Source organism: Hibiscus syriacus, unplaced genomic scaffold (genome assembly GCF_006381635.1).
Source record: "Hibiscus syriacus cultivar Baekdansim isolate YM2019G1 unplaced genomic scaffold, ASM638163v2 tig00110387_pilon, whole genome shotgun sequence".
Taxonomy (NCBI): Eukaryota; Viridiplantae; Streptophyta; class Magnoliopsida; order Malvales; family Malvaceae; genus Hibiscus; species Hibiscus syriacus.
This window is the reverse complement of record NW_024062717.1, coordinates 2,684,591-2,753,999: the sequence shown is the minus strand read 5'-3', so window position 1 is coordinate 2,753,999 and position 69,409 is coordinate 2,684,591. Positions and strand designations below refer to the sequence as shown.

At 33.0% G+C, this 69,409-nt stretch overlaps 2 protein-coding genes and 1 non-coding gene across 11 annotated transcripts; all 3 read right to left on the bottom strand.

Moving 5' to 3' along the window:
- Positions 1-19,200: 19,200 nt before the first annotated feature.
- Positions 19,201-40,510, bottom strand: LOC120122414 (mitochondrial uncoupling protein 5-like). Its single transcript, XM_039141542.1, has 3 exons — positions 40,506-40,510; positions 27,631-27,637; positions 19,201-20,201 (listed from the first exon to the last, which is right to left on the bottom strand). The coding sequence occupies exon 3, from the start codon at positions 20,178-20,180 to the stop codon at positions 19,221-19,223; it is 960 nt and encodes a 319-aa protein (XP_038997473.1). The 5' UTR covers positions 20,181-20,201; positions 27,631-27,637; positions 40,506-40,510; the 3' UTR covers positions 19,201-19,220.
- TRNAS-GCU lies at positions 27,314-27,394 on the bottom strand. The gene has a single exon. It is a non-coding gene; the product is annotated as a tRNA-Ser (tRNA).
- Positions 28,799-38,734, bottom strand: LOC120122413 (GPI ethanolamine phosphate transferase 2-like). 9 transcript variants are annotated; one of them, XM_039141536.1, is made up of 18 exons: positions 38,509-38,734; positions 38,308-38,401; positions 38,170-38,214; positions 37,907-38,074; positions 37,577-37,661; positions 37,374-37,480; positions 37,200-37,280; positions 36,268-36,347; positions 34,624-34,726; positions 32,928-33,059; positions 32,594-32,690; positions 31,860-32,085; positions 31,670-31,763; positions 31,356-31,497; positions 30,481-31,193; positions 29,852-29,944; positions 29,398-29,681; positions 28,799-29,179 (listed from the first exon to the last, which is right to left on the bottom strand). In XM_039141536.1, exons 1-18 carry the CDS (start codon positions 38,631-38,633, stop codon positions 29,038-29,040), a joined length of 2,811 nt encoding a protein of 936 aa, XP_038997467.1. In that variant the 5' UTR covers positions 38,634-38,734; the 3' UTR covers positions 28,799-29,037. The 9 variants fall into 9 exon arrangements, with proteins under 9 accessions (XP_038997467.1, XP_038997463.1, XP_038997465.1 ...); XM_039141532.1 differs by having other exon boundaries at positions 30,481-31,497; positions 38,509-38,733; XM_039141534.1 differs by having other exon boundaries at positions 30,481-31,497; positions 31,872-32,085; positions 38,509-38,733.
- Positions 40,511-69,409: the final 28,899 nt, after the last annotated feature.

Sequence of the window (69,409 nt, the reverse complement as noted above, 5' to 3'; positions counted from 1 at the left end):
GAGACTGCCCTGAAATAAAATCACGCTTAGCAATTGAAAGATCCTTATCAAATATAAGGGGAGAAGACACCTCATCGGTTGACACGTCAAAAAGCCTAGAGTTGGTGGGGATGGATTGTGTCGCCCAAGCTTGATCCAAATCCCTGTTGATTACAATAAACACATCACTATCATCGAAAACATGCAGCTCACGTGGCCTATTACAAGAAGATATAGGCACACCGTGAAACCCTACTGCAAAAGCATCCCTACATTCCTCGATACCATCTACATGCTCCCACCCACTTTCCATAAAGCCATCGATATTGGCACTCCTCTGACACACCACCTCACCCTGTTCTCTCTCAACAAGTCCCCCCACGAGACCACCTTCTACAGCAGTCTCCACGATGAAGAGTGAGGAATTTGAAGCTTCTGCAACATCCGCACACCACACTCCACACTCCACACACCACCGTCCACCTTAGTTTAATCGAAAAGAACTCTCGCCTCATCCTGCACCTCGGATATAACTTTAATAGAGACTAAACAACCTTCAACAAAAATGGAGACTTTCTCAAATAAGGAATCTTCGTATTGAACTTCCAACAATACCTTGGTAACAGAAAGCTTTGAAGGAAACCTTGATACACTGTTATCACCAACCCTAACATGAACACCTACAGCAGAACTAATATGAATCCCAACCTGCTGACCAACATACTTCTGAACTGGAAACCCACTTGCTACCGTCACACCTCCCTCCACCTCTTTAAACGACCTAGCGTCCCTTAATACTGGCTTCCAAACCTTATTAAACCTTCTTACACCATCAACATTCTTGCAAAGTCTTACAGGATTATTGTCGTGGAAAACTCTGATTTTGAAACCATCCAAAACCCTACCATCAGCTCTTTTCACCGCCAAGCTCGCTTAATCTCTATTACTAAACCTAACGAACGCAAAAGTAGAGTCCACGAATTTTCTTTTCAAACTCTTATACGCAATGAACACATCCAAAACAACACCATAGACCTGAAATATTTCCTTGAGAGAAGAAATGTGAATCCTCTTACTAACATAATTAACAAAAATCGTGAAGCCTGAGTCTCTCAAGGTTTGGGAGCACATCACACTCACTCTTAGATATGACTAACTCACTCTTCACGGTGGAAAATGACTTTAACTTATTTGAAATCATATAAAAATCCAAAAATACTTTCAAATGTCTTCAATTGCTCAAATCTATTCTTCAAAGAAGTAATTGCCATATCTACCACAACAAAAAAATAATTGACTCTAAATGACTCTTCAGGAGATTCAACTTCGTTATCCTCATTATTCCCTCCAAAAAAATTCTTCATAATCACACGACATTTTGTGGGAAAGATAGGCTCCACATCCATTTCAAGTGCAAGACTTTTAGCTACATTCATACTAGTTGTAAAGCCTTCATCTCAACACAAACCAGAGAATCAATACAAGAGTCTTTATCAATTCATTTTTTATTTTGAATACAGCAAGAATAAAAACAAAAATTTATAAAGAAAAATATAGTCAAAGAGAAAGGGGAAAGCGTTACTTGTGAGTCATCGGAGCTTCCCATCGAAGTCGGGTTCATCGGAGCAAACCATCGAAGTCGGGTTCATCGGAGCAAATAGAAACCAAAGTTCAGGTCTCAGTTTAAGGGCGTTTTGGCCTTATTTATATGATTTTTAGTTTTGATTTGGATTAAGGTAAATAGATCGGAGTGTTTAGGATGTTTTAGGCTTTCGTGTTAATTGTTGAAGGTAAATATTATGGCGACCGTGAGATGTTGAAGGTTTTGGAGAAGGCAGCTGTGAGTTGCACAGAGAAATGGGGAGAGTGAAGCGGCTCGGAGAGTTTTTTTTAAATAGGGTTATAAAATGGGTAAAACCAAAAAGGGTAGCATTTATAATTCAGTTGTAAGAAAAATGGTACAATCACATTCATGCCAATTGTCATCCAGCTTTTAGTGCTTATTAGAGAAATGGCCCCCCTGTTTTACAGATGCTTTAGAGTATTTATACCCATTTCTTTTTAGATAAAAAAATCTGATTTCCTTTTGTAATAATTAAATTATTACTATTTTTCAAAAATGAGCCCCCTCCAAACCTGGGCCCTAGGTGGTCGCCCTCCACGCCTGGGCTCAGGGTCGGCCCTGATCTTAAAATTGATTGAGTTATATTTTATGAATCGACTCTCCATTTATATTATGTCATCAAGCCAGTGCTTGAAAGCAACATCATACTCAACAAAATAACACCTTATAGTCAGAGGATTATTTTGTAACTTTTAATAGTTGAGTGACTCAACAAAATAATTTTTTTTAACCGAAGAACCATTTGTGTGCTTTACCCTTATAAAATTATGATAAAATATATAATCGTAGAATTTAAATGTCTAATATTGTTATGAATTGAAATGAAATAAGTGTTGAAATTAAGAAATTTGAGAATATAAATTTATTCTATATTTAAAATCACCCCAACAAAGCTGCTTTAACAAAGTTTTTTTTAATTTATTTCACGGAGTTTTTCAAATACTAAAAAAATCAGTTGATAGTAAAAAATAAACTATATTTGTGATTACTTAACTATAAAAGGATTTTAATGTAATCATTAATTTTTTTAATTTTATCAATTAGACCACTTAACTATTTAAATGATTTCAATCAAACCACTAATAATTAGCATTTAAAGAAAGAGTTGACAAGACAGTTAACAAAATTGATATAATTACGCATTTAGTCCTAGTTTTAATTTAATTCAATAAATTTAATCCTATAATCATGGAAAAGAAAAAATAAATTAAATTGTATTGATAAAATGTATAAGTGATGAGGATCAAAATTGTAGTTATACTGTTGAAAACATTTTTGTGTTTCGATATAACAAATTAAGTTTAAATGAATTTTAAGATTTTACAAATGATTTTCTAAGTATATTCGATTTAATTAATCGAATATCAAATTATTACTCCAAGTCTTTCAAGTTCAAATTCAAACATTAATAAATGTGTAAAATTGTCTTTTATACTTAATATATTTTTGAAACAATTTTCACAAAGTATTTTGAACCAAAATCAAGCCTAAAATCAATTTTTCATAGTGATGCACCGATGCACCAATCCACGATGCACCAATCCATGCATCGATGCACCATGAATTATATTGAACATCGAATGCATTTCATGCATCGATGCACATACCATGCATCGATGCACTGAGGATTTTATGAAAACATCGAATGCATTTGATGCATCGATGCAGCAACCATGCATCGATGTACTCTGGCTATTTTTGAAACATCGAATGCACCTGATGCACTCTTAGTGCACCGATGCACTCTTAGTGCACCGATGCACTAAGGGTCTAACGGTCAAAATATTTGAATTTTACACTGATGCACCGATGCACCATGGGTATGCATCGATGCACTGACGCTCCCAACTGCTTTAATTAATTGTTTTCACACTTAAACGGCTCTATTGACTCCACTAAGCATCCCCAACGTTCAGAATTATTTGAAGGTGTATTTAAACAAGCTTAGAAGCCATTGATCAATAACAAGAAACAACAATCAACAAGAATCAAGAGAGAATCAAAGAGAAAGCATCAAACCTCAAGTTTGAGCATTTCAAGCCTATTTTTCATTCAATATTCATTTTGCTTTCAAGAACATTACTTGTACTCAATTGTATTCATTTTTTAGTGTTCTTTTCTTTGTTCTAGAATTGTTCAAACAATCTACCTTGTGAGGATTTCCTTGTAAGTTTGCAAATTTATAATCTTCTCTTTGAGAAAGAGTGTTCTGGGTATATTCTTGAGGGAGTTGTAAGGTTATCTCTTTGTCCTCAAAAGAAAGAACAAATTAGTAAATTTGTTGGAAAATCCTTAGTGTGGATAGCTAAGGTAGTGGACGTAGACTTTGATTGAGAAAGTCGAACCACTCTAAATCGCTGTGCAATTACTTTCAATTTTCTGCAAAAGCTTCCACCAAAATTTTAATTGCCAATTCACCCCCTCTTGGTCGATTCCGTCGATCGATTAACTCAACAATTGGTATCAGAGCCTCACTCATTTGAAGGTTTAATCGCCTCTTGATTCAATTCGGGAATAGTTATATCGATTATCAAGTCATCAATGGCCTCTACTTCAAATGTCGACTCCGGTCTCGATTCGATGCCCGTCAACAAGCCTTCTTTCTTCAATGGAGCTAACTATGCCTATTAGAAGAATAGGATGATGTATTTCATTCAAGAAAGTGACATGAGAGCATGGAATGTTGTAGAAGACGGATATATCAAGCCTCTCACTCATCCAAGATTGTGGAGTGAAGGAGAGACAAGAATGTTCCAGCTCAACTCCAAAGCAATCCATATCATATTTTGTGCTCTTGGACCAGATGAATATGGAAGAGTTTCATCTTATAAAATCGCCAAAGAAATATGGGATAAACTACAAGCCACTCATGAAGGCACCGACGAGGTAAAATAATCTAAAATTAGTCTTCTAACACATATCTATGAAAATTTCAGGATGAAACCAAATGAAGATATCAAAGCTATGACGGATAGATTCTCAACGATTTTCAATGGTCTCAAATCATATGGAGAGATCATTCCAAACGAAAAGCTTGTGAGGAAGTTAGTTTACTCACTTTCAAAATCGTGGCAATCCAAGAAGACGACAATCATCGAGGCTAAGAACCTAAAATCCTTAACTCTTGAAGAGCTAATTGGTTCCCTCCTCACTCATGAAATGATGCTTGAAGATGAGGTGGACCTCGATAAGATTGACGAGACACCAAAAGAGAATGAGAAGAAGAAAAACATTAGAGTTGCTCTCAAATCCACAAAAAATGAGAGTGATTCAGATGACGATGATGAGGAAATGGCATTGTTTTCCAAACGTTTCAGGAAAATGATGAGACCTTACTGAGGAAGAAAATTCAAACGAAATGAAGGTCTCAAGAATGAACTAAAAGAGAATGACCCTATCATTTGCTATGAATGCAAAAAATTATGGCATGTCAAATATGATTGCCCACAATTGAAAAGAAAGGGTCAATCAAAGAATAAGCACAAGGCTCATGTGGCTACATGGAGCGATGAAGAGGGTTCCGATGAAGAGGAACAAGAAGTAGCAAACTTGTGCTTGATAGCATTCGGGGAAGATTCTAAGGTAACCTCTAACTCATCTGAATTAGATGATTTATCTTATGATGAGTTATTAGAGGAATATAATGGGTTAGCTTCGGATTATGAGAAATTGTTTTTAAAATATAAAAATGATGTCTCAAAATTGAAAAATAAAAATAAGCTCATATCCAAGACCAACAATGATTTTGAAAGTAAAATCAAAGATTTGCAAATCAAACTAGAAGAGTTTGAAAAGAAAAATTCGGATTTGCAAAATTTACTTTCAAATGTCAATGATGATCATCAAAAGAAAATTGATGATCTTAAAGTCTCTTTTGATAAAGTTGGAACAAAACATTTTGAAAATGGAGAAAATTCAAAATCCAACTTTGTTAGAAAAAGTTTTAAAAACTACAATCATATAGGTCCCCGAAGAACCTCTAATGAAAAAATCGTTAGAAGTATATGGGATCCTAAAAGACTCATTACTACTAAAGATAAAGATACCCTACACAAATGGATACCTAAGGGGACTAGGATTTTGGAAACTAATGAATATGGACCCAAAAGAATTTGGGTACCAAAAATTAGAAATTAATCTATGTTTGTAGGAAAAGGAGCATTGCTATAAGGCACAGGAAACAAATTCAAACTCATGGTACCTTGATAGTGGATGCTCAAGACATATGACCAGAGACAAAAGCCGGTTCATAGAGCTTAACACCAAAAATGGAGAAGAAGTGACTTTTGGTGATAATTCAAAAGGTCAAATCGAAGGCATAGGTACCATAGGTAATACCTCTTCCATACAAATTAAAAATGTTTTATATGTGAATGGATTAAAGCATAATTTATTAAGTATTAGTCCATTATGTGATAAAGGATTCAATGTCATGTTTGAAACTAATGGTTGTAAAGTTATTGGCATTGCATCTAATCGAATTATGCTTGTTGGTCATAGAATAGGAAACATATACATGGTGCATTTAGACTCTATTGATATGACTAATTTATGCCTAGTTGCTAAGGATAAGCATGATAGTTGGTTATGGCATAGGAGACTAGGACATGTTAGTATGAGTGTTTTGGAATGGTTAATTCAAGGAAATTTAGTTCAAGGGTTGCCTAAGCTTAAATTTGATAATGATAAAATCTGTGATGCTTGTGCTAAAGAAAAACAAAAGCGAATTTCTTTTAAATCCATTAATGATGTATCAACTAGTAGAGTATTACAATTGATCCATATAGATCTTTTTGGGCCAACTAGGACTACTAGCTTGGGTGGAAAACAATATGCATTTATCTTGGTAGATGACTATTCTAGATATACTTGGGTTCTATTCTTAAGTACTAAAGATGAAGCATTAGAAAAATTCATAACGTTTTCAAAAGTAATCCAAAACGAAAAAGGTTACTTTATAACTAGTGTTAGGAGTGATCATGGAACTGAATTTGAAAATCTTGGATTTACTGATTTTTGTAATTCTAATGGTATAAGCCATAATTTTTCAGCACCTAGAACCCCTCAACAAAATGGAGTTGTTGAGAGGAAAAATCAAACTTTAGAAGAAATGGCTAGAACCATGCTTTGTGAAAACAATTTGCCAAAATATTTTTGGTCGGAAGCCACAAATGCCGCTTGTTATGTTGTAAATCGAGTAATGATTAGGCCAATCTTAAAGAAAACTCCATATGAAATTTTCAAAAATAAAAAGCCTAACATTAGCTATTTTCATCCTTTTGGATGTAAATGTTTCGTTTTAAACAACGATAAAGACAATCTTGGCAAATTTGATGCTAAAAGTGATGAAGGAATTTTTCTAGGTTATTCCATAAATTCTAAAGCTTATCGAGTATTTAATAAAAGAACTTTAGTTGTAGAAGAGCCTATACATGTTGTTTTCGATGATAATCCCCTTCCGAGGAAGGATTCTTGTTTGAATGATGATGTAGGTATTATAAATGACGTTGAACATGACGTTTGATAACCATCATCAAATGAAGAAACGAAAGATAAGGAAACTCAAGATCCTCTCGAGAATCCAACCATTGAAGAAAGGGAAGTATCTTACCCAAGAGAGTACAACTATGTCAAGGATGGTGAGATTATAGGTGATCCATCCAAAGGGGTAACAACTCGATCTTCTCTTAGAAATATTTGTAATTATGTTGCATTTATCTCTTGCATAGAGCCTAAGAATATTAAAGAAGCATTAAAAGATGAACATTGGATTATGGCTATGCAAGAAGAGTTAAATCAATTTGAGAGAAGTAAAGTATGGACATTAGTTGAAAGGCCTAGTAATAAATCTACTGTAGGTACTAGATGGGTATTTAGGAATAAACTTGATGAGAGTGGTAATATAGTGATAAACAAGGCTAGACTTGTTGCTCAAGGCTATACTCAAGAAGAAGGCATAGACTATTAGCATGTTATTAGCATTTGCATGTTTTCATGAATTTAAATTATATCAAATGGATGTTAAAAGTGCATTTTTTAAATGGTTTTATAAAGGAAGAAGTGTATGTAGAGCAACCTCCTAGTTTTGAAGATTTAAAATTTCCAAATCATGTTCTTAAGTTGACAAAAGCACTTTATGGTTTAAAACAAGCTCCCAGAGCTTGGTATGAAAGATTGTCAAACTTTTTAATTGAGAAATGTTTTTCCAAAGGGAAGGTTGACACTACATTGTTTTTAAAGCATAAAGGTAAAGATTTATTAGTAATTCAAATTTATGTTGATGATATAATATTTGGTTCTACTAATGATGTTTTTTGCCAATAATTTTCTAAGCTAATGCAATGTGAATTCGAGATGAGCATGATGGGGGAGCTCTCATTTTTATTGGGACTCTAAATCAAGCAAAGAAAAGATGACATCTTCATAAATCAAGCTAAGTACGTCAAAGATATGCTCAAGAAGTTTGGACTGGAAAATGGGAAGCCACATAACACTCCAATGAGCTCATCGACAAAGCTTGACATAGATGAAGGAGGTAAATGTATGGATGTTAAATTATATAGGTCAATGATTGGTTCTTTGATTTATCTAACTACAAGTAGACCGAACATTATGTTTAGTGTTTGCTTATGTGTTAGATTTCAATCATGCCCTAAGGAATCACATTTACTAACTGTTAAGAGGATCTTTAGATACCTTAAGGACACTCCCAGTTTAGGAATTTGGTATCCTAGAGACTCTAGCTTTAGCTTGCATGCCTTATCTGATGCGAATTATGGAGGATGCAAATTAGATAGGAAAAGCAGCTCCGGTACTTGCCAATTCCTTGGAAATATGCTGATTTCTTGGTTTTCAAAGAAACAAAATTGTGTTGTATTATCTACCACTGAAGCGGAATACATTTCAACAGGTAGTTGTTGTGCATACATTTTATGGATGAAACAACAACTTTTTTATTATGGAATTGAAGTAGGTACCATTCCTATCAAGTGTGACAATACTAGTGCTATTTTTCTCACTAAAAATACCATCCAACACTCTAGAACTAAGCATATTGAAATTATACATCACTTCATTAGAGACCATGTCACTAAGGAAGATGTAGTTCTAGAATTTGTTGATACTTTGCACCAATTAGCGGATATCTTTACAAAACCTTTAGACAAGGAAAGATTTTGGACACTTAGGAGAGAATTAGGTTTAACTGACCTATCTTCACTTAGTGTTTAAAATAATTTTATCACTTTTAAGTATAAATGAAAAATGCTTATAATAATAATTTTTGATTGCATTCTTTGCTATTAGTTAGGGGGAGTTTATGTTGCTTGATGAAAATTAATTTTATGTTTAAAAGTAGTTTAAGGATTAATTTGATTGATTGAACATGATTAATTTTCAATATATGAGTTGCCAATACCACTAGAACCAATTAATTTAGCATTTTGAGTGTTTAAAACATATTTTTTGACATTTTTGTGCTTAATGCATCGATACACCTAACCGTGCATCGATGCATCCTTGAATGTGCATCGATACACCATGAAGGTGCACCGATGCACGCCTTGAATGTGCATCGATGCACAAGGCCATGCATCGATGCATCCATCGGGTTTTAGGTATAAAAACCCTATTTTCTCATTCTTTCAAATGTCTAAACCTCAAAATACCCCGCTATTCGTCCCTCTCTCATTCAAAAATCTCATTTTGCTCAAAATCAACAAAATATTGTCGGAATCTTCGAGCTTTTTAACTTCTTATCATGCTCTTATCATCAATTCGTGCAAAAGAACATCTTATTCTCATCAATCCAAATTTTTCAAGGTATTTTTCTAAAAACCTCTATTTTATCATATTCTAATCTTAGGACTAGTTTTAATTAGTTCTAGGATGAACATTTTATCGGGCATTGATTGTTTGATGATTACAAACTAGATTTTACAACAAATTTCATCAAAAACTCACAAATTTTCAAAGAAATTTTTGAATTTTTGAAATAAAAAAAATCGAAAAATTGAATTTAATTTTTTAATTTGATGTTTTTGATTTAATTATGTTGTTTTCATAAAAACTATACATATTATGATTTTACAAAAATTGTTTTCAAAACCTTGCCCATTAGGATTCGGTTTAGAGAACCTTCAATTATTTAGGACTCAATTGAGTTTTGGGATTGATTATTGTGCATACATGTGTTTCAAATTGCAGGTTACTTTCCTTTTTTTTTCCGAATCTTTAAAACATGTCAAATCCCAAACACCCTAGGACTTCATCGAGTCGTTCTCGTTCAAACCAACCTCCTAATTCATTTCCTCCTCTACCTACATCTCTATTAGGATCTTGTTTTAACATGCCTGAGCGTCGTAGAGACGAATTGTACTCTAGGTAAATAAATTCTTTTCAATCTTATAGAATCCGAGAAAAGTATATTCCTTCTCTTCAAGCTATGATAGATATTGAATTTGAATACCTTTCGATTCTTAAAGCTTGGAAATTTGATAAAATGTTTCAGCTTAAACCTATAGTTTATCAACAGTTAGTCCGCATTTTCTATTCCAATGCGGTATGTATTCAGAACGAAACTCAATGTGGGACTATAGCCATTAGATCCTATCTTTTAGGCCAATATATTAATATTGACCCCCAGACTATAGCTTTCCGTTTTGGGTTAGATGATGATGGGTTATATAATGAGAATGAAAATGAGGTATATCCATATGTTCCAAATTCTAGTGTTAGTACTCTACGATCTCATCACGATCATTTTCTTCATTTGATGATCTCTTGGTGGTTTAGAACATCCGGAGGTAGGTACTCCACTCTTCGTGCTAGGGATTTATGGTGGATGCACTGTATTAAAAATAAGATCAAAATAAATCTGCCCCACATTATTTTTAGTCAACTAGTGGATATCATAAACATTGTTCCTTCAAAACATGTTGAGACATTGATTTATGGATATCTTCTGAGTAACCTCTTTATCAAACTCAGTCTAAACGTCTCTCTCGACAATCCTATCCCACTCCAAAATCAAATCAATCTTACTTCCTTGAAGAAAGCGGATTGGAAACAAGATGAGGAAACTGGTCTTTGGGTATTTCGACCCAGTAAACAAACTCTGGAGCTAGTTTTTCACGAGCTGCTCCTAGCTCTTCTCGTGCTCCTCCTCCTCCTCCTGTACCGACTGCTGACGATGATCCTGAGTTTCAATAACTTATGCAAGATATCGACGATCATGTTCCAGACGATGAGCATGCACCGGAACCGGTATGGTAAGAAGATCAAATGCCACCATATTTTTGATCCTTCTTGGAGTCGTTTGATTTGAGGTTTGCCTCTATAGAGTCTCAGATTACTGAGTTTTAGTGGGAGATGCGTGAACGAATGGACGCTCTCAGTCTTGAAGTTCGAGCTCATTATCCTCCTCCTCCCAATCCTCCGATGGAGTAGATTTGTTTCCTTGTTATGCTTTCTTGGTTTTCTAAAACTTGGATTGATTTTGATGTTTCTGGATTGTTTATTTTTGGATCCTTAAATGATTGAATTTGTTATGGTTTGGATGATTGGATTTTGAACTTAATATATATATTTGGTTTGGTTGAATTTTCTTATTTTTGCATCATTAGATATATATGACCAATTATGCCATTTCACATTTGTTTTTGAATATTGATTATGGAACTAATGGCTAATCTCTCTTTTGATTGTGATCTTAGCAACTTAAGCTATATATATATATATATTTAAAATCAATTGCTATGCTTTTCAAAACCTTGTTTAAAACATTTTACTGTCTTTTTGATTTAACAAAAAGGAAGAGAAGTGTAAAAGTGTTGTAGTAAAGGGGAGTAATTTTCAAAATTGATTTCAAAATTTTAGAAAATCTTAAAATAACACAAATGTTTTGTTATATCAAAAAGGGGGAGATTGTTGAAAACATTTTTTGTGTTTTGATATAACAAATTAAGTTTAAATGAATTTTAAGATTTTACAAATGATTTTCTAAGTATATTCGATTTAATTAATCGAATATCAAATTATTACTCCAAGTCTTTCAAGTTCAAATTTAAACATTAGTAAATGTGTAAAATTGTGTTTTATACTTAATATATTTTTGAAACAATTTTCACAAAGTATTTTGAACCAAAATCAAGCCTAAAATCAATTTTTCATAGTGATGCACCAATCCATGCATCGATGCACCATGAATTAAATTGAACATCGAATGCATTTCAAGCATCGATGCACATACCATGCATCGATGCACTGAGGATTTTATGAAAACATCGAATGCATTTGATGCATCGATGCACCACCCATGCATCGATGCACTCTGGCTATTTTTGAAACATCGAATGCACTTGATGCATCGATGCACTCTTAGTGCACCGATGCACTAAGGGTCCAACGGTCAAAATATTTGAATTTTACACTGATGCACCGATGCACCATGGGTATGCATCGATGCACTGACGCTCCCAACTGCTTTAATTAATTGTTTTCACACTTAAACGACTCTATTGACTCCACTAAGCATCCCCAACGTTCAGAATAATTTGAAGGTGTATTTAAACAAGCTTAGAAGCCATTGATCAATAACAAGAAACAACAATCAACAAGAATCAAGAGAGAATCAAAGAGAAAGCTTCAAACCTCAAGTTTGAGCATTTCAAGCCTATTTTTCATTCAATATTCATTTTGCTTTCAAGAACACTACTTGTACTCAATTGTATTCATTTTTTAGTGTTCTATTCTTTGATCTAGAATTATGCAAACAATCTACCTTGTGAGGACTTCCTTGTAAGTTTGCAAATTTGTAATCTTCTCTTTGAGAAAGAGTGTTCTCAAGAATTGGGGTATATTCTTGAGGGAGTTGTAAGGTTATCTCTTTGGCCTCAAAAGAAAGAACAAATTAGTGAATTTGTTGGAAAATCCTTAGTGTGGATAGCTAAGGTAGTGGACGTAGACTTTGATTGAGAAAGTCGAACCACTCTAAATCGCTGTGCAATTACTTTCAATTTTCTGCAAAAGTTTCCACCAAAATTTTAATTGCCAATTCACCCCCCTCTTGGCCGATTCCGCCGATCGATTAACTCAACATATACCAATTTTGTAAACTATAACGTCAACTCCTCTGTCAAATATTAATGACAAATGACTTGATTGTCATCATTTAAATAGTTAATTGACATGATTAACAAAATTGAAAGACCGATAATAAAATTAGAATCCCTCCATTATTAAACGATCCCCTAACTTTATTTAATAAATCTATAATCTTATCCTATTAAATCAACTAAATTATCGGTTACTTAATGAGATTATATGTTAACGCGAGTTCATAGTATTTTTATAATTAATAAATAATAAAAAGATTACAGGATCATAAAAATGAATAAATCTAAAATTAACCGAAAAACTAATGTTACATTCGTGATTAAAAATCATGTTTAACTAAAACAATAGTAAAACCAACGTTCGTTGACGCCCCATTATATTGGTTTTTTCGGACAGGTTCATGTAAACAATGGATTACGGTGGGTTGAATTTAGGGTTGTAAAATCGGGTAAACATTCAGGTTTTAGTCAGGTTGGGTAAAATCGGATACATGTCAAGTCAGGTAAATTTGATGCTTCGACTAGGATCAGGTCGGGTCCATGTCAAATCAGGTCGGGTCATTTTCATGTTGATTTGACACCAGATACAGTTAGGGTTTAGGTCGGGTTACTTTCAGTTCGGATCGATGCCAGTTCAGGTCAAATCAGTTCAGGTCCGAAGCAGTTAAAAAATAGGTTTATTAAGGTTCGGATGGACTTCAGGCAGATCTCGTTCAGATCAGGTCACATCATTGGCAAATAAAATTCAGGTCAGATCTCTATCAAATACAGATTGAGTTCAAATTGGGTTAATTTTTATTTTTGAATTAATTATTTTCGTCTTTCACGAACGTTGAATTGCAATTTGTAATTGTATATGATTTAGAGTAAATTACTAAGAATATAAATAATCATGGTTCAATTTTATGAAAAATACAAATTTAAGAATTAAATTGAACAAATATGGAATTACAAATAAAAATTTAAATAAATTAAACAACACACATTGATGAGGGATCAAATCGAAATAATTTTAAATTTTGAGGTTGAAATTAATACAAAAATGTACTAAATTATACCCATTTAAAAATTTATGGGCCAATTAAAAAATAGAAATAAGTAATAAGTATGGGTCAACTTTAGATGCAAATAAAATTTAGAGGACTAAATTGAATAAATGTGAAATTACAAATAAAAATTTAAATAAATTAAACAACACACATTGATGAGGGATCAAATCGAAATAGTTTTAAATTGTGAGTTTGAAATTAATACAAAAAAGTACTAAATTATACCCATTTAACAAGTTATGGGCCAATTTAAAAATAGAAACAAGTATGGGTCAATTTCAGATGCAAATAAAATTTGGAGGACTAAATTGAACAAATATGTAATTACAAATAAAAATTTAAATAAATAAACAAAACACATTGATGAGGGATAAAATCGAAATAACTTTAAATTGTGAGGTTGAAATTAATACAAAAAGTACTAAATTGTACCCATTTAAAAAGTTATGAGCCAATTAAAAAATAGAAATAAGTAATAAGTATAGGTCAATTTTAGATGCAAATAAAATTTAGAGGACTAAATTGAACAAATATGAAATTACAAATAAAAATTTAAATAAATTAAACAATACGAAGGGATCAAATATAAAAAATATTATAAAATGAAAAAAATTGCATTCATTTCAAAAGTTGAGAAAAAAATTAAAACAACTAATATATATATATATAATATTTATATTATAAACTATATAATTATTATAAGCTATATATATATATATATAAATTATGTTTATATGAACTATATATATACACTATATATGTAAACTATATATATATATATATATATATATATATATATATATAAATTATATCTGTATAAATTATAAAAAAAAGTAAGTATCAATTTAAAATAAATGATATATATATATATTCACATAAGTTTAATAAAAAAATATTCACATGAGTAGTAGGAATTTAAATGTGGGAATTGACAAATTTTGATCTTATAATTGGTAAATTTAGAGGTGGGAAATTTTTTGAGGAAATTTTAACAATTTGATTTTATAATTTGAAAATTTTTTAGTGAAATTTTCGGACATGGCGGGAAGGTTTAGTACCCAATGAAATGGACTGGGTTAATTAAGCCCTCAATCCTCCATCAATCAGAACTTTTTTATTTTGTTATTTTGTTATTTGATTTTTTATTTTTTTTTCATTTCAGTCATAGTTTAATTATAAATCATTTATTAAATTTTTAATTCAATGCGATTTAGTCATGTATATAATTCTAATTATATTTAATTTTCCCTTCTTTCTTTAATGTGCATAATTATTAAATGTTAATTTTAGAATCTTTTATTTTAGTCACTTATGTTTAATTATACATATATAGATTTATGTATATACTTATATATATATATATTTATGTATATACTTATATATATATATATATATTATTCAAAGTGAGTGGTGGGAGAAAACTTTTTAAAATAAAGATTTTTTTTGTGTGAAAAAATTTGATTTTATTTGGGAATTTAGAGGGAAATTGGAAAATTTTGAGAATATGGGGAAATTGTGAATTTAGAGGGAAATTGGGAAATTTTGAGGAAATAGAAAATTTTGGGAAGTTGGTGCCAAATATAGTGTCCAACAAGATATTTTGGGTTAATTAGGCTCATGCTCCTCCAACAATCATCATTTTTCCACTTGTATTTGATTTTTAATTTCTTTCATTTTAGTCATGGTTTAATTGTAATTATCTTCTTAAATTTTTGATTTGATGCAATTTAATCTTGTATACATTCTAATTACTTTTAATTATATATATATATATATATGTATGCATGTATGTATATAAACTATATATGTATAAACTATATAAAATATATAGTTTATAAATTATAAATTATATTAATATAGTATATATATGTATGTATAACCAATATAAGTAATCTATAGATTATATATATATATATATAGAAACACTATGCACAAACTATATAAAGTAATAAAGTATATAGTTTAGAAACGCTATCCTAAACACTAAATTAGGAACCCTAAACTTCAACCTTCAACCTTTAACCCCTGAATTATATATGTAACTTATAGTACATGTATGTATAAACCATGTATAGTATATATAAACTATATATATATATATATAAACTATATAAAGTAAATTACTTATATAGTTTATAGAAATACTATGCACAAACTATATAAAGTAATAAAGTATATAGTTTATAGAAACCCTAAATCATAAACCCTAAGCCCTAAACTTTAAATCATAAACCTTAAACTTTAAATATTAAACACTAAACCCTAAATCCTAAACCACAAACCCTAATATAAATGGACTAGCACTAATACATATATATTTATAATAAAAGAGTGGGCTTATGTATTGGGCCTATGTAAACTAATGTAAATGGACTAGCACTAATGCAAATAGACTTATTTTTGGGTTTCATTATTACTTATTCATAACAACAAAATAAATGTGCTATTAATGTGAATTAACCTAACATGCAACTAAAATACTAATTATGCAAATGAAATTAATACGACATGCACTACTATTTATGAACCATATAATATGCAGTATGACATACTAATTATTTAATACCTAATTAATCATGTTTTATATAATTTACATTTAAATAATTTTATTAATTTTATTAAATAATTTTATATAATATGTATGTATAAACCATGTATAATATATATAAACTATATAACATGTATATATATAAACTATATAAAGTAAATTACTAATATAGTTTGTAGAAACACTATGCATAAACTATATTAAATAATAAATTATATAGTTTATAGAAACCCTAAACACTAAATATTAAACCCAAATCACAAACCCTAATATAAATGACTAGCACTAATGCATATATATTTGTAATAAAAGAGTGGGTTTATGTATTGGGCCTATGTAAACTAATGTAAATGGACTAACACTAATGCAAATAGACTTATTTTTGGGTTGTATTATTACTTATTCATAAAAATAAAATAAATGGACTATTAATCTGAATTAACCTAACATGCAACTAAAATACTAATTATGCAAATGAAATTAATATTACATGTACTACTATTTATAAACCATATAATATGCAATGTGACATACTAATTATTTAACACATAATTAATAATGTTTTATCTAATTTACATTTAAATAATTTTATTAATTTTATTAAATAATTTTACATAATAGGTCTATTTATTAATTTAATTATCATAATAAATATTTATTATAACATTTAAAAAGTAATCATATTAATTTTTTAATTACATCTTAAACTAAAAAACTCATAATTTTATTAAAATCTTATAATTTCATCCATGGTAATATATAAGTAAGGTAAATATCAAGTCTAGTAAATATCAGATCAGGTCATTAACAAGTCTGATCATTTACAGGTCAGGTTAAAAACAGGTCAGGTTGAAAACAAGTCGGTAATACCAGTTATTTACCAAGTCAATCTCGGGTTCGGGTTCATATCAGTCAGATGCAGTTCGGGTTCGGGTATCATATTTTCGGTTCAATTTGTTCTCATGTCGGATGCAGGTCGAGTTCAGATCCACAATTTCCAGGTCCAACTCGGGTTCAGGTCAACACCAGTTCTGACTCGAATCGATTTCGGATCGCCACAACGCATGTCAAAAACAGTTTTAACTTGAGTCGGTTTCAGTCAGTTTTACAGGTCGGGTCAGTTTTTACACCCCTAGTTGAATTTGTGGTTTTCAAGGCTTTTAAACATTTTGGTAGATAATACTACTAAAATTCTTCTATTAGTCCTTTCAAATTTTATACATAAGTCATGGATTTATTCTTTGTATTATAATTTAATTATTTTTATATATTTTACATTTTAAAATTAAATTTTAACTCAAATAATTAAATCATTAAGTTAAATTTTATTGTTAATCCATATAATAGGTGTAAGTTATAGATTTGATTTTTATTCTTTAATTTAAAGTCGTATAATTTAATTATATTATTTTTGTGTTGTTTGAATTAAAAATAATGAGCAACAATCCGCATAAGATTAAAGAAAATTGGTGGATTTTGAGTTAAAAGAAGTAGGGAGAATGAGAGTAGAGATGAAAGAGAAAAATTAGCCAAAATGGTGGTGAAACGATGTCAGGTCAACAATTAACATGCCATATCAATTTTTTGTCACCCAACTGTTAACATCGAGGGACCGATTTATCATAAATTAATAATGTTAGTGACTAATATATTACTTTTAAAATGTCAGTGAGAAAAATGAAAATTGACTCAAATATCAGTGACTAATTGTATAGTTTACCCAAATTAAATGAGTAACATTCGACTTGGGCCACCGATCAGTTGCAATCGCTATCCAATTATGAGCAACCGTTGCTAATTTCCAGATGAATATAAAAATATTTAATTTAAAAAGAACTATTATGATTGAAACAGTCCACATGACACGAATATCATGGAACTACATGAGAATATCCAAAGAATATAATATAAAATCATTAAACATTTCAAAGTTTGTAAGAGAACAAAATACTTCGATATATATAAAAATATGGGTAAACTATGCTAATAGTCTTTTATGTTTTTGGTTTGACCTACTTTAGTCATAAATTTAAAATTTAATAGAAAATAGTTTCTAACGTTATCAAACCGTTCGATTTTAGTTCATAATGTTATCGATCCGTTTGATTTTAGTCCCTCAATCGTTAACTTTCGTTCAATTTCAATCCCTCAACCATGTTACAGACTTAAACAAAAGGGAATTAACAGAAATTAATAACAGATGGACTTAAACTGAATAGATCAATAATGTGAAGGACAATTTACCTTTAATTTTTAAATTAGCGATCAAAGTCAGTCAGACCCTAAACAAAAGGACTATTCGCATAGTTTAGCCTAAAAATATAAGAGAATTATTATTGTAAATAAAGTTTTGATAAATTGGATATTATATAAAAAATCGAAGCAGAATTTAGAATTGTATTTATTTGGGATTCAAAATTGCAGTATATTCCACCAATCAAAACCGCATATTATTATCAAGCAAGATTAGGTGAATCTACAGTAAACACCATGCATCGATAAAAGCAAAACAAAATATATAAATAATAATTAAATATGCTAAATAGTTAAATATTGTGATTTGAGTGTTAAAAAAATTGTTGTTATATTTTAAAATATTAGGTTCGAATATTATAAATATCAAATATATGAACATACAATATCAAATGATTAAAAATTATCTTTAAACATATACTTCTTTATATGTATATAAAAAATGAAATATGAGTATTTAAACTTTGTTTCAGATCGAAACATTTTCCTACAATGAGAAGCAAAGACAAGCTCCCTTGATTTCAGAGAAACATTTTCCAGATTGCGTGGAAAACATGATTATTAACGGAGTAGTTTTAAAAGCATATATAAAACTCCCAAACAATTACGTAACTTACAACATATTCCTAGGATTCGTCGTCGTCTTTGTTGTCTCAAAAATTCTTAAGCAGCTTCCGGACTTGTTCCAACGTAACAAAAAGCACCACCGTGAACGGTCCCTGTCTGGAGATCGTGGGTATAAACCCTTTATATAATGCCATGGGTCCTTCCCCCTTCACCGTCTTCACAGCACAATCCAAAGCGCCCGCGTACGGCGGCTTTTTACCAGGCTCCACCTTCATGTTCATTACCCTTGTCTTGATCACATCGACGGGATTCGACACCACCGCCGCCACAAATCCAGCTGAAAAACTCGCCGCCACGTGTGTCCCGAGCCCATCTTTCATCCACCCATTTGCCAAAATGATTTCTTTGATCTGATCGTAGGAAGCCAACTGGGAAGCCGTCACCAACATCGCACGGTTCACCGTCAGCGATGAGCCGCGCCACAGGGAGGTAATGCCTTCTTGTTTGCTCATGCGAGTGACAGCGTCGATAACGCTGGTGTAGTTACGGCGCTGAGATGGAGGTAAACGACCGTCGGCTTGCATACGAACCATCGCGACGTCGGCCGGGTTCCCGATGGCAGCGCCGATCCCTCCGGCTATTAACCCAGCGGCAATCTTGCTGGTGAGAGGCATGGTTCTCGTATCCTTATCGGACCATTTCTGTTTCAGGATGTCGTAGATCCCCATCCGGGTAGTGGAATAGAGGGTCTGACGGAGCATGGTGGCAGAGACCCCTGAGAAAAGAGCCGCGACGCCTTCAGTTTTAAATATCCGGATCCCGGTGGCTATTGGTCCAACACGCGATGGTCTCATGTGGACAGCAGTGGAGGCGGCGTTGGTGGATTGAAACGCTAAAGAAGGGCGGACGGATTGAACGGTGGCGTTAGGAATCTGGGTTTCACCCTGGAGTTGCATCCGAACTTTGATTAAATCAAGTGGGTGGGTTGAACATCCAGCCACGATTGATGCAATGCCTCCTTCAATGAAACCTTTGGCACCTCCCATTCTAATTCTCTTCAACAAAAACTTAATCTTCTTTTTAACAAATTCGGGAAAAGAGATGGAAATAAATGAAGTATTGAAAGCAGGAGATGAAAATCTAATGAACAAGAGTGAGCAACGGTGGGCCTTTCAGACATAAGCTTATAAATATAGCATAAGCAATGGAAATGGAAATGGATGGTTTAACTGCGATATGGGAAAGTTGTGTATTTATAGCTCAGCCAGGTGGGAGATGATGAACTCTTGTGTGCCTACTTGCTCTATGGACTCTTCCCTTCACTCTAATTTTGTTCTTACTCACTCCACTATGCTTTTTATTTCATATTCAACCCTACACTTTAATTTACCATCTTTGCTCCTTTGTTTTTATAATCATTTTAATTAATCTAAATTGATAAAATAGTTAATTACATCACTAGTCATTAAACTATTGCATCCTTTTTTTTTATTTTGGTTACCAAATAAGTTCTTTTACAAATTTAATTATTGATGTTAGTTTTTTTTAATCAATAATCGTTAAGTTTTAACGGAGATAGTAGTGTGACATGATATAATAACAGTTTTAGTTTTCAAAATTTTCACATCCCGTCAATTTGATCATAGTTTAAAATGATTCAATAAATTTAACTTTCGTTATTTAACAATCCTATCAATTTAGACTTTATTTTTTTAGAGAAAATAACTTCAGTGACCGAAAATGCCTTATAATATATGATTTTAACCAATTTTTTTGGATTTGCAAAATAAAAAACCCAACAAATTCGCAACGCGATTTCAAATTCGCAACACGAACTCCAATTTCGCAACACAGTTTTCAAATTCGCAACTCAGTTTTCAAATTCGCAACTCGAATTTCTTCTTCGCACGATTTTCCAAATTCGCAACGCGAGAGTCTTTTTCACAACAAGATTTTATAATTCGCAAAACAAGTTTATTTTCGCAATGCGATTTTTTTTTCGCAACACGAATATTAATTTTGCAACACAAATATAAATAATATATCTCGTAATTCGCAACTCATAACCTAAACCCCTAAATCGTAACTCAGTCTCATCTCCATCTCTCACTCTCTACGACGACATCCGTTCCCATCTCCGACGAAATCCGTCCCCATATCCGACGACCCCCCTCCATCTCCATCTCTTAGAGCCACCCTCTCACAACCATTCACGGCCATAAATGGAAAATCAACCACCGAGGGTTAGTTTTTTTAATTATTTTTATTTTAAAATTTTTGTATTATTATTAGATTTTTCATATTTAAATTGATGATAAATTTACTCATAATTTCAATATATAGATTAACCATTTCACTTAGATTGCTAAATAAATTCATTCGGTTACTGCCAATACTGCTAAATTGTTTAGTCTTTAACCCTGTGAAGTTAGTATTTGTCTTTTGGTTGAAGTAATGTAATTCATTCAAGTTTCAATTTGCAGATGAAGAGTAGTTTTTGAAACTTAAATTCGCAACACGAAAATGAAATTCGCAACGCGATTTTAGTTTTCGCGTTGCGATTTTCGTGTTGCGAATTTCATTTTCGAATTTCGATTTTCATGTTGCGAATTTAAGTTTCAAGAATAAACTACTATTCTTCTGCAAATTGAAACTTGAATGAATTGCATTACTTCAACCAAAAAACAAAGACAAATACTAACTTCTCAGTGTTGCGAATTTGAAAACTGAATAAACTACTACTATTCTAGAATGTTGTCCTTGAACCTGCACTAAACCTATATGTTGTCCTTTTAAATGTTTATATAAGTGCTTACTTCTGGAATGTTATCTGATGCATTTTGTGAACTATGATAGAATAATGACTTGGGTGAATACCGGGCTAGTTTGAAACATATTTGGCTATATTTTCCCTGTTTAATATCATGTATGTCTATTGTGTATAATTTGTAGTTTTTGGTATATTATTAGTATATCTAACTTGGTATGTTTATTGTTTTTGTTAGGATTTTTTTTCGGCTGCATTGACTTTAAGTAATAAATTAAGCCTAGCCACTACAATTGCGTCGACATTTACACATGTCCAAAGAAATTTGTTTGAGAATACTTGTTTCGGGTCATGGCTGAAAGTACAACATCCAGGTAGAGATGTTATGTCGACTCATTTGTTTCTTCAGACCATGACTAACGATCTACCCGAGGGGATACAACGTGGTGATTAGGAGATATGGTTTCATTTTCCACCGGCGTATACTCGTTTTGGGCGGGAGGAGTTTTGCTTAGTCACTGGTCTACATTTCAGACGACACGATGAATTAGGTCCGTACACTAGTCATATCGTCCTCCCATCATGGTTATTTCGGGTTTTTCCTGAGCTGGCAAAGGTGAAGGCCACTTTACACGTTGACGATTTGAGAAGATTACTTCTTAAAGATGGTTTTACTCGGATGAATGACCTTAATGTTGTCCGAGTATGCCTTTTGTTACTTTTGTATGCCAGTTTTTTAGCCAAAGAGGGAAGACAACCTATTTCTCAGGATTTAATATTATTGGTAGATGACCTAGATGCATGGAACGTGTTTCCGTGGGGTTCATATCTATGGAAAACTACTTGGAAAAAATTGTCGTCTGCCTTTGAGGACCATCGTAGTTTGCGTGGGCATGGTTCCAAATACACTTTGGTAGGCTTTATTTGGGCCTTTAAGGTAAGAATTTCTATATAATGTTTCCAAAATTAATTATTTAACAATTACTAAAATTAATGTTTGTGTATTATATTGTTTGTAGATTTGGATATTTGAGGCATTTACAGCATGCGTACTTATGCCATCAAGAATTCAAATGATATTCTTAGGGCTATTACATGGAAGAGGATTCGGTTGTTGGATTGGGAAGATTTACTACCATATACAACGATCAATGATGTAAGTTAACATAAATACTACCATATATAAACAAGTTATTACTAGTAGACTTTTGACTTTGTTTGGGCTTTTATATTGTTAGGAGTCAAACTATCCAATACAAACATTGACACCCACAGAGGCTGAACTTGCCACTGATTGGTGGCAAGCTAGTAGGCATTTTTTTTATGGGACGGATGATGAGCACCCCCCACTTTTTCATCGAGTCGATTCTTCAGCTCGAAACCAAGATCCATCTCCTCATCGAGTCGATTCTCCACTTCAACACCGAGATCCATGACCTGATTAAGCTGATTCTACACCTCGACAACAAGATCCATCACCTATTCCATCACATCATCGACCCTCTTCTCCACCATCACCTCATGATAGACGACCGGAAAAGATGCCACGATATTTATCTCCCCGTTCTCCACCTCCATGGGATGAGTTAGGTGCTTTATGTGATGAGGTCGGTGTTTTACGTGATGACAATGGTGCATGGAGTGATGAGGTAGGGTCTTTACGTGGTGAGGTAGTTGTTTTACGTGATGAAAATGGTGCTTTAAGTGGTGAGATAGATGCTTTACGTGATGAGGTCGGTGCTCTACGTGAAATTGTTTCGTCGTTATAGAATGAGGTTCATACTCTACGCAAGGAGGTAAGTTTGTTTAATTTTATAAGAAATGCTATACTAAAAATGCAAATAACTTTTTTTGACATTATTTATTTATTTACTGATTTATGTATTAATTTATTTTTAGCGGCCCGATGAGGTAGTTACTTTACGTCGGGTTTTTCTTGCACGACGGGGTTCACGCATCATACATCATGGACCTACCATTACGTCTCCTTTCACCCTAATATTTCCAAGACTACGTAAGAAGAAGCCTGATCCACCTGCAGCCGTTTAGGTTCCACCTCCCATTATTCAGGATTCACCTCTCATCGTTCAAAAGGCCCCTCCCATCGTTCAGGATCTACCTCCTATCGTTCAGGATCCACATTCCATACTATGTCGACATATTGGTAAACCCCCTCTTATGCCCGGTATGATGGATCAGATATGACTTTCGTATCAGTTACCGGCCAGTACCATTCCTCAGCACGAGATATGGTCACTGAGGCAAAACACGTCTTAAACAATTTATATGCTTATTAAATCCACTTCCCGATAAGCTTTTATAGCCTTCCAGTATGTCCATTTGTGATTTTTTATACCAACAAACCTTGATTTTATATTTCTGTACAAATGAACACCACAAAGTCCATGAAAAACATCTGGGAAACACCTTCTAATAGCGTTGTCAATTGAGTTTTCCCTATCAGATATGATTTTCAGATTGCTAATAGGACTTATGCAATCCCTAAGATGCCCCATAAACCATGTCCATGAATCAGAGGTTTCAGATTTGCCAACCCCGTAAGCTATTGGTAGTATCCCATTGTTAGCATCCATGGCTACTGCTATTAAGTTTACTCAAAGGTATCGACCTTTCAAATGTGCTCCGTCAACTATAATAACTGGGCAAATGCAAGTAATAAACAAACGAATCTACAAAATAATATACACAAGAAATATAATCATTTAAATGTGAAATGCATGTAACTAACAAAAATGAGTCAACAAAATTATATTGATTTACTAACCACAGCACCAATGGCAATAAACAACAACTCAAAACTTGTATCTCTATCTTCTTTGATATGAGTTACCGACCCAGGATTTTTCAGCTTTAAATTGTGACAATAAGCCGGTAGTTGGGCAAACGATGCTTCTGGCGACCCCCTCGACAATTCCAATGCATAACATTTGGCTCTCCAAGCTTGAGAGTATGAGATACTAATCTTGAACGGAGCATTCATGTCAGTCATAATTTCATGTCCCCGATATACCCTGCCATTCAAAAACATTTACCCAGCCAGAAAACCATAAACACCTTTTTGTTTGCCTGTCTATGGTGAGGAAAAGCTTGGGTTCTTGAACATGTATGTTTATCAATAAAAGTCCTAACTTGAAACATTTCACAATCTTTTATCCTCTTTGCAATCATACGCCACGTATAGTTTTTGTCAATCCTACACTTTGTTTCGAAACGATCTTTGCTTGATTTGTTAACTTTTAGTTGATACACATCTTCCACACATTTCGTGTAAAAAGTTATCTTCAAGTATTCCTTTGCATCAAAACAATCATCTTTCTTGATACGAATAACTTTTGTGTAACAATCAACTGCTATCTTTACCAACTCTTCTTCCGATATCTGAAGTAATTCTGGCATATTCCAGTTATACTCCTGTGGCTCTTTCTTCTTCTTCTTTTCTTCGGGGACTTGTTCTTATTCTTTTTCTTCTTCAGGGTTATATGAATTATAAAATGGATGTTCAACATATTTATTCACAGCCGTAACTTCCTCCTCATTATCATCAACAACATCTTCCTCGGCAGCAGCTGTTTCATCATCAAAATGCGGGTATTGACAAATATCAAAATTATTACAAGCAGGGTCTGTTTCTTCTTCTGAAACATCATCAAAATCTGAGTATTGACAAAAATCAAAGTCCGAGTATTGACCAAGATCAAATTTCGAATACTGACTAGTACTCACAATTTTTTCTGTTGGCTCATCATCGTCTAACTGGTCAATACGAAAACCGGAATTCGGTGCTGAAAGTTGATTGAGATTTGGATTAGGGAAAAGTTGTGGATTTTGAGATTGTGTTTGGTATTGGAAATGTGGTGAAACAAAATTTTCTTGGTGATGAAATTGTGGTGGAACCATGAAATTTTGAGGTTAATAAAAAACATTGTACATTGTGAGCACCATAAACTGGGGCTGAAGAACTTAGTTGATTACTACCCGTTACTGACCCAACTTCACTACTTATAGGTTCAACAACATACAATGTAACATCATCTTGCGAAACACTAATGTAAGCAATGAATCGTTCAACATCTTCATTGTCGGTTAAAAAATAAACTTTACCTTTTCTCTGATAAGATAGCCTAAATCCACTTAGATGCTCTAAATTCAATTTCTTTGAAACACGTAACATTAGAGTTTCAAAAGTTAACAAATTTAATGACAATTTTAGTTGAATATTCATGGGTAAAGACATATATTGTAAAACACCATTAACATTCTCCCATGACCCTCCATAACACAAATCTATCCAAACATGATCAACATTAGATGATTTCATTCTACAAATTGTAAATTAATTGACTAAACAAACAAGCTATAGATATCATCACTAACTTAGAGAAAACATACCTTTATTAAGTTGATACTTGATAATTTGGGAGAGAAATCATTGAAAAATTATATAGAAATAAAATTATGTAAAAAAAAATTAGAGATGGGGAAGGATGTCGTCGGATATAGGAAATGATGTTGCTGGAGAGAGTAAGAGATGAAGATAGACTGAGTTGCGATTTAGGTTATGAGTTGTTGTTGTTGTTGCGTAGTTTATATACCCAAAAAATTCGTGTTGCGAAAAAGAAATTCGAGTTGTGAAAAAGAAATTCGTGTTGCGAAAAAGAAATTCGTTTTGCGAATTCAAAAATCGAGTTGCAAAATTAAAAATCGTGTTGCGAAAAAGAAATTCGTGTTGCGAAATTGTCAAAATCGAGTTGCGAATTTGGAAAATCGCGTTGCGAAAAAGAAATTCGAGTTGCGAATCTGAAAACTAAGTTACAAATTTGGAAACTGTGTTGCGAATTTGTTGGTTATTTTTGCAAATAAAAAAAATTGGTTAAAATCGTATATTATAAGGCTGAATTTATTTTCTCTATTTTTTATTCAATACTACAGTGAAAATATTACCCCTTAAGCCTTTATTTTTTCAAGATAAAATCAAAATATTTAAAAAAAACGAAGAAAAATTGTTTCAAATGAACCTAAAAGCTTAATATCAATTATGATTAAAACAATATCTTTTTATCATTACACTACAAAATTAACGAGTAAAATTCAGAATTTTTGTTATTGAAGTAATATAGGATTACAATTGCATTATATTTTAAGCTTTAATGTATTTGAAATCATTAAATCAATCACTATAATTTAATGAAACATCATTTTAAAAAAACAAAAACGAAAACTTGTGAGTCAAACCCATGCTTATTTATATTTATCCTAAAAAGAAGAAGAAAAAAAACACTTGTGATTTGGGGCAGGCTTTTCTAGTTTTAAGCTGCTGAGGTGGCTCGTAGTCATTGGGTAATTCAGTTAGGGCCCCACTTTGAATAAAATATTAAGTTGACAAAACAAATGCGTCGCCTGAGAGATTCGAACTCTCGCGGGAAATCCCATGTACTTAGCAGGCACACGCCTTAACCACTCGGCCAAAGCGACGGCCGTTTCACGTAACAAATAAAGTTTATTTAAATTTAAATCTAGTTTGGATATTACTCACGACCCCAAAAGGAGATTAAATAAGTATGGAGACCGACATTGAAGGGGATAAATGTAAATGCCGAAAGTATATATATTCTTCTTCACGAACTTTGTTTTACAAATTATATTCCATTTTTCCATCTGAACTTTCTTTTATTTGTTTATTTTGCATGGTTTGTTCTTGCTTTTGTTACTCTAATACTTGAATCCTATGAATATTTATTCAACCTAAGGAGGAAAATCACACACTAATACCTACTTTCAACTTGCTGGCATTGTAGTTTGTTTGCACCAGATATTGCAGCTCTAAAATTTGCTAACCTTGGAAAATTTAAATCACCTAGGCTATATACTGACTACATATATGTTTGAATGAACACGATCCATCCAAAACAACCTAGTTTTCAGAACATCTCTTAGGATTGATATAACCACAAGGGACAATGTCACGAACAAGATAATCCATTGTGTTTCTTCACTCATTGTCATTGCCTCCTCGTCTTAATTTTCGCAGCCCACAGCATCATCTATATCAAGTTGCTTGTCATTCACTACCATTGCTCTTATCATAGCTTATACTTCATTCAAACAGCCAGATCGGCTGGGCAAGTTGACTATGCAAGTGTAGTGTTGTACCTTAGGCTTTATTCCGTATTTCCCTGTCGTCAAGTTTCCTGAACCCATTGAGTAGCCTTAATGGTTAAAAGGAGTGTTATTCTTTCTTAAGGTCATAGATTTGGGCAATTGCGTCTATAGGATACGTGTGCGTTGCCAATGCTTAAGAAAATTTATGAATAAATACTATTTTGTAATCATCACATATTATTAAAAAAAACTAGAGTTCTTTTATGTTTAAGCCCACCATGACTGCAAGCTCAAGAAAGTAACATCATTTGGCTCCAATCCTTCCTTCTCCATCTGTTCAAACAACTCAACAGCTTCCACTCCTCATCCATGAAACACATATGCAACCATCATCGAGCTCCATGATATCACGAAAACCTTAATAGAATCTTCCAGGCAACCGCACCTTGAATACAAAATGCCACTACTTATTTAACCCTAAACCAAAATGACATCGTTTCACATATATAAGGAAACAGTCGTTAATTCCATGCAAATATGTATAAACTGTGCCTAAATACCAAAAATTTTGTGCATATGATTTACTAGGCAAGGTGGCACGATTGTTAAGCAAGTTTCAACGTAACATTCGGATATGATTAGTAAATTAAAGGGAAATTGGGATTTTACTTAAAAAAGATATTCCTAATTCAAGCTTTTTTTTAACGGTTAATAACAAATGCGATTTTGGCAAGTTACGAGGTATTATCAAAGTTAAATTCCAACAAGAATTGCTCAAGGAGTACCCAGGAAGTTTAAAGAATAAACCAATGATTAAATGGAACACACCATGGAACTGATATATGTTCGCCATTTGCTCCCAACTATCTCGTGTCATTGCTGAACAGGAGCCGCTTCCTTTTCCAGCACATTCCGAGCAGGACAGTACCAAATGTGTATATGGAGGAAATCGGAAAGCAAAAACCTATCTCGATTTCCGTCGTTGCCATCAGCTTCTAAAAATACATGCTGGGTTGCTAGCTGCTACAGGTGCTATAGACTCTTGTGCAAGCTTTCTGCTTCCGCTTGGCCAGTACAAAATAAGTATAGGATCCGGTTGCAGCGACAATAAAGACGCCGATAAAAGTGCATACGGTTGTAGCACAAACATACAGGTACCTGGATGAATTAACATTAGATTTACCACATGCAAAGTAATAGGAATTCCAACCAATCAAATACTTTGATGTCTTTTCTTTTTAATATAAAATAGGTTATGCAAGGACAAGAACACCGGTTATTCATGCAATTTGCCATCATTCAATATACATGCATGCTCAGGTACATTTCAATCATCCAAGAGGAACATAGATTTCCAATGACGACTTCAAACTTACTTGGGTGAGAAAACACTCCAAACGAACAAATGATTCTGCATTAACAGCAATACGACTGTGTATGCAGTCAAGAGAATTGAATTTATGACCAGCGGTACAAGGCAAGGAAAACCAAGCATCATCATGAGAAGATCTCCAGCATTTTCTTTCTCAGGTATAACAAGATGGGCCATGCTTTTTGTAGAGATGCACATTACAAGGCTGAGAAGAATAAACATGGGTGACGCATAGGTGATAACAAACATTAGAATGCCCGACAGGAACGTTGAGTGGTTTGATATGCCCTTGCAATGAGTAAAACATTGGAAAGTTAGATGGTTAATGTTAATGCCTTAAATTTCACATGAAAAGCAAATATCTAGTTTGCATATAAATCTTTCATTTCAAAAGGGGAGAAGAAAAGCCTTGCATTCAAGCATATGTATTAAAAGTGAGCAAGTAAACAATTACATACAATGAAAGCACCAGCAACATCAATAGTAGCAAGTGTATTGCTATTTCCTAGAGCAAAATGACCAGCCATTCCCAAGTAGTAAAATCCTGCAATCTAAGAGATCAAAATACTGATATTAGTGCCAGAAAGCTGTTGCTTATTTAAAGAGTTCTTAAAAGCAATTTCACATCTGTTCAACTTTAATACCAATACAAGAATAGCTGCTTTCAAGACAAATATTTGCTCTCTGTTCATGTATGTAAATGTTCAATTTCTACTATTTGATTATCGACAAATTTAGAGTTCTAACCATCAGAATTTGAAAGGAGGGGGGGGGGGAATGAACATGAAGAGAACTGTGTCAACGATGATATGATGCCCACTGAGGAGAACATACATCTCTATGAATTAATGACACAAGCAAGCCGAAAATCTAACCATCAGAACCATGAATGCCATAAAATGAACAAACTAATTTTCTAAACTGAAACTAAAAATTCAAGAGTTTCTCTTCCTTACATGCTGCTTTCTAAATATCCCACTTCAAAAAGTTCTGCTATCTATTTATGGACCATTGCATGAAAAATACTAGCCTTTAACATGAATGTGGAAGTAAAAATCAGTCAGAAAAGTATCATCTAGCAACTGACCTCTACCCATTCTTTATGATGTGTTCCACTTCTAAGAAAATAAAGCACGCTGGCCACCGTTTGCAAAAGAAGCAATAATATGGGTGTTGTATTGATTGGCTGTTGAAGCAACAATTGCAGAAGACACCAACATAATATGTACGCCCATCCAATCACATATAAAGAATCTCTGAATTCCACCAATGGGAACTTCTCTTGAATGCTAGGGAAAAATGGAGGTGAAATGGTGTTATCAGTAGGTGAAATCTTAGAGGTCGAGAGAGGAATAAGCCATGGCAAGGCCACCACAGTCCCAATTGTTGTAGCACCAAGAATTGCATAGATTATTTGTACCAATAAGGTAGCACCATAATTAGTTGACGAAAATGTAAAATCCTGATATCTTGTGATATGCAGCAGAACCAACAACCCAGATATCAGAAAAATAAGTCTAACCATCTGAAAATATTTTCCTTTGGATTCTATTGAAAATAGAGCAAATAAACCTATGCTAATCACCAGAATGGCAGATATTAGTTGAAGTGGTTTCACATATTGACTCCCAGCCTGTTCAAGCCATTTAGAAATGTCAGGAAGACTTGTCCAGTTTACACCACCTTGATGCCAGCCTCTCAAAATCCTTCCAGAGATAAGCAGCAGAAAGATGCAACATATTCTAAAGTAACCTTCTCCACTTTTTCCTTTTTGCATGGGAAAAGAACTCTGCAAACCAACTGATGAAAGGGACTGTGCTGTTTTACGGAGTAAGAGGAGATAGAATGTGGATATAAAAAAATACCATATATAGTGCTCTTCCTCTACCATAGAACTTGATGTCATACATGTAACAAGGATTAAGACAACACTGATAATGAATGTCTCATCGAAAGACCAACCATTCATACTATCATTTAAGTTTGAGGCTTGTTGCTTTCCTCCATGGTAAATTTCTCTGAGCCGACAAAACATCAGGTTTGATAACATTACACTTGAGATAAACATTGTTGCCAGTCCCAGTACAAGTACCTTAACAGGTTTCTGCCCACACATAATTGGAAAAAAAGGAAAAAGAAAAAGAAAACAGTTAAGGATAAAAAGAAAAATAAATTAATATCTTTAAGAAAAAAGTAAATCTTTCGTTTAGACCACACTGAATATCACCAATTAATTTCAGTTAGCTCAGAAACTTGTTGAAAAAGAATATACATACATCAGTAGTTCTTCGTGATAACCACTCACTTGCAGATTTCAGAAACTTGTAATATGCTGCTGCAGTACTTCTGTAATCTTTGTTGCTAGAGGACCTACAAGTTATGAAACAAACGGAATTTGGAATATTTTAACAGGATATCATTTCATCATTGGGATACTAAAATAGTCTTGTCACGTAGAAAACCCACTCAAAGCCCCTCTTAGACTTCCAAGAGGTGTATAGAGCTGCCGCTTCCATATACAAGCAACAAAGCATATTCTCTGTCGTATGATTGCACTCACTCGAATCTGAACTCTGATGATCATAAAATGCATCACAGGGGAAATTTCTGCATGGTAAACCTGACAACTGAGCATGCAACAATCTAAGTAACTGCCAAGCATTCAACTCCAGGGCCCTCAGATGTTGGTCCTCTGATTTCATCAAAAGGAATGGAATTAGATAAGCATCTATATGGGCCTAAAGAGGAAGATATTTATTTTCTACATTGAAACATCCTTGAATTCCTCCCCATATCACTTAAGACTAGAGGATAACAATTTGGCCCAAACTCAACCAGTTCCAAATACACACATAGTTACAGTTTAGCTTCTTTTGCTGCACACTATGCATAGCTGTAAATGTGCAATTCCATGAGTCTTCAACGGTAGCAGCGTCTTAAAGTAGAGGAATAGTGCAATGCACATATGAAAAACATTATCATACTCGTAAAGATGAAAACACATCACTCTGTTATCATCTAGGAGCAAGGGTGAAGCAATCTCTAGGAGAATTTCATTCTCTAATCTCTATTAGAAAATAATGTCCACCTTTTCCCCCAGTTCTTTCAAGACAAATCAAGGTACTATCATTACCACCTGGAAAATTACCTAATCCAAAACCAAAGCAAAGCTCTATCAGCTAAGGAGAGTAGATATAAACCTTTTAGAGAATCAAAAGCTTCTCTAATCATCACACCGACATTGTTTTTAGGGATTGGAACGCCAAATAGAAGAGCCAAGGTTGGTGCAATGTCAATCTGCATAAAATATTATGTACATTAGACAACCTATTATAAACTAAAGTACAAAAAATATAATAGCATAGTTAATCACTCTTGAACCCCATTCTTATATTTGGAAGTTCATGACGCTGTTAAAGCACCTATGCACTCAGTAATGAGTGAGAAGTTTGTGATACAGCTTGAGCAAACAAATAGAACTACTAGAAACAATTAATAGCAACAATATAATGTTTTGAAGTTCCATTTGATTACCTGTTTAATGACTGGCGCATAGTCAAAGACATGATTCCTCAGACCAATAAAAAGAGCTAAAGAGTCAGTTTCTTCATATGTAGAACCCCCATGATTACCATTTTCTGTCATGCCATGATCACTTACTATCACCTACATGTGAAATAAAATGAAGATATATCAGTAAATAAAAAATATCAGATGATTCAATATAATTCACAAAGGAAACAATAAATAGATCTAAATATAACCAAGTACTTGCATCAAATAAAAGAAAGCAACATGAAACATGAGGTGGTTAGGGATCAATTAGCATCAACCAAAAATCTCATTTATTTATTACGATACAAGTTTTCCTAGACCAGAAGTGCGTACACGGGCATGCATACATGCTAGTGAAAAGAGATTATTGAAACAAGCCAAATGAACTTGAGACTTAAGCCAACCTGAATTTTACAATGGATAGAAAAACATAGCTCTGCTTTTGGAAAGCTTACCTGACACTAAATACTGCTCTAGAATAAGAAACCTTGAAACATAGAGAGACCGAAGTCCATGTCATTTCACAACACAAGGTATAGATTTAATAAAGAAGTCTCAACTTATTACAATAGTCAAGTTCTTAGATCCTATATATAAAAATCTCTTCAAATCAAAGCTCTGAAATGGTCTATGTGAACAAGTGTTAGAACACCTAGTTTGACAATCAAGGCTAATTATATACCAGAATGGACCAATTTTCCATTCAAAGTCGATTAAGGATATCGATAGCTTTCTAAACACTACATTCCTATCAGAAATTGCCTAGAAAAAGCTTGCATATCATTTCCAGTTCAAAAACTGTTGATGACCATTATGGACGATAACTTACAACCATGCAAATAAGCACACACACTCCCTTTAGCAATTAGCTTGCAAAAACTTCTGTATGCATTCCCTTCTGGCCTTTCCTCCTGTTACAGATTTGTAGGCTAAATCTTAGGATTAATATATATCGTATTTAATGTAGGATATTACATTTTTAATGTAGAATATTAGTTTACATATCATAGGACCTTTATACTTGTATATATACCCATAATGTTGACGAATAAAGATATGAGAAAACATTCTATTTCAAAATTCTACATGGTATCAGATGATCTAAATCAATTTTAGGGTTTCAAAATTAGGTTTTTTGGTGGGCTTTTTGGGTGTCAAAAAGTGCTTACTGCCGTGCTTCAAAGGACAGCTTTTGGAGGCTCTTCTGTCGACACTACTAGCACAGGGATGTCCACTGTGCGCCAATATTATCAATTGGTCTAATATTGATGGTGGGCCACTAGACTTATTATCAATTGGTTTTAGGTAGCATACTTAACAATAAGCAAGTTTGCTCAAGCACAAGCCTTTCCGATATTATCCCGTCACCATCTGGTATGTAAGTTTTTACGCTAAATAATAATCACAAGTACATAGACGTTATTTTACAAAATAATAATCACAAGTTTGAATCCAGGTGCAACTGTCAAATAACAAACATAAGAAGTGGTGGATCTAAATTGATGAATGAAATGTCAAATTTACAATGTTAAATCATCCAATTTACCCCAACATCTTAGGATGCTCCTGGATCATAGATCAGCTCATCAATAAGATTTTGAAAAAGTAAGATGCAATTATTTGGTCATCTATCAGTCTGATATCAGTAATTCAAGAAGCATTAAATAGAACAAACCAAAAGTGCTCGCCCTCGACGATTTCCTTGGGATTGATTAATACTTGAATGGATCAGCTTCACCACCTCATCCATCTCCTTAAGTTTTGGGACCATCAACACACTAAGAAAGATGAATAAACATGCAAGTGAAGTTAAAAAAATACAACAAAAATGTTACAAATCTTTTCCCACTATGGAAACTAATATGAATATCAAGTAACAAAATGGGGCAAAAAAATAACATAAATAAGATGGGTAAATTATACTAGCATCTTTGAGTTTCATCGTATTTAGGGATAGCAGCGGAGCAGTGGGAGAATTGCCTTACCCACCTCTGCTCCACTCTTGAAGAGATGTTGGAAATATCCCCTTCCATGGACGTCAATTACATCCATACCCGCTCCACACTGATCCACGCCACAATTGCACTTTTTTTAATAATAATTTTTAATTTAATATTATAGCAAAATATGTTATAATTTATTCATAAACATAATTTCAATATATATAGTTCTTTAGTGTATATATATATATGATCCATTAAATTCTTGTATTTGTTTCCTTTTAGTACGTATATCTAGCATATATATTAGAAAATTATAAAAGATAATATAGAATATTTTATAGTCCAAAATAGTAATTTCAAAAGGTGGGGAAAGGCAGTGCGAAGCAATAATTTGCCAAAACAGCTCCGTTTCACCGCCTGCCTCCATGTTTTTAACAAAAGAACTTCTCCATTCCAGAGCAGAGTGGCACGAAATCTGTGGAGTGGATTGATGCCATCCCTTATCACATTAGACCTCAATCATTAATTTTTTTCTCGAAATCGTGATATAAGGATACTGCATTAACAATTACACCACATCCGACACAAGACATAAAATATTTTACACTTCAAACACAAAGCATCCTGGAAACAGCATTAATAGGAAAAGCTAAGAGATTATTTGAATAATCACAATCTGTAGTGCTAAAGGGAAAAAAGCAGACAAATAATGTCCCCGAAAAGCAGAAAAAGCTATACTGATGAAAGGCATAAATTAACCCAATACATGATTCTTATATTTACAGTTAGTAAATAATTCACCAAATATGTCGACAAGCTCACATTGTAGATTATGCAGTGACCCATTTCTAGATTTTTAATTATATTGCTCTCAATTGTATGTATCATTACTTTATCCAGCCTTTTTGCATGACATCTAGACCCATAAGAACAATTTGATCCAAGTTAAACGAAGAAGGGAACTTTGAAAAGGCATTAGTCTGCATAGGGAAAAAATGAGAAAAAGGATATTTTTACCTATTTATCCTATAAAGAAAGAATCAATGTAAAGCAACATCTTGATCATTGAGTAAAACACAACTTGTGCCAAAATGCTGCATTTTCATGATTGAACGTAGGTAGTGCCACAATACTGGTTATACATGTATAGCATAAAATGTCTAGTCATTTAGGTTTTAATGACGTGTGTATTTATGTGTGTCAATTGTAAAAGACATTTTTCTTTTGGGTTTTGATTAAATATCTAGTGTAACAGCTGGGGATGAAAATGCATTTCAAGAACATGTTGCCTCAGAATTCAGTTGTAGCCTAAATTGAAGATTAAGAATGAAATTTAGCTAAAATGAAGATAAAGGAATAATAATATAAAGCAATACCTGCTCCGCCCACCGATATGCCCAACATGATCCAATCCAAGATAATGCAGAATCTGGAAATAGTACCAATTAAAATTGTGCTACAATGGAAGTGAAGTAAACCACCAAGAAAACCATAACTCGACAATTAAATTTTCAACATAGCTTTCAGAATCATGAAATACAATAGTACTGCAATTTTATATTGAGCAACCTTTGCATATCCAAATAGCAACTTCTAATTCCCATAATACAAAGAGTTTATCAAGAGCATTTAACTTCAGCAGAGGAAACAGAAAAGATTGAAAACAAAGGTGCAATCAGGCTGATGCTTCTGTTATAATAACATAATATACGATAATCAAGGTGAGCAATACGGAAGTACAAATAGTTCGGAGAATATAACAAATAAGCACGTCCAGTCTAACACAATAAATCCTATCAAACTAAAAAGAGAAAACCGTGCAAACAGGAAAACTCTCATTCTGCTCAATCTAGAGCCATTTCTTTTACTGCATCATGAATCATATTTTACCATTGTCAATATAGAATGTACTGGAATTAATTTTTAGTTATTGTAGAATTTGACAAGAAGCACCTGAAAAAATACATGCTCACATCCTAAACAGAAAGAAATAAAGCAGAAAATAAAAGTTCCCATCTTACACAGATCATTAGGTCACTACAGTCTGTATTGAGCATCAATGAAATGCGGCAAAAATCTCCATGCAGAAAAAAGTAAAAAAAAAAAAAAAATTCACAGCGACCAACCTAACCAACATTATCATAATAGCGTTAATGGAAAGACCGGTAATAATGAACCTCTTAAAGGAAGGTAGAAACTAGAGTACTTAAGTTTACATCTTTCCAACATTATTTTGATCTAACCAGCATTATCATAATACCAACAGTATTTCAAGATATTTCCTTTTAGATCATTGAAAAATGCTAACCAAAAGATTCCAGTCATCTTTCCAAAGTTCATCTCCCAAATGTCGTGAAACGTTTTGATCTACTTGCACAGTATCCTTCACCTGTAACCAGAACAAATTACTTAAAAGTCAGGAATCAGTTTACATAATTTTTATGATAAAGATACAAGACAGCATTCGAAGAATGAGAGATACATAGAAGCTGCTGACACCATCATGCCTTTCGAATAACCTAGGAAACAACTTAATCCATGTTTCATCACCAAGCATCACCATTTTCCAACCAATCCTGAAAAACTGACCTGCCATACAAGTGAATAATGAAGCCCCTCAATAGATTCATTAAAAACAAAAAAAGTCGTCAGTTGCAAAGAACATCAAGGTATTTTAAATCTAACCAAGAAGATTGTCATCCATCATAGCCTGTGTATTAAAGTTGAATGCCACATCCAAGAATCCACCAATTGCACCAGAGACCATTGCCTACTATCACAAGTTAATGCTGTGAGGCTACAACCATATCCCCCCCCAAAAAAACATATACCTTTCTATATTTTTAAAAGGAGTAAGATGAGTTGTTCCCATATCAATTGTAAACTCAGAATGCAGGCATGACTTGTTCCAATGAATGAAACATTTTGGTCCAATGTCCGTTGGCGAATGGCTAATATAATAGGATGGATGAATGTAACATATTCTCCTTTAAGAACAACAAGAAAATTTCGCACCTTTAATCGAGGCATTGTTACAGTTGGAGGGGCAGCCTTAGCATGGTAACCAATAGCCGATCCACTGGCTAGCAATGACTGAGTATAAGGCATTCCCTCCTTAAATTGCTTATTAGGGGGTTTCCCATTTTTTCCAAGCACGAATTCTGCTGGAAGACCATCTATAACCTACAGTGAACTAAACTCCTTGTAAACTATACCAAAAATAAACTCAAATTTACTCTTCAAAATCTAAACCAACAAAACAACTAATACTAACTTACCATTAAAATCAGTCTATCAAACGAAGGAGGAATCCCCGACAATTCCTAAATTAAAGAAAAAATGATCTTCAGAATTTCAAAACAATTGGAAAGGCACAGTTCATTTATTTTCATTTATAAACGACAACTAGAACGAACTTGGTATAACGATTTGAGTTGATCGGACGGCAAGGTCGTGTCGCTTAGATTGCCAACGAAGTCACATGTCGGCGCGTAAAAACTCTCCGAGCCACTGAAGATAAAGCAAAACATTTTAAAAATCAATTGAAATGTTTAGAATTGTGATCTAATTTCAAATTGAAAATGAGAGATCTTTCGTTTTCTAATGAAAATGTTTACCTGGTGCCGGGAAGAGCCGGTTTTACGGGGAAAAAGCCGAAAACAAAAAGGGAAAGGCCGATGATTTGAATTATGACTCCAGTTATGGTGATTACAGACAGTTTAGTGCAGGTAAGAGGCGCCATTTTCTGAGGATTTTAAATTAGGAAACTTTCAAAAAACCAAATTTATTTGAATCAATTGAATGGAATTCAGAAACTGAAGGGGGATAGATTTTCCATTAGCTGAACCTGAGAGCCGATGCATATTTGAATCACGAAGACTCATCGAATAATTAAGGGTAAATATATGACTTGGTACACGAACTACTTTAAGATTCAATTTGATACTTTTTTTCTTCTAATTAAGTACATGAACTCTGTTTTTAATTCGGTACTTTATTAAATTATAGTTGTGGTCTTATTTTGACCATTAAATTATAAACTAATACAAATGATTATAATTAAGCGACTAATTATTAACTGTTAATAGAAATATCGATTTGATAGTGAAGTGAATTTATATAATTACACATTAGGTTATTTGATTCTTATTATTTATATATTTTGTCAATTTAGTGTTTAGTTTTGATTTAATTCAATAAATTTAAGACTAAACTACATAAATAGTCAATAAATTTTGAATAAATATTTTTCTTTTAATAATATTTCAAAAATAACAATTTAATCACTATCATTATCGATTTATAATAAATTGGACAATCGATCAGTCTCATAGGAGCAGAGGTAGCACTGGGCCTACCTAGGCCATGCCCCTGCAAACAGATTTTTTTTTATAATTTTATTAAATTTAAATTTAGTTATAATTTTATTTAATCAAAAGTAAATTAACTAGAGTCTTATTTAATTTTAAATTTAAATATAAAATTTTCTCTTCAAAATCTTATAATAAGAAAAAATATAATTTTATAATTTTATTAATTTTAATTTTAATTTTAATCATAATTCTATCTAATCAAAATTAAATTAATTAGAGTCCTATTTAATTTTAAATTTAACTACAATTTTATCTCTTCAAAATCTTATAACTTATATAATGTGATGGTTTCTCTTTCTTGTTTATTTATATTCATTATGTACTTTTCAAATTCAAAAATTTATTTTTAAAACATGAAAGTAATCGAGTATCTTAACTAAAATTTAAAATTTTTGATGTTCTTCGTAGGTTTTTTATTACTTTTTTTTTTTAAATTTTCATACTTTATTTTTATTTTGTTCTTTAATTACTTATGAATTTGTGGTGATATTAGCGTTTGTTTAGCAATTTTTCAACATCACCTGCATGATTATAATAAAAATTTAAAAGACACTCCTCACATCTTATTTTATTCAATCACAATTATTCATTTTCTTTTGCCTTGATCATAGATGATTTTGGTTTTATGAAAAAGAGGGTTCATCTTGATCAATGAAAATATTATATTTCGAACTATGTATTTTGTTAACATAAAATTTAAAGTCCTTTTAGAACATGCAATTATACTAGTTATAGTTATTAAATTTTAAAATTGAAAGATTATATATATGAGAGATATTAGATAAACTTTATATTATGTTTATATTGGATATGCACGTAAATTTAATAATAAATCATTTAAATATCGATCCGGTATTCAAAATAATTTTTAGAATATTCACTTAGTGTTTAAAACTATTACGAGATACTTGATATAAAATATTTCTTAAATTATACGATATGCATGTTTGAAAAATCAGATTTCATAGAAATTAAATTGAATGATTCTAGATATTGTAAATCTTTTAATATCGATTGGAGTAATAGTTTGTCGAGTAAATCACACTCTATATAAAAATATTTCATAATTTATCTAATATCGGATTCAAAAGTTATATTCGAAAATCACAATCCATATGAAAAAGCATTCAAAATTAACATTAGATTACTATTTTGCATACTGAATGCTTCATTTCCAAATTTCCTGATGTGAATGAGATGTACTAAAAATATAGTGTTTAGATTTGATTTAGAACACCTACATTTGATGTTTAAAATGGATCTAGAAAATAAAATCATCTTGAATCTAAGAAAATCATTTTCTCGAAAATTCACAAAAAAAATAAACTTAATCATTATTGATATTTAAAATTATATGAGAAATAATTTGATAAATAAGATTAGATATATTATAATAAATGTAAAATACCCTATAAATCAGAAATCGCCATTATTGACTTGATTTTTATTTAATTTTTCTATATTATTCAGAAAACTCATTTTAATGGATCAAAACTTGATCTAAAAAGGAAAAACACACACAAGAATTTACCTTACCTTTAAAGTAGAACAGAAATGAGGACAGAATTCTTGAAAATCTTTTTAAAACATTTTAAGATAAAGATGAAAAATAAGAGGGGAATTTGAGAGAATTCTAAGATTTGTTTTTGGAGAAGAAAAAATGTTTGGGATATTTTAGAATCTTGATTGTTAGGTGATAATGAAAATAAATGAAATTATGGAGTATTTAGAGAAATTGATATAAAATTAAGGATAGACAAATAACGAGAATTTAAAACTAATTCAGGAGAAGAAAAGTAATTTTTGAAAAACCAATACAATTTCCTTTGTACAATTTGTAATTTTGATTCTTTAATAAAATATTTTTTCACTAATTAAATATAATTCTTTAATTAAGATACCAATTACAAAATTTTGAGGAAATGCACTTAATTAAAATATTCCATTAATTATTCCAAAAGTTCTTAAGCTCATTTTAACTCAAATTTTATATTATTCTTATTTTATAAAAGGATTCATTCCAAAATCCAAAAATATTTGTTACGCCATAATTTAAGGGTTAGATTTTTCTAAGTTTAAAAATGAATTTTAAAGTAGCATGTTAATTAATAGTTGGGTTCACTAGGAAAATTGAGAAGGCTCAGGGACTTTAGGGGTAAATTTACCCTTCCTTGGTTATTGTAAAATTAGAAGCTTCTGGAGTTAACTTTAAAATTCAGCTTTTGATTGATGTTAATTTTTTTGTAATTTAGAAATGGGAGAACCACACACTAAGGGAAGATATTTTGCTTGAGACTAAGTTTTAAATAGAGTAATGTGAACTCTTTAGGGTGCGTTTGGTTCACGGAATGTAAGATTATCAGTGTGAATAAAAGATTATCAGAGAATAGGATTACTGGGAATGTTGTTTTTTGTGCTTGGTTGTTTAGCAGGAATGTAAGATTACCGTATTTGGTTAAAGGAATAAACGATTATTGAAATGTATATTTGACCAAATTGTCTTTATTATATATTTGTATAATATTACAAATTGTAAAATATTTATATATTTTTTTAAAAATTAAATTAATAATATTTATATATTTTTTTAAAAATTAAATTAATAATATTTATATAATTTTTTTTACAAAATAAAAAATATAAAAAATATTTAATGAAAGAATAAATTTTTTTAACTCCTTAACTTCATATAAAAATTTAATTATAGATTTTTTTTGTAAATCTAAAATAATTTAAAGATAAATTTATAATTTAACTTTCGTATAATTTTTATTATTCAATGACAGAAGAAGGATATTTTTGAAAAAAAAAATAAAAATTTAAGGATCTTTTAGTCCAAAACGCCGGTAATGTTACAATACCTAAGAGAATTAAAGTAATGGCATTCTCAGTAATATTCCCAAAAAATCTACTATTGATAATAAAATATTACCGTGAATGAGATTCCCGACCGACCAAACATGAGAATTTGAGATTCACAAACCTTAAACCAAACTCCCCTAAACCAAACTCCCCTATAATGTAGTGAACCATAAACCCTTTTTGATTTATATGATAGTCAACCATTTTTTTTCCTCGGCCAACTTGGTTCACCGTAATAGTGATCGGTGAGTGACCCAACAGTCTCCATTGAAATTGACAATCTCGAATCAGCCATCTATAGTAGCCTCGGACTAACGTTCCAACGACAACTACAGTGAGCCTAACAAACCAATAGCGACGGTAACAGTCGTCTTCTCTCTGACAACAGCGTTGATCGGTCAGCTTTGGAACCTCTGCTCTTCACCACGTCGTCACCTGCAGCTAAACCACCATGAATTGACAATCAAATAGTTATGATATTAAGCAAAGAAATAGAAAAAAGGGGCTGGCGGGTATATTTCAATTTTTCGTTGATCCCGACGTTGATGGGAAGATTCGAACGGTGAGTATGTTCTTCTTGAAAGCGGGAATGGCATATCTCGGAAGCAACTTCATCCAACATTGGACAGCGGAGATCGGGGAGGTTGAAGCTCGCGACGGTCGAAACTTCTCTTGTAGATGTACGATTATCCATGGGTTTCTCGATGATCGGAGGCCCGATTCTTGACAAGGAAATCAAGACATTCCGGGTGGTGAAGTTTGGGCTCCGACCGACGATCGGCGACGACGGATGACGTGTTGGTCACTGACGTTTAACTTGTTGGTAGTTTTACTTGCAGAGCACGACGTTAAGACTTAAAAATATTTGAAAATATTAAATGTTGCATGAAGAAATGAATATAATGGGTTGATGTAGAAATGAAGCCATGGTACAGAGCGCACGTGGTTTTGGAATTTGTGATAAAGTGAGAAAGAGAAATTACAAGGTGGAATTTGTGATAAAGTGAGAGAGAAATTACAAGGTGAGTTATCCAAGTTTGGTAAAAGATTAACCTTGTATTCTAGCTTCTAGATTGTTATGATTATGGCGTAATGTTTCTAATAAGATTAATTTAGTCACTGATTTTATAAATAAAATATTATTGTAGCACCACAAGGTTTCAATTTTACCTATTGAGTCCTCAAATTATTATTTAGATTCTAATAAGTTATTTTCATAGCGAGGGAAATTATTAAGAATTGAGTTCATGATAGAGATGGTCCGAATTCATGAGAAAAGATTAGAAGATCGAAATCAAAGTTGTTCCTCTCGATCCGTTCGTCCGCATGAGCCGTTATTACCAGTATGGTCTGATACACCTTTTTAATATTTCGTTTAGAATATTACTCTGATAATAATTTTATTCGGATATGATCTAGATCTATGTACTTCTATAGATTGTAATAAATATGGCTCCTATACCGACCCCTTTTGCGAGGTGTGTTCCTTGTGTACTATATATACCTGTTTTAAATACATGTTTGAAATATCATGTGCACATAACTATTTTACCTGATTTGTAATAAGGCTAGCTGATCTGATTTAATTTTGCATAATTTATCTATTTCAAGCCTCATTTCTGATTTACTGAAGTTTTAAACCTGCTTATCTGATTCATGTTCTCCAGTTACTGCTTTTATTGAATTGATATCTGTTTGAACTCTGTTTCCCTACTACAATTGTTTACTATCTGAAAACTATTCTCTTCGGGGTACTCTGAGATCTGGTATGAAGTCTCTGTAGGTTCAGCTCCGATCAAGCTGGTAATTCCTCATGTAGGTTCAGACCGATCAAGATGGTAATTCCTTATGTGCCTGAGGGCACCCCCCAGGTAGGCACCTACGCTTCAGCTAGGGTAAGACCTTATGGACCCAAGGTGCTCCCTTAGGTTGGCACCTACGCCCTTTGGGCCTAGGGTAAATCCTTATGGATGTAGTTTTAGGGATCTGCATATGGTGTACGGTTGGAGGGTTGTTCTGTATTTTAAACTACAACTATATTATTGTTTTCATAACTTTGATAATGAACCGATTTTGAAACTTAACTGCATGTTTTTATTTTGCACTGCTGGAACACACTGAGCTCCCTAGCTCACTTCCCCAAACTTTTCCCTTTCAGATACAATTTGATAGGAGACTCGGACCTGACACTTAGAGGATCGACACATTCGTACAATATAATTTTGTTTTAATGTTTCAATCTTCCGAACTGTCTTTATTTTGGTGACATGTGCCTATTATTTGATATATTGGTTTATGGTTTGTTTTATTTTGCCTCTTATTTATGGACTATGTTGATACTAATTACTAGTGTTTTATTTAACTTGTAATATTTCATGTTTTCTATCACCTGATTTGAGTTTTACCATTATAATTATGTTTTTAAATAAAATATGATTTTTAAAGTGGTAATTATTTTGAAAAGTTTTATTGTAATCTGCTAGTAACACATAGGTTGGGTGTAACACCCCAACCCGTACCTGACCCGGATACGAGTCTGAGGTGTCACATTGACTTTTCAAACTTTGACTCTTGATAAAATTCAAAGAATTTTTAAAACATTTCATTAAAATAAAAGAGGTTTAGTTACATAAACTAACCACAATAACCAAAATCAATCAGAGCATATTTAATTCAACCAATTAGTACATGCCAACTATACTCAAATAACCAAAAACATTTAAATCCTCTATTTTCTGATCTGAAATTTTGTAAGGGAGGTGCTGACCTGTCTTACTCTTCTTCTCTTCTCTTCTTGCTTCTGTACCCTACGTGTGAAACAATCACACGCTAAGTCGAAGACTTAGTGAGGCATAAAAACTTATAATGCACTTTATAACATATATCAATACATGCATGTTCTGTTCTATCATGTTATACCAAATTACATGATTTCCTCGTATCATATAAAATCATATCAGATTAATTACAGTAAATACATACATACACATAACTCATCATTAACAGTTTATCATGTAATCACATACTTTTATGCTTAACCTTTTCAATCAAACACTATACATACACAACATCATATCATTTCTATAACATTTATCATATCACTAACATATATTTGTTTATATCTCTTGATTAGCCCATGTACATATGTGAGAACTATAGATATGTGAGTTTATGGAGGTTTTGCACTAATGCTGTCACCACAGCTCATATAAATGCACCGAAGTGCCACATAGAATTGAACCGTAGTGCCGCGTAGAATTGAACCGTAGTGCCATATAATAATGTCCATAAGGACCACATATCATTCCTTAAGAATCATATACATATACTAGGGATCAAGTATGTGTCTCACCAGACTTCACACATGTTCCAAAGAATACATATATGTCCCGAAGGACCACATATCATTCCTTAAGAATCATATACATATACTAGGGATCAAGTATGTGTCTCACCAGACTTCACACATGTTCCAAAGAATACATATATGTCCCGAAGGACCACATATACCATCGACTCTTGGCATGCCAACTATACCCCTAGCTCTCATGACACATAACATGGACATTGTCATTTATATCATTTCATATTCACACATGCATATTAATTATCTTTTATCACATGTCTGATCTCTTATAATCATGTAATCACATAGCTCATGTCATTTCTTGTAAAATCACATATATCATGTAATACATATAACTTATACACTTTCTCATATGTTCACATGGTTCACATCACATGAATCATATCTTTTCATATAGTTTATGCTTTATTCTCTTATATTCCCATACATATAATACATATCAAGCATGGTTACACAACTCCTTTCGATATAACTTGCATGTACCTATATTCTTTTTCATATACTCACATAGTCATATAGTATAATATTTCATATAACCTCATGAAACAACTCACATGGATACATACTCAAATACTCATAGTTACATGTCACTTAAATTATTCATATTTACCTAATCCATGGTCATATAGCTTTTATCACCAAGTCACTTATCTAATCTCTTATTCTCATATATTCATATTTATCATATAACACATAAGTTTTATTACATATTTATATCTCATTCCTACATCACAAATTCATAATATAATTTACATCATATCATCTACCTTATTCTGTATTTCTTAGTATACACTTACATTACCTAACCTATATTATACTTATAAACCTGAATATATTACTTCTATTATTTCTTTTATGTACAATTTAATCTATTTACTTAATTCAATTCCGTACAACTCCTATAATCATTTCATATCACTTCATAGCTTCTATTATATAACTAATGTATCATAATTTTATTTAAGCATATGAATCTTTCTCCTCTATCTTATCTTATATGCTCATAGTATCACTGAAGTTCAAGTCTCCTAGTTAATATATTATTTATGTAACCTTTGCTTACTTAGTTCATATCCTTTCTCATAAACTCACTTTTACCATATTCTCATATTATTACTTAAATTATCGCATAACATGTATTCACGTAGTAATATTTCATTTATATATATATATATATATCAAAGATCTTATCACATAACTTATCTTTTATATTCATATAATTTATTATCATATCATATGGTTTATATCATCATAACATATCACATATTCACATCAACCATATAATACATATATACAATAACATGTCAACACATATAAATCATACACATATATACTTCTATTTATGAATTCATGCATTTTACTATGGAAATAGACTTGTCGCAAGTCTTATTTCCATTTAACATCATATAATACTAATATGCACTCACCTGGCCTCACTAGTCCATTCCAATCTCTTATCTTCCCTTTTTATCGATCTTACTTGTCAATGATTCCGGAACTCGTTTAGGCTATGAATCTATACAATTATACATTTTAAGACAATTATTAGATACCTACACCTTGTAATTTGATACTAGCAACTTAAACGAACTTATTAAACCAATATTTACAATTTTCCTTTAGGGGGAATCGGTTCCCTCCTGTGGGGGTATTGGTTCCCCTCTGGAATTCTAGAATTCCATGTTCGTTTGAGGGGGTATCGATTCCCCTTGAATGGGTATCGATTCCCCTAGCCCAAAAATCCTATTTTGAGCTTGAAATTCACTTCATTTCAGCTTAAACCTTCATATTTTACTTCCTTTAATATTCCTAACTTCCATACACATATTTAAACTCATTTCTATTCCATAATCACTTCTTTAAACCCAAAATTCCATCATTTACATGGCATTCAAGAATCACACTAAATTTTCAATGTGTTCTAATTCCAATTCTAACACTTCATACTTCTTAATTAGATTGATGACAAGTCAAATTCATCCATAAAACTTCAACAACCATACCATATCAAAATTCCATCTTAAAACTCATATTACAAATTCCTTCTTAATTCCTTTATCTTATTGTTTAAATCCCATATAAGCTTTCCTTAAGCTTATTTAATACCCAAAGAATCAAAATCCACTTAATATTTACAGTAATTAACTATAAAAACCCAACTTACCTATTGTAGCTAAGCCCCACGTGAAGAAGAGAAAGCAAGAAGAAGAAAGCTTCCAGATAGCTCTCTTCCCACGTTTTTTCCACTCTTATAAAAGGAAAAAAATATCTTTTAAAGGAAAAAGACCATAATACTCTTAATTTCCTTTAATAATTACTAAATAACCTTCATCATATATTTCCAATAATCATTGAATTATTTCATTCTTCTACTTTAGTCACCAAATTCTAAAACTTTTCAATTTAGTCACTAACCCGGTATTGTGGATGTTACATTGGGTCTAGGGGGTTACATATAGTTGGTATCAAAGCTTTTGGTTTTTAAACCCCGAACTATGGAGTAGTCCAAAATAAAAATATGGTTTTGAAATGTTTTACAAAATCATTTATAAAGGCAATATCACCATTTTTTTACGAGTTTAACTACGTACGGGACTCTAGATGTCAATCCTGATATTAGGATTAATCTATTGGTATATAACCAGATAGGTTTATCTAATAAGAGCCGGGCGAAGTTGTAAACTATTCATAATCATGATCGTGATGGAATAACTTGATCTTTTGTACCTGCAAATGATTTATTGATAACTCTAACATACTTTTTATCTCGAGCAAACCCTTTTGGTCTGTTAGTGAATATTTCTGCTTATCAAGTTAATATTATTTCATTTGATAAATAATTTTTGGTATTGAAGACGTGTATGAGATCGTCAGTCTTTTTAAGTTAGTTGATCTCATAGAGTTGTTTTTACAAGAGTTCGTTCTGGTCCATGGATAAATGGATTGACAGAGTATGAAGTTGATCTAAATTTTCAAAATTAAGAAGATTATTTTAAAGGCTATGATAATAAGAGAGTAGTGTTAATCGGATAGTATTGTGAAACCTTGTAAAATGTTGTATCAGTAGTGTATATGAGCAAGTAAGAATTTGAAGCGTTTTACTTATGTTCTGGAATAATAAGTTTCAGATCTAATTTATTAAGAACGAGAATTTTAGGCCAAAGAGTAATTTGTTTGACATGCTCTAAGTAATCCTTTTCTTTCTGAAAATATCGGGTTTTTGTTAGTTTAAGGTGAAATTTTCTGACGATCTTAAGATTTTCCCATATGCGTTCGATCGTGTTTACCAATGTTATAAAAGAGAATTTCGAATTTAGAGTAGAGTTAGGACATTACCAAATTAATTTTGAAGGATTATGGCATCGAGTTCAGTGTTAAATATTATGATTTATCCAAGTACCTTTGCAGAATAAAATGCTAAGATTGGATGTGAAGGGGTAAACTATGTAGTGGATCCCTTGAACTATATTGATGCATTAGATAATAAGATTAATTGTTTATCACCTTGAGCTATTTATGAAACCTAAAATTATTTTGGATGTCCTATATGTGTCGACATTAAGATGATATCGATTTGACCCTTCCGTTCATGTTGATCTAATAAGGGATAACTAGTTAAGATCTAATTTGTTCTACTAGGAGAAGTCTGTTCAGATTCTAGATTAGGATGAGAAGATATTAAGAAGTGAAACACTTTCGATGGTTATGGTTCAGGGAGTGAATCGAAACCTTATAGAAGCATGGGAGACTAAGGATTTTATAAGGTTAGTTTTCACATCTCACAGATTTAGCTGAATTTCGAGGGTGAACTTTTTTTAAGGGGAGAAGAGTTGTCACACTCTAATTTAAGGGTTAGATTTTTCTTAGTTTAAAAAATGAATTTTAAAGTAGCATGTTAATTAATAGTTGGGCTCACTAGGAAAATTGAGAAGGTTCAAGGACTTTGGGGTAAATTTGCCCTTCATTGGTTATTGTAAAATTAGGAGCTTCTGAAGTTTACTTTAAAATTGAGCTTTTGATTAATGTTATTTTTTTTTATAAATTTAGAAATTGGAGAACCACACACTAAGGGAAGATATTTTGCTTTAGGCTCAGTTTTAAACCGAGTAATGAGAGCTCTTTAGGGTGCGTTTGGTTCACAGAATGTAAGATTACCAGTGGGAATAAAAGATTACCAGTGGGAATAAAAGATTACCAGGGAATAGGATTGCTGTGAATGTTGTATTTTGTGTTTAGTTGGTTTAGCAGGAATGTAAGATTACCGTTGTCATAACCATTTTTTTGTAAAACAATTAAATATTATTTTAAAAAACGATTATGACTTTAATTTGGAAAAATTGGGGAATTTGGAATTAATTTGGAATAAATTGAATAGAGTCGCCATCGACCTTTAGGTTAGGTAGGTCGAATATCTAAAAACGTCTTTTTAAAACAATTTTAAGGAAAATCATTTTTAAAGACAAAAATGGTCTGCGTTTACCAAATGTTCGATTTGATGGGTTCGGGAGTCGGTTACGCGTGGGGAAGGATTAGCACCCCACAACGCCCAAAAACTGGTACTGTGTCGCTTACATGTTGTCGTAAAATGGTGGAAATTACAAATCGAATATAAAGTTAAAATATGATCCGTTTATTGAACATTAATTAATTTGCTTCGAATCAATTAATTAGAGAAAATTCTTTAATTCGAAAAGAAATCTCGAAATTAGCAATCCTCCATCGAGAAAGCTAACTCGACTATTTCTTATCAATAAAAGAATATTCCCTCGTTAATAAATATATGAATCGACTAAAAATGAAAATCGACTATTTGCACTCGCATTCAATGAATAAATTGATAAAAAAAAATCGACTATACATCGTAGAATGAAAATTAATAACTTACATGAAATGAAATAAATTATTATTTAGAGACATTCATTGCAATGTTCGATTTAAAATGAAATGGATTAACAAAATAAAATCAAATTAATTTCAAGTTCACATTTGTTCGAATGTCATATCGGATTGTACCACTTCGATCAAGCGATACTTTCCATGCACGTTCTACAAATTTGTGTTCTCAAAATTATTCGAATTAGTTATGAAATGTTTAACCAAATACGAGAGATACATAAAGTGCTGACACAAAATAAATTAATATGAATATAAATCATGGAAGAAAAGCAAATATATGTATATATAAGGCACAAAGGTGGGCTCCACACGAAATACACATAAATACACTTAACATAACACTTATATACATAATAAATAAATAAATCCCGAATATCATTCAATTTGCAAATTAGAAATTTAATAGGAAAAATAAAGTAAATAAATCACATTGCACATACAATTTATATATATATGGAAAACATAAATAAATAAATAAATAATTTAATCGATGTAAACATGATCTATGCACTAATATAAATATATTTACACCAAGCAAGCATACACATTATAATTTAATATTAGGGCCTAAATGAACAAACATCAAACCTGGCAAATCAAAGTATGAAAAAGTAAAACTAACTGCAAGGAATAAAATAAACACATCACAAATTAATAAGTGAAATCAAACATTTAACTAAAAACAATTAACAGTGTAAAATGACTAAAATATAAGAATGATGAAAGTTAAAGTTCGAAGTAAAATACCCAACATTTCAATTAAGGACTGAAATATAAGAAAATAAAATACTATGATACTAGCAGAAACTTACCCAAAGATAAAATAACAAAAAAAGACTTAAATGAAATAAACACAAACATGAAGGCCGAATCATAAATAAACCAAATGTAAAACAGTGACCATAATAATAACTTTACAAATACCATGACTAGATTCTAATATTAACAGAACATGATAACACATTAAATCAGTGACTAAAAATAAAATATTTACAAATGTCATGTCCAAAATCAAATATCCATAAAGTATACAACACATGAAATTAGTGACTAAAATACACTAATAAAAACATATACAGGTTAAATAAAAATAAATAAAAGTACCATGGCCTCATCTTAAATAAACGCATAAAATATTTACAAGATAACATGGATGAAATTGCAACATTTACAAAACAAGAGCTCGAATTAAAAGTAAACAAAGTTTTATTGATGACTAAAATAGACGGTTACAAAATAGAAAGGACCTTTAGGGTAATAAACCCACGTGTGTAATTGCCATCTGGGTCCTCTTCAAAACGGTGCCGTTCCAAGCCATACATAAATACAAAATCCCACGGCCAAAATAGGCCACCCTCGCCATTTGTTTTCATTCCACACAAGAGACGAGAGAGAAAAAGGGTGAGAGCTCCAGAGAGCTCTCGGGAGAATGCGAGCCTCGGCCGTGCCGGCCGCCACCGATCGGCGGCCATCGCCGTACGCCGACGCCGGAGGAGAGAGGTGAAAACGTTATCCGAAGCACCTCCTAGCCCTGAACACAAATCTGAGACTCGTTTGGCCTGAAAATGGCCTAAACGCCACAGATCTGCTAAGAAACCAATCGGTTTCTTTGGCTCCGATGGCTGCGTGAAAGGGGAATCACCCTAAGGTAACCCCTTTCTTTGCCTTATATCCTATTTCCTTTTCCTTTTTCTCTCGGTGTCTCCCTCTGTATTTTTTTTCTTTCTGTTTTTCCCCAAAACCCGAATCTCCCTCTTGTTCTTCACTCCCCTCTTTTTTTCTCAATCCTCCTTTAAAACCCCAATCTCCTTTTTTTTATCTTTTTCCTTTTGATTGGTGATGGCTCTTGATAGATTGTCTGGGATTTGCTGTTGATTTGTTTTCCATTGTTTAATGGGTTTGTTGATGGACTGCTCTTACTTTCGGTCACTGTAGATGATATCGGCGGCGTCAGAGGCGGTCGGAGCTGACATCAACAAAGGACGGCGGCGGCAGAAGCTACCTAGGGTTATGATGAAACCCTAGGTAGTCGGGTCGGATTGCTGAGTGGGTCGGATTCTGGGCTAGTTCGGGTTTTGGGTTAGCTGTTGGTGGGTATCTGTTGTTGGGTCAATTGTTGGGCTTGTCACTTGCAATCTGGGCTTTGGGTTGGCTGCTGATTTGGCCTTGGGTGTGTAATTGGGCCTGTACAAAATTTGTAATATATAATTTAATAATAATAATAATAATAATAATAATAATAATTAATAAAATTAAATAATATAAAAAAGACCCGGACAAAAACGGGTGTCTACAACCGTGTTTGGTTAAAGGAATAAAATATTATTGGAATGTATACTTGACCAAATTGTCCTTATTATATATTTGTATAATATTACAAATTGTAAAATATTTATATATTTTCTTTAAAAAATTAAATTCATAATATTTATATAATTTTTTTACAAAATTAAAAATATAAAAAAGGTTTAATGAAAGGGTAAAAAAAATTTTAACCCCTGAACTTCATATAAAATTTTAATTATAGATTTTTTTTTGTAAATCTAAAATAATTTAAGGATAAATTTGTAATTTAACCTTCGTAGAATTTTTATTATTCAATGATAGAAGAAGGATATTTTTGAAAAAAAATAAAAAATTAAGGGCATTTTAGTCCAAAACATCGGTAATGTTACAATACCTAAGGGAATGGAGGTAATGACATTCCCGGTAATATACCCAAAAAATATACTATTGGTAATAAAACATTACCGGGAATGAGATTCCCGGCCAACTAGACTCACCAGAATAGTGACTGGTGAGGTGACCGACCAGTCTCCATTAAAATTTACAAACTCGACCCAACAATCTCTAATAGCTTCAGACTAACGTTCCAACAACAACCATAGTGAGCCTAACGAACCAGTAGCGACGGTAACGATCGTCTCCTCTCTGACAACAACGTTGATCGGTCGACGTTGGAACCTCTAATCTTCACCACGTCGTCAACTGTATCTAAACCACCATGATTCGATAATCAAACAATTATGATATCAAGGAAAGTAATAGAAAAAAGGGACTGACAGGTACCTTTCAATTTTTTGCTAATCCCGACATTGATGGGAAGATGCGAACGGTGAGTATGTTCTTCTTGAAAGCGGGAATGACATATCTCAGAAGCAACTTATCCAACAGTGGACAACAGAGATCAGGGAGGTTGAAGCTCACGGTCGAAACTTCTCTTATAGATCTACGACTATCCATGGGTTTCTCAATGATCGGAGGTCCGATTCTTGACAAGGAAATCTAGACACTTCGGGTGGTAATGTTTGGGCTCTGATCGACGACAACATATAACGTGGTGGTCACCGAATTTTGACTTGTCGGTCGGCGAAACTTTCTAGTTTTACTTGCAGAGCATGAGGTTAAGGTGAGTCATCCAAATTTGGTAAAAGATTAACCTTGTCTTCTAGCTTCTAGATTGTTATGATTATGGCACACTGTTTTAATAAGATCAATTTAGTCCTTGATTGTATAAATAAAATATTATTATGGAACCACAAATTTTTAATTTTACTTATTGAGTCCCCAAATTATTATTTAGATTATAATAAGTTATTTTCATGGCGAGGGAAATTATTTAGAATTGAGTTCGTGATAGAGATTGTCTTAATTCATGAGAAAAGATTGGAAGATCAAAATCAAAGTTGTTCCTCTCGATCTGCTCATTTGCTTGAGCCGTTATTACCAGTATGGTTTGATACACCTTTTTAATAATTCGTTTAGAATATTACTCTGATAATAATTCTATTATGATATGATCTAGATCTATGTACTTTTGTAGATCATAATAAAGATAACTCTTGGACCAACCCCTTTTGGTTTGTTCCTTGTGTGCTATATATATATATCTGTTTTAAATACCTGTTTGAAATATCATGTGCACATGACTGTTTTACCTGATTTGCAATATGGCTAGCTGATCTGATTTAATTTCGCACGATTTATCTATTTCAAGCCTGATTTCTAATTTACTGAAGTTTTAAGTTTGTTTCTCTGATTCATGTTCTCTAGTTACTGCTTTTATTGAATTGATATATGTTTGAACTCTGTTTTCTACTATTACTGTTTATTTTCTGAGAACTATTCTCTTTAGGGTACTTTGGGATATGGTATGAAGTCTTTGTAGGTTCAGCTCCGATCAAGCATGCAATTCCTCATGCATGTTCAACACCGATCAAGGTGGTAATTCCTTATGGACCTAGGGGTACCCTTGGGTGGGCTCCTGGGCCTAATGAGCCTATGGTAAGACCTTATGGACCCTAAAGTACTCCTTTAGGGTAGCTCTTTTGCTATGTGCATTGAGTAAATCCTTATGGGTCTGAGGGCACACCCCTCAGGTGGACACCTACGCTTCAGCTAGGGTAAGACCTTATGGACCCAAAGTGCCTCCTTAGGTTGGCACCTACGCCCTTTGGGCATAGGGTAAGTCCTTATGGATGCAGTTATGGGGATCTGCATATGGTGTATGGTTGGAAGGTTGTTATGTATTTTAAACTACAACTCTATTATCGTTTCCATAACTTTAATAATGAACCAAATTTGAAACTTAACTGTATGCTTTTATTTTTCACTGTTGGAACACACTGAGCTCTCTAGCACACTTCCCCAAAATTTTCCCTTTCAGATACTATTTGATAGGCGACTCGGACCTGGCACTTGGAGAATCGACACATTCATACAGTATAATTTTGTTATAATGTTTCAATCTTCCGAACTGCCTTTATTTTCGTGACATGTACCTATTATTTTGATATAATGGTTTATGGTTTGTTTTATTTCACCTCTGATTTATGGACTATATTGATACTAATTACTGATATTTTATTTAACTTGTAATATTTCATGTTTTTATCACCTTATTTGAGTTTTACGACTATAATTATGTTTTTAAAGAATATATGATTTTTAAAGTAGTAATTATTTTGAAAATTTTTATTGTAATCCGTTAGATCTCGTCGTAATGCATAGTGTCGTAACCAGTTTTCGTCCGGGCACGAATTTTTTACTTGGAGAGAAAAGTGATGTAAATAAATTAATGATTTTGATTTTTTTTAAAAAAATATTTTGGGAGTCGCCATCGGGCTTTTGGGTCAGGTAGGTCGAATACCTAAAAATCATCTTTTAAAAGAGTTTTTAAGAAAACATCGATTAAAAGATAAATTGATATGCGTTTTAACCAAAAAATCATTCTTTTTAATAATAAAAAGGGATTCGTAGTCGGTTACGTTTAGGGAAGGATTAGCACCCTTACAACGCCCAAAATTGGTACTTTTTAATTATAATTTGTCTCTATTATTAGAAATTAAAAATTCAAAATATATTTAATTTATAATCCTATTATTTTAAAATTATAATTATAAAAAATATATATTAATTTATATATATTTATAAATAAAATATTTATTTATTTAGAAATATCAGAAAAGGACTTCTAGGTGCCTTAAGACAGCTCTTTTCTTTGATATTAAAAAATAAATAAATAATTAAAACAATTAATATATAATTTATAAAATAAGATATTTATTTATTTAAAAATATCAGAAAATGGACATCCAGTTATTTTAAGACTGCCCTTTCTTAATATTGGAAAATAAATAAATATTAAAATAGGATTAAAATAAGTTAAAAATAATTAACTAAGATTTTAATAAATAAAATACATATTATTTATTATATAAAAATATATATTTATGGTTAAATAATAATAATAATAATAGTAATAATAATTAAAAGTAAACATATTAACATATAACTAACAATAAAATTAAAACTATATATAAAACTTGTAAAAAATATAAATAAAAATTGAAATTAGTGACTAAATTATAAACTAATAGCATTAAATACCTAATTCATAATTAATTATTTAAAATTACAGGGATTAAACATGTTATTTTACTCATTTATTAATTTATGGACTAAAATAAAATTATATTAAATTCGAATGTCAAATTAAAATAAATTAAAACATGCTCGGGATTAAAATAACATTAATTAGAATTAAAGGACTAAATCAGTTATTTGTCTAAAATATTTATGTCAGTGACTAAATTATAAAGAAATAACATTAAGAGATCAAATTAAAAAGTTCATAATTTGATTTCAGTGACTATAATGAAAAATTACAAAGTTACTGGACTGCGTACGGGGTTTAACTTTTAATTAATTACAGACAGACCCCTCCCCAAAACGGCGTCGTTCGGGGAGGGGTATTTAAGTCCCGAAACGGCTGGCCCGAAGGGCCAGCTCTCATTTCTCTCATTTCTCTTCTCTCTAAACTGAGAGAGTTTAAACTCTCTCTCGCTTCTCTCTAAAACTGAGAGAGAGCGCCCCGGCCGGCAGTCCTATGCCGCCGTAGAATTCACCGCCGGCCACCGTTTCTGGTAGTCGAAAAACACCAAAATTTCCCAAACCCTAGATCCAAAGACCTTAAACTCAATTCCAACCTCATTTTACCCTAAAAAGCCATAGATTTTCCTAAATCTAAGAAAATACCTTCGGTATTTTCAGTTTTCCGGCGACGTTTGAAGTTCTCCAGTAAGCTTTTCTTCTTCTCTCCTTTTTCTTTTCTTTGGTTTTTTTTGTTGTTGTGTTGTTGGTTCCATGGTTGCCTTCTCTCTGTCTTCTCTTTGCAGGTTCGGTTGATGGCTTTATAGCCATCAACGATGCTCGTCTCTGACCGGGTAAAAGGGTTGTATTGTGGTGAGTCACCAAACTATATTGGTGACTCAACGTAGCCCTCAATATGGACGGTCCTCTTCATTTCTTCTGGAGGCTTCGTGTCAGAGACTGAATGGCATGGAACGGTGGCAGTGGAGATAGCAAAAGCGGCGGCTGGGACGTGGCCCTAGGGTATCATACCCTAGGGTTTGCATCTGGAGGTCCTTGGACCGTTGGATCAAGATCTGATCCAACGGCTGAGAGATGAGCGGCGGCTGAAGCTGAGATCAAACCCTAAATGGGTTTTAGGGTTTTTATTAGGTTTGGGCCAGTCTGTTGGGCCTGCAATATTGTTTGTAATAATAATATATAATAATAAATAAAATTATAATAATATATTAATAATAATATTAAAAACAAATGGGTAAAAAAATTAGTATCTTCAGCTGCCCCTCTTTGCTCATTCTTGTGTTAACAAGAATAGGGCAAAGACGAAAAGATAATAAATTTTTTTTATCCATTTGACTTCACTTGATTATGATGGAAATGTTGAACACATTCTTCTTTGGGATTAGTTCTTCTTATTATGAACTTTTCCACTGGGGATGACAATTTATCTCATTCTGTGATATAATCATGTAAAGGTTGAGTAAGTTCTGCTCCTTATGAACTTCTTTTTCCTTCTTCAGATAAGTTCTTCTCATTATGAACTTCTCTGGAAAAGTTGATCCATCGAATGATGAATTCAAACAAAAGGTTTGACCAAATTCTTCTCATTATGAATTTCTTCTTCCTTCTTTAGATGAGTTCTTCTCATTATGAACTCTAACTGGAAATGTTAATGCTGATCTATCTTCTTATGTGATAGAGTCAAGCAAAAGGTTGAACAAGCTCTTTTCATTATGAGCTTATTCTTCTTCTTCAGATAAGTTCTTCTCATTATGAACTTTCTCTGGAAAAGTTGATTCATCGAGTGATGAATTCAAACAAAAAGTTGAACAAATTCTTCTCATTATGAACTTCTTCTTCTTCAGATGACGAGTTCTTCTCATTATGAACTCTACTTGGCAATGTTGATCCATCAAATGATGGATTTAAACAAAAAGTTGAACAAATTCTTCTCATTATGAACTTCTTCTTCTTCAGATGACTAGTTATTCTCATTATGAACTCTACTTGGCAATATTGATCCATCAAATGATGAATTTAAACAAAAGGTTGAACAAGCTCTTCTCATTATGAACTTCTTTTTTCTTCTTCAGATAAGTTCTTCTCATTATGAACTTTCTCTGGAAAAGCTGATCCATCAAGTGATGGATTTGAGCAAAAGGTTGAACAAGCTCTTCTCATTATGAACTTCTTCTTCCTTCTTCAGATGAGTTCTTCTCATTATGAACTTTCTCTAGAAAAGCTGATCTATCAAGTGATGGATTTGAGTCTTTGCTAAAATCTTTGAAATTCATGTCAACATGGATAAAATGAATGGAAATGCACCTATTTTTGCAAATGCCTAAATATGATGCATGAATATTAAGTTCATTTTTATTTGATTTCAAATTGGTGAACTTAGTATTTCTTCAGTTGTGTAGAAATCCAATAAATCTTTCCTCTTCGAATGGAGAATCTATCATCTTTGAAGAGTGTAGATGTAGATATGCCTGAATTTTTGCATGATGTCACAAAACCACTTGAGAATAAAACTCAATAGTATAGGCTCTTGAAAAGCTCGCACTCATGCAACATGTTGATTCTGATAAGTACTTATCTGATTATGAATTGATCTTTCAAGATGATTTCACAGATATTGATAGTTCTTTTGATACCGAGAAAATCCTGAATTCTGATTCTGATGAGGAGAGTAAACTGTTATACTTGACGAAAATGGGATACTCAAATGCTATGTCTTCAATAGTCATAGAGATATAATCCTGATTCATCAATTGCAGAGTTGACATATTTTATATGTGCTGCTCAAATGGCTAAGGCTACTGACACACTTCTTCCGGTAAAAGATAGGAAGCCATTATACAATGATCCCAATTACAAGAAAAGGCAAAATTCGAGCTATGATTTTTGGGAAAGGAATAAGCAGAAGAAGCTTGAAAAGAAGCTTCTTAATGAAGACGATCATGCAATTCATCTTTTAATTCCAATGATTGGTTCTGTGGTTCTTACCGAACCAGATCAGATAACTCAAAGAACACTTCCAGAAGATGCTATTGGGTCTTTTTATTTCTACTATTAGCAAATTCATCTTTCAAATCCAATGATTGATTTTGGGGTTCATACCAAATCAGATCAGATAACTCAAAGAACACTTCCAGAAGATGCTATTGGGTCTCCTTATTTCTACTACGAGAACGTGGCACTTGCTCCAGTTAATGTTTGGACTGGAATATCACAGTATTTATTCGATGTAGAGCCAGAATTTGTAGATTCGAAGCATTTTCATGCTGCTACATTGAAAAGGGGCTATATTCATAATCTGCCAATTGAGAACAGATTTCTTCTTGTTCCACTTCCAAATAACTCTATGATGGTGATAATTTGCTTACTTTGTATTCCATGCCTTTAAAAGTATTAACATAAAGTGATATTCAGAAATCTTTAACTTATTTCAAAATTATGTTAATCCATTAAATTGAATTTTCAAAATTGAATCTCAAATAAATTAAATTTAGAGGAAATAAACTTTAGAATTTATTAATAAATAGATAGAATTGTATTCATAGGAATGATAAAAATTCAAATGACTCAACAAATTATTAGCATAAGTATTTCTAAATTAATCAAATTGACATAATTTAGAGTACTGATGTAAGCTTTTGTCTGGAAGATCTCAAACGTTGTCAGAATGCTTGTAGATGTGAAGTTCCTCCCAAACTATCAAAATCTTAAGAGGGTTCAATTGCTAGATGCCTAATATCAACATGCATTTGAGCCGCCCTTTTAGGTTTTCAACTCAAATCCTTCCTTTGGTTACAAGATTCCCTTTTCGTGTTTTCATCTTGACCCCATCTTTTTTTCTCTTTTTTTTCTTTTTTTTCCTTCAAGCATAATATTTCTTGACAGAATCTGAGTTTATTGGGCTTTTCAGAATTTTTCCATCCATTTCTGCCAAGATCAACGCTCCTCCAGAAAAGGCCTTTTTTACAACGTATGACCCTTCCCAATTAGGCATCCATTTCCCACGGAAATCTTTATGTATAGGCAAGATCTTTTTTAGTACTAGATCACCCTCTTGGAATTCTCTTGGATGTACTTTCCTGTCATGAGACTTCATCATCCGTTTATGATACATCTGTCCATGGCAAATAGCTTTCAATCTTTTTTCCTCAATAAGGTTCAACTGATCAAATCTAGCTTGGATCCATTCAGATTCATCCAATTTTGTTTCTCTCAAAATTCGAAGCGATGGAATCTCAACTTCAATTGGTAAGACTGCTTTCATCCCATAGACTAAAGAAAAAGGCGTTGCCCCAGTAGATGTTCGAACAATAGTTCGGTATGCATATAAAGCAAAAGGTAACTTCTCGTGCCAATCTTTGTAAGTTTTAGTGGTCTTTGTAATGATTCTCTTAATGTTCTTATTTGCTGCTTCAACTGCCCCATTCATCTTTGGACGATATGCCACTGAGTTTGCATGTTTGATCTTAAACTGTGCACAAAGTTCGGTCATCATTTTGTTGTTTAGGTTCAGAGCATTATCTGCAATAATCCTTTCTGGTAGGCCATACCGGCAAATTATTTCTTTCTTTATGAATTTGCAGACTGTGGACCTCTTAATATTGGCATATGAAGCAGCTTCAACCCACTTGGTAAAATAATCAATTGCCACAAGGATGAAACAATGTCCATTCGATGCTTTTGGTGTGATTGCTCCAATGACGTCTATTCCCCACATAGAAAATGGCCAAGGTGCTGTCATTACATGTAAAGGAGATGGGGGTACATGAATCTTATCTGCATATATCTGGCCTTTATGATATTTCCTTGCATAATCAATGCAATCTGTGTGCATGGTAGCCCAATAGTATCCATATCTCATTATTTTTCTAGCCATGGAAAGACCATTTGCATGTGTTCCACATATTCCACTGTGTACTTCTTCAATGATGCTTCTGGCTTCGCTGGTATTTAAATATCTCAATAGCATTTGATCATTGCTTCTTCTATATATAGTCTCGCCATCAAGAAAATATCCAGCAGCCATTCTTCTCAAGGTTCTTTTATCAATTTCAGATGCATTTTGTGGATAACTTTGATTTTTGATATATTGCAGGATATCATAATACCATGGTTTACCATCTACCTCTTCTTCCACACTATAACAATGTGCAGGAATTTCATATACTTGCATTTTGATTGGCATCATATCAACTTTATTAGTTGCCTGAAACATAGCAGCTAATGTAGCCAAAGCATCTGCCATTTGATTTTCTTCTCGAGGGAGATAATTGAAGGTGACTCTCTCAAATTCTTTCACTAATTCGAGGGTAAAATTTCGGTATTCCAACAATTTGGGATCTTTTGTTTCCCATTCACCTCGTAATTGATACACCACTAACGATGAATCTCCATATATCTTGAGACATTTGATTTTTCTTTCTATGGCTGCTTTCAATCCCATGACACAAGCTTCATATTCCGCCATGTTATTGGTGCAAAAGAACTCCAGGCTACTTGTAAAGGGATAATAAATATTTTCTGGAGAAATTAACACTGCCCCGATTCCTCGTCCCAAGGCGTTGGATGCTCCATCAAAGTAAAGCTTCCAAGATGCATCATTTGTTCCGACTTATTCCTTCATGGATATGCACAACAAATCTTCATCTGAAAAATTAAAACTCAAAGGCTGATAATCATTCGATACACGACTGGCCAGAAAATCAACTATGACACTTCCTTTTATCGCTTTTTGGTTGACATATAAATATCAAACTCGGATAATAACATCTGCCATCTAGCCATTCTGCCTGTCAAAGCTGGTGATTCCATTAAGAATTTCAAAGGATCAAGTTTGGATATCAACCAAGTAGTATGATATAACATGTATTGTCTGAGTCTTCGAGTAGCCCATACCAAGGCACAACATAATTTTTGTATTGGTGGATATCGAATTTCACAATCAGTAAATTTTTTGCTCAGATAATAAATGGATTTTTCTTTTCTTCCAGATTCATCATGCTGTCCTAGTACACATCCCATCGAATTTTCAAAGACTGTCAAGTAGAGAATTAACGGTCTATCAGGCATTGGTGATACTAAAATGGGGGCATTGGATAAATATTTCTTAATATTATCCAAAGTTTGTTGACATTCATCATTCCAGACTTCAGGATTGTTCTTTCGAAGTAATTTGAACACTGGATCACATTTGTCAGTTAATTGAGAAATGAACCGAGATATATAATTTAATCTTCCCAAAAAGCCTCGAACTTCTTTTTTTGTATTGGGTGGTGGAAGATCTTGAATTGCTTTCACTTTATCTGGATCAATCTCGATTCCTTTTTTACTGACCACAAATCCCAAAAGCTTCCCGGAAGTTACCCCAAAAGTGCATTTAGCGGGGTTGAGCTTTAATTGATACTTCCTCAATCTCTGGAAAAGCTTTCTCAAATTTTGAATATGTTCTTCTTCAGTTCGGGATTTGGCAATCATGTCATCTACATATACTTCAATCTCTTTGTGCATCATGTCATGAAACAAAGTTACCACGGCTCTTTGATACGTTACCCCTGCATTTTTCAATCCAAATGGCATTACTTTATAACAGAATGTGCCCTACATGGTTACAAATGTTGTTTTTTTCCATGTCTTCAGGATTCATTTTTATCTGATTATATCCTGAAAAGCCATCCATAAATGAAAACCATGCATGTCCTGCAGTGTTGTCCACCAAGGTGTCTATGTGGGGTAATGGAAAGCTATCTTTCGGACTAGCTTTGTTGAGATCTCTGTAATCCACACACATTCGAACTTTCCCATTTTTCTTTGGTACTGGAACAATGTTGGCTACCCATTCTGGGTATTTGGCTGCCTGTAGGAAACCTGCATTAATCTGTTTCGTTACTTCCTCTTTGATCTGCAACAACATTTCTGGCCTCATTCGCCTGAGCTTTTGTTGGACCGGTTTATATTCTGGATTGATTGGAAGCTTGTGCATCACTATATCTGTACTCAAACCAGGCATATCTTGATAAGGCCATGCGAAGATATATTTGAACTCTTGAAGGAGATTTATCAATTCTTGTTTTATCTGGATTGTCAGAGTAGTACCAATTTTTACCTCCTTCATTTCTTCATCTGTTCCCAAATTTATAATCTCAATCTCTTCTTTGTGAGGTAAAATTTGCTTATCTTCTTTTTCTATCAGTCTTAATAATTCAGTAGGAACATCACATTCCAGTTCATCCTCACACTCATTGATTTCCTCCAGACATATGGGCTGCTCTAAATTTATCTCTCAATTATATTTAGGAATAAAAATGCTATTAACATTGTGACACCTGCAAATTTAAGTCGGACATATTTCTGAAAGAATATAGTAAATTTATGAAATAAATGAATATAAAAATGTAAAAAATGTAAAGAATGATTGTCACTTGAAAATTTTAAAGAAAATTTCTTATATTTAATATTAGGTGAACTTAACATAATTTCCTTTACAAGATAACAAAAAGTTTTCATACTCTTAGGCCAAACATAAAGATTAGTTCTGAATATTACTCTGTGTTAATATTAAAAACTACAGGAAGGTCTTCAGTGTTCCAATTGTTGAGTGTTTCTCCAGGAAAACAAGGGTGAATCCTAGCCAAGTATTTGCCGGACTTGTTGTCATTCATGATCATGTTGATAAATAATCTTTTCATAGCTTCTCCAACTATGCTCTGATCTTTCGTCAACTTTTATTCTTTAAAGGCCTCAACAAGCTGTTGTTCTACATTAATTGTTCCCCCTGATCTGAATGTGGTCTTCAACTGTGGGAAAAACATGTGTTCCCAAAGGATTTCTTCTCCTTTCAACCTTGCATTTCTATCTTCACATCTTCTTTTTATCTCTTTGTTCTTTTGCTAAAAATTGGGCTTAAATCCAAGCCCAAAATGATCTTTCTTCATCTTCATACTTACAGGAACTGAACTCCCTTGAAGATTCTTTCCTAAACCTTTCCTAGTTTTAGCTCCGATGCCTAAAGTCTGTCGTACAGTCATCTTGGTGCAATCAGACAATCTGGGATATGGAATTTTGCTTTCTTCTGCAATAAAGGTTGCATTGACAAATTCAAGAGCTCGGAAAGAGCATTCGATAGCATTATCATTGGTATCAATATACGGAACATCACTTGTTATAGACGCAATGATTTCTTCTTCAGCTCCTACACATATTAGTTGTCCATCAACAACGAATTTCAATTTCTGATGTAATGAAGAAGGAACAGCTCCTGCAGAATGAATCCATGGCATCCCTAATAAACAATTATATGTAGGGTGGATGTCCATCACCACAAAGTCAATATTGTACACGACTGGTCCGATTAACAACGGTATTTCCATTTTCCCAAGCACCTCTTTTTGAGTGCCATCAAAAGCTCGCACTATATTCTGATAACTTTTCATGTGTGATTTATCCACAGGTATTCTTTGAAGTGTGACTAGAGGCATCAAGTTAAGAACGTATCCATTGTCAATCAATACTCCTTGAAAAACATGACCATGACAATGTGTAGTAATATTCAAAGCTTTTACTGACCCCATTTCGCCTTCAGGTATTTCATCATCCGTGAACGTTATGTAATTGTCAGCGGCTATATGTCCCACAATTCTGTTAAGTTTATTGAGGGATATATCTTCAGGGATAAAGGTTTGATTAAGCATTCTCATCAAAGCATTTCTGTGTGCTTCTGAATTCATCAATAGATCAAGAATAGAAATTCGCGCTTGTTGTTTATGTAAATGTTCAACCACACTATATTCACTATGTTTCAGGAATTTCAAAAATTCTTGCGCTTGTTTTTCTGTTACAGGCTCATTGAATGCTGGAGGGGATTCATCATCAAATACCTTTTGGGGTATTACCATGGCTTTTCCTTTTGCTTTCACCTGTTCTGATGCATTGGATGTTTCGGGAGAGTAACATCTCCCACTTCTTGTAAAGAATCCGACTTCACTCACTGCTTCAGACGTCGAATCCAGACTCTGTATTTTCTCTTCTATTTTTTCCAGAGAAACAGATCCTCCAACCATTGAAACATTGGTAGTATAATTCCAAGGTACCCTGCGGGTATCCTTGTATGGGAATGGTAAAGGGGTTGTGATAACTACTTTCGGCTTTGTTGGTGCAGGAATCACTATAGATGATTTCACATTAATAATCACAGGATCACTTGTTCTTTGATTAGGTTTAGAATCATCTGATGAGCAAACATCATCTTCTCTTTTCCCTGGTTCTTCTTCAAAGAATTCTATCTCTCTGTTATTCATCAATTTTTGCACCAAATCCCTAAATTCAGGACATAGTTGAATTTCATGCCCCTTCTCTTGATGATATTCACAATAATTCTTGCCTTCATTATGCTTTTGCTTGAATTCTTGTGGAATTATACCGGCTAAGGAGAGTTGTTGAAATATCCAAACAAAAAGAGATTTAATTTCAGAAACGTCAGTTTTTGCTTTCTTTCTGTTCTCTTCCTGAATTGCATTCACGTTTTTATCTCCATGATTTGGCAGCGGATGATTTGATGTAGATGGTGAATTGAATTCCATCTTTCTAGTGTTGATCAAATTTTGAACCACCCTTTTGAATGCCAAACAATTTTCAATAGAATGACCCGTAATTCCTTCATGGTAAACACAGTGTGCCTTTACATCATACCATGGAGGGAATGGTGGTTGTATAGGAACCAAAGGATAGGGCCGTATGACATCTACTTTTAACAGCGAATCATAGATCTCATCATAGGGTACTGGTAAAGGTGTAAAAGACAACCTTTCATTTTCCTTTCGAGATCCTCTGGACTCTACTCGATTAGTGTTTGTTTCTTCTTTCTTAACCCTTGGCTGGGTTATTGTAACACTTTTCGATGAATCCTTGTTGTAAGAGTTTATTTTGTTGGCTTCATTCTCTTTTTTTCGGTAAATAGGTCTTTTGGAACTAGACCCCTCATTTGATTCAATTTTGCCACTTTTCAAGACATTTTCAATGAGTTCTCCAGAAATGACCAAATCTGCAAAATTTCTGGTCGCATTCCCTATTAGATGATTTAAATAGGGAGCTTTTAATGTATGGACAAATATTACTGTGGCCTCTTTTTCTGATAGAGGTGGTTGAACTTGGGCTGCTGTGTCACGCCATCTCTGAGCATATTGTCTGAATGTTTCGTTATTATTTTTCTCCAAATTTTGGAGAGTCCATCTATCAGGGACCATGTCTTTTACGTGGCGGTACTGCTCTAGGAATGCCTTAGCCAGATCTTTCCAGGATCTAATGTTGGCTTTGGTCAATTGAGTATACCATTTTAAGGCTGGTCCTGTCAAACTATCTTGAAAGCAGTGAATTAACAATTTCTCATCTTTCACATATCCTGCCATTCTACGATAAAACATAGTAATGTGGGATGAAGGGCATGTGGTACCGTCATATCTATCAAATTCGGGAACTTTGAACTTGATGGGGAGGATTAGGTCTGGAACCAAACTCAACTCACTAGCGTCAAACCCATAGAATGATTCAGTTATTTCCACGAATTTCATTCGTTCTTCTAACCTCCTGATCTGTCTGGTCAATTCTTTATTTACTTTTTCTTTCTCATTTAGCTCATTCAAATCTGGGATTAGATGCTCATCATTAAAATCCCCTATTTTCACATCTGATATAAGTGGATTTTTACTTGAAGATGCAGGATCCACTTGTCGATTTTCATGTGGTTTGGCTTCTTGAAATGCTGATGTGCGGGCATTGATTTGTATAGGTGTCGTACCAGAGTGATAAATTGGTTCTGGTGGGAAACCTAGAGGATACATAGGTTCTTGGTCGAAAGATACATGATTTTCATGCATTTTTCCAATGATAGCATGTCTTTTAAACATGTCTTCTATTTTCTACATCATGCTGTCTTGTGAGTTTGCAATACTGGCTTCAATTTTCTCTAGCTTCAATCTCATCTCTGCTTGTTCTTTATTATGTTGTTCCTCAATGCGTTGTATTTTATCCTCCATAATTTTCTTAGTAGCTTGTCTAGTACCGTAGTGATGTTGTATTTCTCTTTTGGCCAGAATAACTGCGATTGAAAAATCTTTTGATATTATTTTTTCAAATTTTAATTAATGAATGTTATCTTAATAATAAAAATTATACATAAAGAAAATAATGCAATGAATAATGAATGTATGCAAAATGCATGTATGCAAAAGGTATTGATCCCAAAAAGTTAACTGTCATAGAACAACTTTCATCAGCATACAAAAGTTTCTTTATAATAGTTCATAACTACAAATAAGGCGTAGCTTTCCTATTAAGCTCTATAATTTCTTTCATTAGCCATGACACATTCTTTCCGAACTTAGAAACTGGATCAAAGTGATGCTCAATTATTTTTGCTTCAACAGCTAGTTCCCCAACATATCTAGCAACTTCGCTCATTTGTACCATGGCCTCGAATACCATATTACTTATTTCTTCACTTCTTTCTACATAGAAATCAGTTGATTTTTGCCATTGTTCATTAGTTCCTTCGAGAGTTTGCTCTAACTCAGTGATTCTGACTTGACAATTGTGAAGAGTTTTTTCAAGATCTCTAATGCGTCTTCGCAGTGAAGTACTTTCCTCATTACTTTCTTTAAGATCACTAGGTCCTAGACGAACCTTTTCTTGAAATAATGACTCTTCAAGTTGCAAAATGTAAGCATTAAACTCTGAGTTTTTATTTCTAGACTGATCCAGATCTTCTTCAAGTTTTGTTCGTGCTTCTTGCGTCCTTTGATTAAGATGGATTTGAACATTCTTGTTTCTGCATCTTTGCATCCAATTGCTAGCCACTTCTTGCTCTACCTCAAGTTTGGTGTTGAAATTCTTTCTTTCCAGCTCCCATTTTTCTTTTTCAACATTGAACTCTTCAATCCTTTGGCCTCTGACTTCAAGTTCGGCAATCAGATGGTTCATTTCAGATTCAAATCCCTTGAACATGATATTTTTCTCACATTCAAATTTATCAAAGATGTCATTCTTCATCTTTTCTAAATATTTGGCTCGATCCCTTTATCTTTGCATTTCATTCATGATCTTGCGGTGTTCAGCTTTGTGTTTTATAATTTGCTCTCTTCTGTCAACCTCAAAATCTTCCATTTTCTGCTTTCCTTTCTCAAGGCTTTTGAGTAGATGGCTATTCTTTCTTTTCAGATCTTCAACTCGATTTTTCTCGATGTTCAATTCTCTGGTCATCTGTACTATTGATCGGCTCGGTCCTGATGCTTTCCGGGATTTATATAACTCCTGGTAATTTTTCTTTAATGTTCTGAATTCACCATCAACTTTTTCTTTGTTTTCTCTCAACATTGCACATTGTGATGAATGAAAGTCAATGTCAATACCCAACATAGCTTTATCTCGTCTCATTTGCTCTAATTCTCTCGACCAACCTTCTCTTTCTGCTTCAAACTTAGCTCTCAAGATTTCAATCTCTGATGGAACTACCTTAATGCGATCTTCCATAGAGATATCCTCATTTTGGTCTGGTAGAGGGATATTTTCATTTTTCTTGACAGATCTCCATTCCTCATAATCAGGAGTTAACATTTCTTTTGCTACTTTAGCTCGGATACAAAAAGTTGTTTTCCAAGCTGTAAAAGCCTCCATTATATTTCTTTTATAATTTTTGTTGTGGAATGCGAACTCAGACGAATGTAATCCAGCAGTGACAGGTACAAATTGACGACCTTCATACTGTTTTATGACCAGAAGTGGTGCATATCCGATTCCTCCCCACAATCCGAGCAGCATTATCCAGTTGTAATCACCACATTTGTAAAAGAATTCCCTTTGGATTTGCCACGGGGCTCGCCAAACAATGTCATCGCTTTGCAGATTTCGAAAGGCATTAATCCACATATCTTTCGTAATTTCTTTCGGCCATTCTTGCTCCAGAAATTCTTTTAATGGTGAGTAGTCCGTATTAAAGCGCCGGTATGAAACCTTTTCTGTTCTCCAGAATGGTACGGATCCAGACATATAACAATTGGGTACACCCTGAGAATCGTCCACCTCCTAGCTTTCTACAAGCGTTTAATGATCTGAAAGTCTCTGCTAGAATTGCAGATGCAGGAT

What these genes read in the sequence shown, in the direction of transcription:
- LOC120122414 (XM_039141542.1), bottom strand. Translation starts at nt 20,180, where the DNA reads ATGGGAGGTGCCAAAGGTTTCATTGAAGGAGGCATTGCATCAATCGTG.
- LOC120122413 (XM_039141532.1), bottom strand. Translation starts at nt 38,633, where the DNA reads ATGGCGCCTCTTACCTGCACTAAACTGTCTGTAATCACCATAACTGGA. An exon ending in TAACAATGCCTCGATTAAAG is followed by an intron (nt 37,662 to 37,906) that starts GTGCGAAATTTT and finishes TTGTGATAGTAG; the next exon opens with GCAATGGTCTCTGGTGCAAT. An exon ending in GTCGAGGGCGAGCACTTTTG is followed by an intron (nt 33,060 to 34,623) that starts GTTTGTTCTATT and finishes TTTCACATGTAG; the next exon opens with GTGATAGTAAGTGATCATGG.